At 36.1% G+C, this 54,598-nt stretch overlaps 9 protein-coding genes across 14 annotated transcripts; 2 read left to right on the plus strand and 7 right to left on the minus strand.

The window, feature by feature from the left end:
* Window positions 1-9,162: 9,162 nt before the first annotated feature.
* Window positions 9,163-10,382, plus strand: LOC130963605 (nuclear transcription factor Y subunit A-2-like; the record flags this gene model as incomplete). Its single annotated transcript, XM_057889706.1, is given in 4 exon segments — window positions 9,163-9,235; window positions 9,541-9,677; window positions 9,847-10,203; window positions 10,206-10,382. Coding segments are annotated over 4 exon segments (651 nt in total), but the record flags the coding sequence as incomplete, so codon positions are not given.
* An 802-nt stretch (window positions 10,383-11,184) lies between these two features.
* LOC130961430 (putative disease resistance RPP13-like protein 1) lies at window positions 11,185-15,866 on the minus strand. Of its 3 annotated transcripts, none has more exons than XR_009079542.1 (3): window positions 12,007-15,866; window positions 11,723-11,809; window positions 11,185-11,612 (listed from the first exon to the last, which is right to left on the minus strand). XR_009079542.1 is itself a non-coding variant. In XM_057887317.1 (2 exons), coding segments are annotated over exons 1-2 (3,627 nt in total). In that variant the 5' UTR covers window positions 15,633-15,866; the 3' UTR covers window positions 11,185-11,808. The 3 variants fall into 3 exon arrangements, 1 of the variants encoding a protein (XP_057743300.1); XR_009079543.1 differs by having other exon boundaries at window positions 11,717-11,809; XM_057887317.1 differs by having other exon boundaries at window positions 11,185-11,809.
* A 2,153-nt stretch (window positions 15,867-18,019) lies between these two features.
* LOC130960723 (uncharacterized) lies at window positions 18,020-21,640 on the plus strand. 4 transcript variants are annotated; one of them, XR_009079226.1, is made up of 5 exons: window positions 18,201-18,871; window positions 18,973-19,340; window positions 19,866-20,018; window positions 20,461-20,588; window positions 20,745-21,640. XR_009079226.1 is itself a non-coding variant. In XM_057886171.1 (4 exons), the coding sequence occupies exons 1-4, from the start codon at window positions 18,553-18,555 to the stop codon at window positions 19,971-19,973; spliced, it is 543 nt and encodes a 180-aa protein (XP_057742154.1). In that variant the 5' UTR covers window positions 18,020-18,552; the 3' UTR covers window positions 19,974-20,150. The 4 variants fall into 4 exon arrangements, 3 of the variants coding, with proteins under 3 accessions (XP_057742154.1, XP_057742153.1, XP_057742155.1); XM_057886171.1 differs by lacking the exons at window positions 20,461-20,588; window positions 20,745-21,640 and having other exon boundaries at window positions 18,020-18,871; window positions 18,973-19,035; window positions 19,288-19,340; window positions 19,866-20,150; XM_057886170.1 differs by lacking the exons at window positions 20,461-20,588; window positions 20,745-21,640 and having other exon boundaries at window positions 18,022-18,871; window positions 18,973-19,035; window positions 19,288-19,340; window positions 19,863-20,150.
* A 262-nt stretch (window positions 21,641-21,902) lies between these two features.
* On the minus strand, window positions 21,903-24,203 carry LOC130963606 (disease resistance protein RGA2-like). Its single transcript, XM_057889707.1, has one exon. It carries the CDS (start codon window positions 24,201-24,203, stop codon window positions 21,966-21,968), a length of 2,238 nt encoding a protein of 745 aa, XP_057745690.1. The 3' UTR covers window positions 21,903-21,965.
* A 34-nt stretch (window positions 24,204-24,237) lies between these two features.
* On the minus strand, window positions 24,238-25,870 carry LOC130960722 (putative disease resistance RPP13-like protein 1). The gene has a single exon (XM_057886168.1). It carries the CDS (start codon window positions 25,681-25,683, stop codon window positions 24,238-24,240), a length of 1,446 nt encoding a protein of 481 aa, XP_057742151.1. The 5' UTR covers window positions 25,684-25,870.
* A 2,490-nt stretch (window positions 25,871-28,360) lies between these two features.
* Window positions 28,361-33,250, minus strand: LOC130960720 (putative disease resistance RPP13-like protein 1). Its single transcript, XM_057886166.1, has 3 exons — window positions 29,077-33,250; window positions 28,792-28,863; window positions 28,361-28,687 (listed from the first exon to the last, which is right to left on the minus strand). Coding segments are annotated over exons 1-2 (3,684 nt in total). The 5' UTR covers window positions 32,760-33,250; the 3' UTR covers window positions 28,361-28,687; window positions 28,792-28,862.
* A 1,612-nt stretch (window positions 33,251-34,862) lies between these two features.
* Window positions 34,863-39,518, minus strand: LOC130960717 (putative disease resistance protein At3g14460). The gene is made up of 3 exons (XM_057886164.1): window positions 35,638-39,518; window positions 35,374-35,471; window positions 34,863-35,276 (listed from the first exon to the last, which is right to left on the minus strand). Exon 1 carries the CDS (start codon window positions 39,351-39,353, stop codon window positions 35,655-35,657), a length of 3,699 nt encoding a protein of 1,232 aa, XP_057742147.1. The 5' UTR covers window positions 39,354-39,518; the 3' UTR covers window positions 34,863-35,276; window positions 35,374-35,471; window positions 35,638-35,654.
* A 2,191-nt stretch (window positions 39,519-41,709) lies between these two features.
* Window positions 41,710-44,797, minus strand: LOC130960721 (pentatricopeptide repeat-containing protein At2g02980, chloroplastic). Its single transcript, XM_057886167.1, has 2 exons — window positions 44,422-44,797; window positions 41,710-43,915 (listed from the first exon to the last, which is right to left on the minus strand). The coding sequence occupies exon 2, from the start codon at window positions 43,882-43,884 to the stop codon at window positions 42,070-42,072; it is 1,815 nt and encodes a 604-aa protein (XP_057742150.1). The 5' UTR covers window positions 43,885-43,915; window positions 44,422-44,797; the 3' UTR covers window positions 41,710-42,069.
* A 4,467-nt stretch (window positions 44,798-49,264) lies between these two features.
* Window positions 49,265-53,728, minus strand: LOC130960718 (putative disease resistance RPP13-like protein 1). Its single transcript, XM_057886165.1, has 2 exons — window positions 49,835-53,728; window positions 49,265-49,616 (listed from the first exon to the last, which is right to left on the minus strand). The coding sequence occupies exon 1, from the start codon at window positions 53,542-53,544 to the stop codon at window positions 49,852-49,854; it is 3,693 nt and encodes a 1,230-aa protein (XP_057742148.1). The 5' UTR covers window positions 53,545-53,728; the 3' UTR covers window positions 49,265-49,616; window positions 49,835-49,851.
* Between the last annotated feature and the right edge of the window lie 870 nt (window positions 53,729-54,598).

Raw genomic sequence — 54,598 nt, forward strand, 5'->3', positions numbered from 1 at the left:
GAGATCTTGGCAGATTTATGTATTAATTTTCCAAATATCGAATAATTTGTAAAACTTAGGTGTAAGGGAAAAGTGTGGTCTGAAGCAACAGTACTTTACTTTCTAAATGCGTTTTAGATAAGCAAGAAAGTTTAGCATATTTATACATATAGATGTTCAAATACTGAATGACTATAAGATTTAAATATAAGGATAAAGTATGGTATAAGGCAGGAGATACAAGATAGGCGTTCACAAAGCAAAGTTATAGTTAATGTGGCAAAATGGCTACAAAGCAAACTGGTATTTAAACAACAGGTAAAACGTTCGCTCACCAATGTCGTATCCACTTCAGAACTTCAATTTGCAACTTCATCAATCACTTCACAACCCAAAAAAAAAGTTGGTCATAAACCTATCACCCACAAATTTTCACATGGAAACAAAACTACTACAACCCCTTATAACGTCACACACTTACTGCTTCATCTTTTTACGCTCACGAGCAGCATTCTAAGGAGACTAACGTTTCATTCGCTATGCCCAAAGGTCATATGTGACTCTAAAGCAATTCCCGAGTTATTTAGAAGGTTACAAGACATGAGATGAGGTCAGGTGACAAGGATGACGTTCACAAGAATTTAAGAGACAACCTTGAGGATTAGAAAACAATACAATGGTTTGATATGAATTCAAGCTGAGTCAAGGAGTATGAGGTTTATAGAAAAGAAAATTTAAGTCCAAAGACAATTCACAAGATTCGAATAGGAATGAAACTCTTTCGAATGCATCGTTTACAAGAATCGGAACTTAAGAAAATCATTTTACATTTCAAAAGAAAAGTATACAACAACATATTTGTAAAAGAATAACAAAAACATAGATGTGACATTACTTGAATACAATTTTAGGTTGTAAGAGTTTATGTAAAGTTTGAAAAGGTGCGAGTAAAAATATTTAAGCGCTTCACTAACCAAACGCATGCATAAAACTGACATATAGTCAAAAGAAAATCCAGTTATACTTCATCAAAACATTTTCCAAGTTTAAAAACGGAATGGGAGAATTTCAAGAAGTGGAAGCCATAACCAATCCCCAGTATTCCAAGTCTAGTTCAATCTCAATAAGGGTTTTAAACTCATTCATTGTTATGCGTCAATCTAAACAATCGATCTTAGTTCGAAAACTTAGCAACCTGACACGTGCTCAAACACACACCAGAGCAAAATTAAATGCCATAACCTGCGATATTTTCAAACTTACCAAATTTACTTCCTGCATCAACAAGCTGTGTACTAAAAAAAACTAACATATTGTTACCCATGTCTAGGGGTCGCACATGATACCGAAGCACTCGAGTTTACTTAAAGAGATAAAATACCTAGGAAGAGCAAATCAAATGACAAGGGCAACGCTCTCATGAAGTCAAAAGGATGAATAGAATCGCAATTTAACAAGAATGCGCAATAACAATGAAATATTCCAGAAGGAGAGTCAATTTACATTATTTTTTTTTCTAGGAGATCTGAATCAAAGAATTTCAATAGAAATCATAAGAAAAGTTAACATATTTAGCCGAAACAAATTTTGGCCGAATAAAGGACATACAAAGGATGCAAATGATTTAAAACATTGTTTACAAGTATTTGAAGAAATGGTTTGAGTCACCAACAAACAAGAATGGTCAAAAATCATAAAGTGTGCCGGACAGAGAAAAAAAAATCGAAGTACAAATAGAAAAGAATTTTGATTTCAAAGATCTTCAATAGAAACCATAGAGTAGAATAGGGTAATTGTTTACAGAATTCAAGAAAGTCAATTAAAACGTAAATATTGCATCTTGTTTAAAACAAATTCAAGTCGAGCTAGATTATGCAAGATTTATGAAATAAAAATTAGTTAGGCTAAGGATAAAACATTTTACTGAAAATCTTGGTAGAAAATCAAATTGTAATCTTAAAAAGAAACTTGAATTTAAGAACTTCGATAGGAACGATCAAGAGGAAGAACGGTGCATTTATTTAAACTGGATTTGAGCTAAGTCGAAAATAATACTAAAAGTCATTGGTAGCGTTAACAAAGAATGGATAATCCCAAAAAGAAACCAATTCACTTTCTCAAAAGAGACATGAAATGTTTAAATAAGGTTTTTCATTAAAACAACTCAAATTAAAACAAAATATGAAAAATTTATAAAATAAACTTAATTAAGCTATGAGCAAAAATATTCTTTCAAGAATTTTGAAAAATATTCAAGAGGAGAATCAAACCAAAATTACTTTGAAGGCCCAAAACAAAAATTACAAGAGGGCTTTATAAGATAGGATGTATTACGGCAAAACAGGTTCAGATTTCATCGATAAATTACCTCGTTTAAGTAGAAGAATGCAGAACCTAAAACTGTGATGTTAAGAATCTATGGAATAAGTAGGCGCATGTTAAGGGAAGAATACGCATATGGTGCAAAGCATAGAAGAAAGATATCAAGTCATAGAGAGAATCTAAATCAGAAAATTTTGCTAGGAACAAGAAGAAGAAAGATAATATATTGATCGAAGCAAATTCCAATTAAATTACAGTACAAAGTTCTTATAAGAGAACGTAAAATTGAGGACCATAACATCAAGAATCCAGGGGTTAGTCAGAAATATAATTTGACAGAGAATCAAACCGTATCTCAAGAAAAGCATTGAATCAAGGATTTCCAATGCAAATGATAAAGGTAAAACTAACACCTATCACAGATAAGGATTACATGTCAACTAACTTCAAGAATTAATTTCTAACGCTCCCAAAACCCGCAACTCGCGTTATCTATGACTCGCATATTGTCTATCATAACCCATTGGTGCTTCCATATACATAGTTTAGTAGTATTAAGCCGGCCAAACTTAATACCAGGAATTATGCAATGCAAGACTAATGGCATTAATCAATAGTCCGTCATGTGTATAAAACTCTAATTCTCATTATCTGAACGAGACCTATTACATGACAGACGCTTAGAGTATGCAATTGAAGCATAATCAGTCCATTCCTCAGGCTCTACAGGAAGGACCGCTCTGATACCATAATGTAACACCCTCGCTTACAGAAGTCACGCTTCCGGCTGCGCTACTCTGATAGCAAAAAGTATTACGACTAATTTATATATTAAATACTAAAATAGGAGCCTGTGACTCGACACTGTATCGCTGATTTCTTTGAACATCGGAAGTGAATACTTTATCTTAAAAAAAAACAAACAAGCAGGAATAGATTCATATAAAAGACTCCTTACATAATAACTCAACATATTAGAAAATATAAAACATACAATTCCTATCCTTCTTACAAACTTGTAATAACAAAAACGAGGGAAGAAAATAATCTAAATAATACAACAGCATATAAACCAAATGCAGTATAACTCTTCTTAATGCTTCTTCATCCGGTTCCTGAAAAGGTAAAGCTGTAGGGGGTGAGAACCTAACCACACGGTCTCACCACGGAGTTTCAAAGTTGTCATAAGAAGATATTTAACAAGAAAACTGTTTTCAAACTCAGTGATTATCTTTGCCTTATGAATCTTTTTAAAAACCAGTAGGTAATCGTTCGAAGCCTTTTCAAAGAAACGTTTAATCTATCAAAAATCCAAAACCTTTGCTTTCTTATATGAAAAATCTCAATCAGAAACCAACCACGCAATCAAACCACAATCATTAATTTAGCACCAAAGTTCATTCTCAAATGTAGCACGCCAGGACAAACACAGGCAAGACAGACAAGGAAAGCACAAGTAGGTAGCAGTTACAGCAAATAGTTCAAGTAGCAGTTAAAAACAATTTAGCAATTAGGCAAACCAAAACAAGTTCAAACCCAAGCAAAGCATACAAATGCATATGATGCATGCCTGTCCTATGGCTGATGAGGCTCATCTGTCGGTTATCCAGCCAACCCGACAAGTCTGAATTGTCCTTAGACGTCCCCCGACGTGCATCCCCAAGAGTCTATGCATAGTTTTTTCTCAAATAATCAATATTGCTCAATGGGGGTAACATTCCTGGGAATTTATATAGTGCCCGGTCACACTTACGTCGTAGGGTCAACAGAGTATCGAGTTTTCAACCTGGTACACGTGGTGGCAAGCCACGGCACTTAATCCAGGGAACCTCGTATCTCAGATATTTCAAATTCATAAGCCACATAAATAATTCATTCATCATTCATCAATATCTAAACCATTTCCAATATCATCATCATTCGTCAATCCACATCCATTACCAAATTCATTCAAAAATCATATTTCAAATCAATCCTCATCATTCTTCTTCCTGTTTTGTTCACTAACAATTCTCAATCCAAAACATAACTTTTTCTTTGATAAATGAAGTATTCTTAAATCATATAATGCTTAAAATTAAACCTTTTAAAATAACTATTTCAAAGGAAACTTATAATTTTATAAAATTTCGGCAGCATCTCCTCTAAAACTCGGATTCTGCCACCCTTTTCGGGTCCCATCCAAACATTTCTCAAACCTTTTCAAAACCTCGATCATTTTTCCAGATTCGTCTAGTTCAAATATCAAATAATTTTCAAAGTGAATCAGTGCCCGTAATAAATCTCTTTTTAAAATCAAACCAGCTCAAATACTAAATCATTTATAAAGTCACTAACTCAAAATTAAACCATTTCCAAAGCCAATTCCTTTACATCATTAAAACTAGCTTCAAAACCAAGAAAAGCCATTTTTCATAATAATCAGTTAAATAACCTTTCAAACTAATTTCTTTTCAGCAATCACAAGCTACTCAAGCAATCAAGCAATCAGTCATTCAATCCAGCAAACAACCACATTTAGAAGACAATTATAATCACAGGCATATGTTCTCTCACATTAATATCTATTTATCACAACTCTGTAATATAAATTAGATTTTAAGAAAAACCCCTACCTCGAAAGTTGAACCCATAAACTAAAGGCGTCACAAGAACCATTCCTATTCGCCCGAAACCAACTGCAGCTTCAATCGCAAGTCTGCTCACTTCCGCTCAGACTTCCGCAATAGCAGAAACGGCTTTAATTGCAACAGGCAATCCCGATAACTCAATCGATAACAGCAGAACGGAACAGTAGCAACCCCGAACTGTCCCCACAGCGGCTCCGGTGATGGCGGAAAACCTCAGTGGCGGCTGCAATAACATCGCAGTGATAACCATATCCTTATAAAATTGAAAGAATGGGGACCGAGAGCAGGAAGACTATTTACCAACGGCAGTGGCAGCGACTAAGAACTCCGATAATGGCTGTGGCAGCTCAGGAGTGGCTCTGTCGGTCCAGCAGCAACGGTGATTATATAACCAAGCAAACCTAGATCTCGGCGGTGGTTTCTGGTGGCAGTGGCGATCTCCGAGCAGTTCTGACGGCCACAACACCGTTTCTGGCGACCACAGTCGCGGCGGCGCAGCTCAGAACGGCGAATAACGGCGGTGACACCAACTCAACAATAACAGTGACAGATCAACGCTGATGGAGGCACATAGGAAAGTAGAACGCGACGGCGGCGACTCCCTTAACGACGACGACATGCAGCTCGGCGATGGTGACCCGACATCGGCGACGACGAACGACAGATCTGACGCGAGAGAAGGTAACGCGAGCTCCCTCTCTTTCTCTCTTCGTGGGTCTGTCTCCCGGCGGAGGTTCGGCGGCGGTTTCCCTCCATCGGCGGCGACGGGACGCGAACGGCGAAGGCGACGGGGCTGGTCCACGGCGCTGCGGCTTAGGGATGGTGCGCAGTGGTAGCTGGCGAGCACAACGACCATGAGGCGGCGGTGGCGAGACCCGTGGCGCCGGCGCAGCTTTCCTCTCCTCCTCCCTCGGTTCTCTCTTTCTCTTTGTTATCCCTTTCCTCTCTTTTTCTTTTTTTTTCCCATGAATTGTTGCTGTGTTTGGGAGAAGAGAAGGGACTTTGGTGGCTGAAGGAGGTAAGGCGGCTAGGGCTAGGAAAATTGGGGTTAGGGTAATATTTTGGAAATTTATGATTTAATTTAGGACAAATATGAAATTAGGAATTTTTGGCCAAATTAGGGTTTTGTTAAATTTTAATAAAATTAAAAGATATTATATTAAATTAAATATAAAATATCTATCTTTAAAATACCTTTCAATTATAAATTTATAAATTAGTTTCAATTAAATGCTAATTAAATAAAAATTGGAGACAAATAAACTAATTCTCCTTCATTTATAGATAAGGTTAAAAATATAAATATTTAAAATCAAGGCATATAAAATATTCACTATTTTTCAATTATAAGAACTCTAAATAAAAAAATAAGAGTTTATTCAACTTTTATAAAAAATCTCCAAAATACAATCTTAAATAAATATAATGCATCGTAAATAATTAATTAATAACTTTTAAAAATTTAGAGGTCTTACATTTTTTGTGACTGAAATAAACTAAAAAGAAAAACAAAACAAACAAAACAAGGAACTGCTTAAATAGAGGGACAGTCTCTTTTAAGACTACTCTTAAACTCCTCCCAAGGTGAAAGAAACTCCACATGCGAAAGTTGTAACTTCATCGCCATCTTTGCCATAGTATCTGTCACCGTGTTTGCATCTCTCATAATCAAACGAAAGTCAACACGCCAATTCCAATGCATGAAATCTCTTATTTTGAGCACCAATGGATCAATAAACCCAAAACCATCTTGAGTAACAAGATTAAATGCTTCCACACAATCCGTCTCACAAATAACATCTCGTTGACCCACATCCCAAGCTAAGAGATATTCTCTCCAAATAGCAAACAATTCTCCTTGAAGACTATTACTCTCAATCATTCCCAAACACTCCCTTTGTCAACTCCCATTACAATCTCTAATAATACAAGCAAAACCAACACTATCACCCGAACCAAAATAACTAGCATCACAATTAATTTTAAAAGTGCCAATGGATGGGAGATTCCAAAAACCATTTAGAATAGAGGAAAGTGACATACATTGTAATTCAAAAATATTCCTAAGCTCCTTTTCTGAAGTTAATGCCAGACAAATCACTTTTTCGAGAGACCAAGTTTCATGATGATTAAAGATGTCATTGTTCCTTACTCGCCATATTCACCAAAGTTCCGAAAAGAACTTGAACGGATGCTATCTGCTATGATACAAGAACCAGTTCTTCAAATCCAAAGGATGACAAGAAATATCCAACCTATGCCAGACAAGCTGAGCTTTTGGATAATCCCAAATACAATGTAAAACCGATTCCTGGCTAGAAAGACATATTGGACACCTATCCGATGACGACATCCCTCCTCTAAAGCGAAAACTTGCAGTAGGAAGAGCCTCCTTAAGACACAACCAAGCCAAAAACTTATGCTTTTCCGGAACAAGCTGACGCCAAAGCTAAAGCCAAGTCTCCCGCTCCTCCTAATGAAACAGCTGCTTACACAACCACAAGTAACCATTGCGTGAGTCATAGACTTTGGCAGCAGACCCACACCAATACCAACCCACTTCCGAACCTACTTGTTCATCTGGTTGTAATTCTTATCGTATTTATTGTTTTATATAAACAGTAATTAATAAAAAAAGTAAATACACTTTTCAATTCCACTATTTAAGTGAAGGATAAAGGATTTTTCTACAATTCAAAAATACCTAATCAGTCCCCAAACAGGCAATTACCTATGTATTTTGGTCAATTTTTTAAATATTTGTTATACAGAAAAGGTATTAAATTACGAAAATGAAGACATTTGTCAACAATTTTTTAAAGAGAAGTAATGTAAAAACATATGTTAAAAAAATAACTACAAATTGCGAATTAATTAACCATTTTCTGATGATAAACTCCATATACAGGTTAAGAAAAAGAAATCACAAAACAAAAATGACTTGAATCCAAAGTCATGACAGTATCACACAGTTCAATTGGACTTTAGTCATTGGACAGAGTTGCATGTCATTTTTTGGCAGTTGGAAACTTACTCAGTTACACCCTTAGCTTATTACTTATTTGACCTTTTTGATAACAACATCACGTTTAAACAACAATTAATGGACTAATTAAAATTCCTTTCCATTTTGATTTTTATCTCTTCCTTTGTCTGTTTTATAGCAGCAAATGAACAAAAGGAAAAAAAAAAGAAAAAAAAAAAGAAGAGCATGGGCTATTGTTTTGAATGATAAGTAGTTGGTTGATGCACTTCAAAGTCTGTGACGTTCTTAGGAGAGGAATCTAAGTATATAACTCTTGATGATACAGAGTGCTGCCTTCCCAGTTTCCATGTCTACCTATTTTTCATTGCCTCTCATATTTGATTTGAGGTGGAAACTTTTATTGATTCTCAAAAATCTTAGTGTTACTATTTAAATCTTCACTTATCATTTGTGGGATAAACATAGTTGTTGCTGCATTATTGACTAATTTTTGTTATTTTTCTAACGGAACATGCAATTCTTAATCAACAATGTACAATAAAATAGAGAAAAAAAAATCTTAGATCATAAAGACTTGAGGGTGCAAAATAATTAATCTCATTCCTCCAACAATAATTAATCTCATTCTTTCTCTTTTTTAATCATGCTAGATTGCATTATGATAAATTAAATAAACATGTAAATATGTGTTATGCAATTCACTTATTTTGGGGAAATAGTATAGAGGTGGTTGTCCTCCACTTATTAATCCTTAGGAGGAAGCCATATCAGTAAAAGAGACAGAGAATGAAGAAAAATGTACTTAAATCTTAATTAGGATTTAGGATCATTTAAAACTGGGATTATTATGCATTATTCTACCACAAGTGATAGATTATAAAGTAGAAACAACTTTTCCTTGTGATTCTAAAGTTATATATGCTCAAGCCATACTAAAATTGTTGATTGAAGGAAATTATATTATCAGATAAAATGCCCTATGTTATTGTAAATTATCTTTAGCAGCTAACCAATGAAAAACTCTTCTGCAAAAGATTGCAAAATTTCAGGTGAAGCACAGAAGCCTCAAGCAACATCATCTTTGCAGCCATCAATTGCTGACCATTGGAACCATTTGGAGCTTGGATTCACTCAGCCTATGATTAAAAACTACAAAATTCTCAAAAAATAAAAGAAATTCATTCTTGGTAACTTAATTATGCATGGATACATAAGTTTCATTTGTTGTTTTTTCCTTTCTAGATATGTGCAAAATATCCTTACATGGACCAATTTTATGGACTATTCTCAGCTTATGCACCTCAAATTTCGGTTTGTATTTTATCTCAAATCTGAAATCTATATATCTATATATAAATCATATCAGTGTTCTTGTAATGCATGTCTCTGCATACAAGAATCTAAATTATAGTTATGAATGTGGAAGGTAACACTATTAACACAAAAATAATAACATTGTAAATGTAAATCAGTAAATGACGGAAACTTTTAGCTTGATGTTAAATTATAGTATAAGTTACAAGTACATCTTCTAAAATTAAGTCTGTTGTAGTGTGTGTATGTATAGATATACGTATCTTCCAGTATTTATCAATGGATCTATGCATGTATGAAAAATATTTTGAATAATGCTGCCACTAAACTTGACATCAGATGATGGACCAACTTACGTGAATGCTAAGCAATACCATGGAATCATAAGGCGTAGGCAGTCACGTGCCAAAGCTGTTCTTGCCAATAAACTCATCAAACGTCGCAAGGTATGAGCATTCATTAAATAAAGAAAAAGGCTAAGGGGCCAACAACAATGTAAGTCAATATAAGCCGAGAATGTAAACTTTCTGTATTAGAAAAATAGCTACAGTGTCTTAAACTGGATTAGTAGATCTTTTAGTATTACAGTTATCTTATAATTTGTTTGTGTTGCAGCCATATATGCATGAATCGCGCCATCTGCACGCAATGCGACGGCCAAGAGGATGTGGTGGCAGGTTCTTGAACACAAGAAACTCTGCCACCAACAATGGAAATGGCAAGAGTGTAAGTGAAGCAAACAAAAAAGGACTTGGCCATCAATTACATTCTAGTGGTTCTCAGAGTTCTAAAGTCCTACCATCCTCGGCTGGAACCTTGAATTCGTTGAAGGAAACAAATGGAAGCAGTCCTAACATTTCATCAGAGGTGACAAGCATGTACTCATCAAGAGGAGGAATTGATGGATTTTCCATCAATCACATTGGAACTCCTATTCACTCCCTTGCAGATATGATGGATACTGGACATGGACATGCATGATCGTGCCCCCGAAATGGGTTTCGGCTGCGGCCGGAAACTGCTGCAACATTAATGTTTCATCTGGCAAGGATATTTAGCGAGTTTTGGTGTAGCATTGCACCAAAATCCTCGTATCCTTATCAGGCCAGATGGAAAATGCTATTTTCCTTTCTGGTGCTCGGGCAACTCATCCTTGGCTCAATTATATTCTCTATCAATTTTGAAAATATTTGTTACTTTAAAAATTTTGCATATTAACAATTCAGTGTATCTGAACACAATTTGCATCAAGATACAATGAGTTATTAATATATCAAACTTCGAAAGTTACAGATTTTTTGAAGTAGATGGAGTATATAATTATAATATTAAAATATAAATAGTAATGTAATTGTCTTTTTGCAGAGGCTTGATATTCTGAAGCAGAAAGACTAATGAATTATGATGTGTGTGTATTGTGTTTAAATCACAGCATGAATTTGGGCATTTTTATGTGTGTGCTTTTTATTATCATGTCTAGGTTTGGTGTTCTATTTATGAATTTTTGACTTTGTCAAGTAATGTATAATGTCTTCTTTGTTAGAAATAAAAATAAGATATTTGACAAATGCATATTACAACAACTGGTTTCTTCTCCGTTGCTACTTTAGTTATACTTTCTGCATAATTAACAAAAACACTTTAAAGTGAATTACAGTATTACACAGAAATTTCTAATTAATTAATCTTACTATAATAGAGCATACATATCTTCTGTATAATTAACAGAAACACTAAGAATTGAAATGGATTGAATATTTGCAATAAAAATCTTGTATTTTTACACAAAAAGCTAAGGTAATGTTTTGCTTTTTAATTTTTTTTATACTGATATGTTTATAATAAGTTGTTAATTGTTTATTGTTGTTTAGTTAGAGTGACATCGTTTAATAATTTCAAACTGACATTGTCAACGCAAAGACTTTTAGTTTCATGAAATACTAACAAAAGAATATGGGAAAAAACAATGTTACTAATTAGAGGCAATTCTTGGTCACGAATACACAATAAAGCAGAGAAAAAGGGGGCAAAAATCACAGATCACAAAGGCTCAATGGTGCAGCACAATTAATCACACTCCTCCAATACATAAACGCCAAGGTAAGTCACCAATATAACTGACATGATACATCTAAAGAAAATTTCAAAAATCCCAAAAAGTAAATACATGTCTGCAAAAGAATGTGCTAACATGAATCTTCCAAATCGGAGCATGACCATGAGGTTTGTAGAAAGTAGAAACCAAACCAAAAGTCTCAATCTTCAAAAGGGTAGGTTCCAAAAGAAAATAAAGAAGCTAAGGAATTAAATTTTCCAATGCAATGGTCACGTTGCTCAATTGTGTCCATGATTATGGATCTCCCTTGTTGGTCGATTGCTTTCTGCATGAAAGTTTCAGTCTCACGTGTTACCACCACATATAAGTTATCATATTTTTTGAGTAATCAATGTTATTGGAACATTGTAAAGTATATAAAAATGTTACTATTACTGTCTTATTTCTCAGCAATCAGCCCTGTGTATTGCATTGATTGAAATTGTTCATGGAAGAAGTTGTGTTGTTGGGTGGATGGATAATCTGAATGAGAAGGTACAAGTGTTAAGTAAGGAATGGAATAGCACATGTATAAGAATGATTAAAAATGAAGAATAAGAATAATGTAGAGAAAATGAAGAATGAAAACTCGTGAGTCAGTTTATATGCAGAGTATAAATCATGATGAAAAACATAAATAAGAATAATGTTGTGTGTATGTGTTGAAGTTGTTGGATTACCAAATCCATCTGTTATCAACTTGAATGGCGGGGATGTGGGAGATTTTGGGCCAAAGCTGTGGATCCTTCATCTGACATCGTTTGCCCAGCAAAGGGCTTCCCCAGATCATGAGTTGTATTAGAGAGGCAGGCAGCTTTTCTCCCTCCATATTCTTCAGCTTGCGACATTCAGCAATAGTTAAATATTGGAGGGAGGTGAGGTGGGCAAGTCCCTTGCATTCCAACGTCTCCACACTTTCAATGCCATCAAGTGTGAGAGACTCAAGGGAGGCAGGCAACCAACCTTCTTTTGGCAGGGACTTCACACTCTCGCCGTATTCATCATAAATGGTAAGATGAGTAAGCCCATGAAATTGCGAATTCATGAATGCTGCAGAGCTCACCAGTTTCTCGCTGTAGCTGATTTCAAGAGATCTGAGGCTACGGTGTGGATCCCCATCCCCTGTAGGACACAAATCAACAACCTCTGGGCAACCCGCTAATGAGAGATACTCTAGCTGAGGTGCTGCCATCCATAGCGTTGACACAGATTTCAAACTCCCACAATAGTAGATATATAAAGAACGGAGACATGGAAGAGAGCGTGACACCACAAGAGACTCCATCTTTTCGGAACCGGTGATACGAACACTCACGAGATTTGGAAAGGCATCCAATAACGTGAAGGATGTAAGTGAATCACAGCTGTTCTGTATTGATAGTTTCTGCAGCGAGTGATGTTGCCCATCCATTTCGAATTCTAACTCTCCACAACTCTCGATCGTCAACTGTTGTAGTGATGGGGGAATAGCACTCACTGGAAACCATATGTGGGAGGAACAATCTGAGATGCATAAAGAAGTGAGGCAACTCAGTTGTGTGTTGGTAATGGCCTCCACCACAGACCCCACTAGATGCTTTCCTGAAATTGAGTGGTAATCGCAGGACCGCTTGGAACACAACAACTCAGCTGTGCAATTCCTAATCTCAAGTGATTGCAAAGATGGAAGATGATTTGGCAAATTTCCTCTCAACATCGGACAATTCCATATGGTAAGCTCCCTAAGTCGAGGAAATGCATTCAACTCCAATGAACGCCACTCCTTCCAGCAAGGCATTGACGAAAACCTAAGAGTTTCAAGCATTGGGAATGGTGGTGTCTCCAAACAAGATTCACTCTTCTGGTAAAAGTAAAACTCAGCACCCACAGTTGCCAGACTTTCAAAATCTGAAATTTGAAGGTGCTTCAAAGAGGGCAACTGTCCAAGTGAAGGAAGCATACAGCAACTCTTGCAACGATCCAGTTTTATTGTGGTGATGTTGTGGTAGGAAGAATGTCCCACCCATTCTGGAAATCTTGTACCCCCGTAACCCTCGATCAGTAACTCTTTCAAATTAGTGTGAGGTCGTAACTTGTCAAGTATATCTCTTTCCATTTCAGAATCAACTGTATTCTCTCTACGCCACCACGACCAACCCAACATCATAGAATCAATGCCGTCCTTATCAGACATTCTTGCCATCAAAGCTTCACTGCCGTTCACCACATTCTCCAATTCGGCAATGGAAATTGATTGCTGTAGATTTACAAGTGCTCCCAATTCTGTGACCTTGTTCTCTTCACGCTTCCCAACAACATAGTCGCTTAAAAACTGCAAGTTTTTCAACTTGCTCATGCCTTTCGGCATCTCATGCAAAGGAGTACCTCTAATATCAAGATGGCGCAAATTTACAAGGTCTTTCATGCCAACAGGTAGCATTTTCAGCTTTCTACAGCCAAGCAACTTCAAGGTCTGCAAGTTGTACAGGTTACTCAACGACTCCGGCAATGCCACGATGTCCGTCCAAGAGAGATCCAAGTAACGAAGATGAATCAACTCACCTATTGAATCAGGTAGTGACTCAAGAGAAAACGTTTTGAACGACAAAGCTCTCAGGTACTTCAACTGTGACAACATGATACAAGGTGCATTTTCCATATTAAATGGAATATTCTCGTACAAATTGATTTCAAGAAATGTCCTTGTATGTTTTAGTCTATCACAAACTCCCAAAAGATTTGACATTGGATAATTGCCTTTGGCGTTATGTGACAAATGACGAGCTTTAATATCAACCTCAACTGCATTCCGAAGCTCTTCAGCTCTGAAATAGAATTCTCCAGCACATGTCATTGCTAAATCATGAACAAGATCATGCATCACAAATTTATTTTCCACGGTACTATGAGGTTGCAAAAATGATCTCGCAATTAATTCATCAAAATATTCACCACCAACTTCTTCCATAGTCTTTTTTTCTACTGGTTGCAAAAAATTCTCTGCCATCCATAACAGCATCAATTCATCCTTGCTAAATTCATAGTCCTTGGGATACAAGGAACAATAAACAAAGCACTGCTTCAAATATGAAGGAAGAAAATAATAACTTATCCTTAACGCTGGAACAACATTTATTCTGTCATTGGATAGTTCCCAGATTTCACTCTTCAGTAGATGATTCCAATATCTGATATCAGAATTTCCACGCAATATGCCTCCAAGGGTTTGAGCTGCCAAGGGCAATCCATCACATTTCTTTACGATATCTCTGCCGATTTCTTCCAGGGTTGGATTCTCCATAGAAACAGTTGACAGACGTGCATGCTTTGCAAACACCAACCAACAATCTTCATCGGACAATGATCTTAGTTCATGAGGTGAAACAGTCTGCACTAAAGAAGCCACATTTTTGTTTCTAGTAGTTATGAGAATTTTACTTCCCTTAACCCCTTTTTGAAAAGGTTTTAGAAGCTTATCCCAATCACTATAATTTTCATTCCATACGTCGTCCAAGACAATGAAGAACTTTTGCCTCGACAACTTTTTCTTTAAATCAAGCTGAAGTAAATTCAAATCTGTCAAGTTACAAGAACTTGAAGTTATTGCCTCGATTACTGTCTTGGTGACCTTGACAACATCAAACTCTTCTGACACACAAACCCAACCTCGAAAATCAAAATTCTCCTTCACTTTATCATCGTGGTAAAGCAATTGGGCCAAAGTAGTCTTTCCTATTCCTCCCATGCCCACAATGGGAATGACAGATAAATCACCATCAGCAGCATCTTCATCATCCAACAACAGTTTCAGTATGGCCTCCTTGTCTTCTTTCCTGCCACATATCTCCGATGGTTCAACAAGACATGTGGATGGAATTCTCCATGACATGTCCACCTTGGCACTCTCCTTCAGACGAAGATAATTTTTGCGTCTTACAGCAGACTCTAGTGTGCCAACTATTTTTTCTATGTCACCGGTATCTTCAATATACGAATCAACAAGGCGAGACCCAGAGGAAGAGTTACCTGGATCCCTTTGAGTGGCAGCAATAGCGGCTTTAGTGGAAAGTTCGTCGAGCAAGTCATCAGCCATAAAGAGAGCATCTTGAAGATCAACAAGCCACTTCTTCACTTTCTTGTCAGTGAACTGCTTCAGCTCAGCATCATCGAGAACAGGTCCAACATCATACAGACAATTCTGCAACCTTCCAAGCAAGTTGTTCCTTTCGAGGAAAGAGTCGTCTTCTTCAAGTATTGAAGTCAGGTTGTCCAAAACAGCATCAACAAAGGGAGAGAGGTAAGCTCCACCATAAAGTTTTTCAGCCATGGTTGAATCTCAAGTGAATCAGATCAGATGGGATCAGAACAAAGAAAGAAAGTCAACGGATGAGGGAAGTGTTTGCTTTGTGTGGTAGGTGAAGTTGATTTGACGAGGTTTATGGTCTTCGGACGAAATGATGGGATGGTGTTATGGAAGATAAACAATTGGTTTATGGTGAGTGTGCTAATCACATGCTTAAGAAAGGAATCTATGTAACTCTCCATGAATTATGATACTGTATGCTGCCTTCCCATGGCTTCTTATTTTTTTATTGGACAAACTTTGTTGTTATATTAATTTAGTAATTTAAGAACAAGCTGTAACGCATTACCAATTTGCAAACTAAAAAAAACTAGCTGTTGTTCCAATTTATCACACTCACTGGTCACTAGATGATATAATTAGAGTCAGTTAAAACTTAACTCACTGAATTTTATTTAGCTTTTTCAATTTTTATTATCTCTAAGTAATTTACATGATAGAATTTCTCTTCATGTATTCTTTCTCTTTTTGTCAACAGATTTAAAAGACTATATCAAATATCAATGATTCTACTGTATTATTAGAAAGGAACAGAGCAATAATGACTTTTAAATATGCATGCAGATAGTATTTTTGGTAATTAAAATGATTGCTATCTAATACTATCTTATTGTCTTAAATCTTATTTGTCACTTATTTGTCACTTTTTCTTTTATGTAAATTATGGTAAGACAAAGCGTTTTATTATTTACATGTAAATAATTTTATTCTAGGAAGATTTACATAAAAGAAAAGAAAGAAAAATATATAACCCGTTTTCCTTTAGCTGACAAAAGTATTCTCAGACTAGAAGTGAGCTTGGTGGAGGCGAAGAAATGATGGAGAAGAGTGGGGATGTGAGTAGAAGAAGCAGAGAGAAAGAGAGAGAAGCAGAGGGAGTATGAAGACAGAGCCTTTTGGGAGAAATTAGAAGAGTGAAACCCTTCATTCTCTTCTCCCTTCACATTTTCTGTATATAAACATTCATCATATGCACACCCATTTACAATGCAATGGTTATGTGGCAGTGTATGTTGATGGCTCTCGATAAGGTTTTGAACTAGTTCAATTTGTTCATAGGCACCAAACAGTATCCCATTAACTAAGCAAAAATAAATTTATCTGCAAAACTTTAGTTCATGTGTCTGAGATTTATTATCAAATGGTAAATTATATTTTTTCCATTAATTAATTTGGATGTCACGACTCATGCAATCAATTTTTCTTAGAACAATAAGAATGACTGTAATACAATATGAAAATGGTGAATATCATGATGACAATTGTCACGCCCGACCCGAACATGACTGGCGCTTAGGAAATTCATTCCCAGCAAGCCTCAGAAACAGATCTCACAGAAAAAAAAATCAAATACAATTCGCTAAATACTATCAACACATACTCAGATATTAGATTTAACTCAAATTCAAGAAATTCTAATAATCAACACATACTCACATACAATTTGCTAAGTACAAGAAATTCTAGTTTAAGGTTTACAACAAAATACAATCTAATAATTCCATATAACTTTCAAGTTGGTAGAACTATATATACAGATGTTTACAAAACAATCCATCTCAAATCAATATGGTTAGACCTTCCTATGACGCGTGGAACACTTTACAAAGATTTATCAAGATATATACACAATACATCATGCCCTTGAACAATAAAAGCTCACCAACTCAAGAAAAAACTAGAATGAATCTGATGGAACAAAATTAGGATCAAGGTTCTATTTTGAAAAAAAAAAAGAAAGAACAGCAGAATGAGTTTTGCAACTCAGTAGTAAACAAAGCATCCATAGCCTACACGAGACAATGGTACAACTATAACGCACTTGACTAAAGTAAATCTATTATAGTATTAGTGAATAAAATATATTCAAACACATAAATAAATCCACTATAATAATAGGGATAGAAATATATTCCAACGCACAGATAATTAATTTTAGATGTCAAATATTCAAGCTTTTAATATTTTTTTTATGTAAAAATAAGCAAAAGGTTATCTAATCCAAAAAAATTCTCAGAACAATAGATGGAAATCACACTTAAAAGCTTTTCTTTTTGTGAATTCTGAAAAAGACATGTTCCACTGATTTTGTAGTCATGAGGCAGACAGTACCATTTCATCTCATATGGTCCTGAAAATGTAATTATATTCGATCAAGGTGCACCAAATCTTGCGCCTACTGTCGCTAGTTGCAGTTTCTATCACAAAACCTTCTAAAACCTCTCTTATACATACAAAATATAATTAGGCTATGAGTCGTCAACAATTTAAAAGTGCAGCATCAATCAAGTACATATATATATATATATAACAATCTAAAACTTCATCCAAAATTCAATTACATCAGAAAATATTTACTGTAACTAAACATTTCATTGGCAAATTCGATTAGTTTCAAAACAAAATATTATGTCTCATGTGAGAAGTTTATTCTATAAAAATAACAATTATAATATTGTTCTAATAATTAATTATTCAAGTAATTAGTTTTCGACTTAACCTTTATAATTATAAGAACTATATGATATTAGAATCTAATTACATATACAGAGTTTACTCACAATTTGGTCCCAAAGAACCAAAGAAATCGAATCCGGAGTGCCAAATTAAAGGTTGAAATTCCGCGGTTGTTGTCGGGGTTTTATGGCGACAACACTAAACAAAGAAAGCAACGATCATGATAGAAGGCGACGAAAGCAGCAAGGTAGTGTTGGACATTAATGGCTCCACCAGCGGTCTGCAGTTTGGCGGCGAGCTCCAGTTCCGGGAAACCAGAGCGTGACAGTGACGGAGCAAAGCAGGAGCAGCTCCGACGAGCCTCCTCCCTTCAACCCAACGGCAACACAGCTCTAGTTGGCACCAGTGGCAGCCTCCTTCCACGGCAATGGCAGCAGAGGCGTCAACAGTGGTGGCCGTTGCTTCCTCCTCCTCGAGCTCCGGTGAGACTAGACATCGAGCTCACCCCCTCTCTCCCTTCGTAGCTTTCTCTCTCTCTCTCTATGCTGACGGCAACGGCAACACTCAACCCGCCGGTGTCATCCCCACTTCATCCTCTCTTTTTTTTTCTTTTTTCTTTCTTTCTCCTCCTCTGTTCTCCGTCTCATTCTCTTCTCTTTTCGTTTCTTTTCCGAGTGTGTGGCGGGAGAGAGAGGGGTTTGTGCGCGTGTGGATAGGGTTCAGAGAAGGGAGAAAAATATCATGGAGTGGGTTCCACCATTTAATTTACTTATTTATTATTTATTATTATTATGATTTTTTTTTTAGTTATTACAGCAATGAAGGTGCATTTCCTGTATTCTTGTAGCGCTTCCTTGCAAGCTGGAGCTGCTGGACCAAGACAGCCATGAGCCATGTCCAAGAACACTTGGTGAAGCTTATTGAGACTCCTCTCTATATTAATCACTGTCTTATGCCTCTCTTCAATCTCTTTGATTGTGTCCATGATTGTTGTTCTCCCTTCTTTCTCAAATTCTTTCTGCAACAAAGTTTAACCTTCCCAGTACATTTAAGTTATCAAATTGTTTCTATTCCAATATCATAATAACCAAATAGTGAAACAATTTTCATTCGAGCTTCCTAATAATGATTACATGGACCAACTTGCTTCTTCCACTAATAGGCAACAACAATTCTTGGATAAAGGACCTACAACACAATTTACCATCTTTCCAGGTACTTGTTATTTTTTATTTATAATATTATTGTTCTTTACAATCTTTGTATATCAATTTAGTAATTTATATGAATTGTTAAAGTTAATAAGATATAGTTGTGATTAGTAATTGACGATTTCATATATATAAGTACTAGTTATGCTTCATCTTTTTGGCACCAAAAATTTGGGAGATAGATATAATAATCATTCTAGATTGCATTATGATAGATTAAATAAACATGTAAATATGTGTTATACAATTCACTTATTTTGGGGAAATAGTATACACGTGGTTGTCCTCCACTTATTAATCCTTAGGTGAGACAGAGAATGAAGAAAAATGTACTTAAATTTTAATTAGGATTTAGGATCATTTAAAATTGGGATTAAGTAGAAACAACTTTTCCTTGTGATTCTAAAGTTATATATTCTCAAGCCATACTAAATTGTTGATTGAAGGAAATTATATCATCAGATAAAACTCCCTATGTTATTGTAAATTATCTTTAGCAGCTAACCAATGAAAAACTCTTCTGCAGAAGATTGCAAAATTTCAGGTGAAGCACAGAAGCCTGAAGCAACATTATCTTTGCAGCCATCAATTGCTGACCCTCGGAACCCTTTTGAGCTTGGATTCACTCAGCCTATGATATAAAACTACAAAATTCTCAAAAAATAAAAGAAATTCATTCTTGGTAACTTAATTATTCATGGAAACATAAGTTTTATTTTTTGTTCTTTCCTTTCTAGCTATGTGCAGAATATCCTTACATGGATCAATTTTATGGACTCTTAGCTTATGCACCTCAAATTTGGTTTGTATTTTATCTCAAATCTCAAATCTATATATCTATATATAAATCATATCAGTGTTCTTGTAATGCATGTCTCTGCATACAAGAATCTAATTTATAGTTATGAATGTGGAAGGTAACACTATTAACACAAAAATAATAACTTTGTAAATGTAAATCAGTAAACGATGGAAACTTTTCGCTTGATATTAAATTATAGTATAAGTTACAAGTACATCTAAAATTAAGTTTGTTGTTGTAGTGTGTGTATGTATAGATATACGTATCTTCCAGTATTTATCAATGGATCTATGCATGTATGTAACATATATGAATAAAGCAGTGGCTTATGATGCTGCCACTAAACAAGACATCAGATGATGGACCAACTTACGTGACCATGGAATCATAAGGCGTAGGCAGTCACGTGCTAAAGCTGTTCTTGCCAGTAAACTCCTAAAACGTTGCAAGGTTTGAGCATTCATCAAATAAAACAATTCAATTAATAAGCCAATTTAAGCCGAGAATGCAAAACTTTCTGTATTAGAAAAATAGCTGCAGTTTCTTAAACTGGATTAGTTGAATTTTTTAGTAATAGAGTTATGTTATAAGTTGTTTGTGTTGCAGCCATATATGCATGAATCCGCCATCTCCACGCGATGCGACGGCTAAGAGGATGTGGTGGCCGGTTCTTGAACACAGGAAACTCTGCCACCAACAATGGAAACGGCAAGAGTGGAAGTGAAGCAAACAAAAAAGGACTTGGCCATCAACTACATTCTAGTGGTTCTTAGAATTCTGAAGTCCTACAATCCTCGGCCGGAACCTTGAATTCGTTTAAGGAAATAAATGGAAGCAGTCCAAACATTTCATCAGAGGTGACAAGCATGTACTCATCAAGAGGAGGAACTGATGGATTTGCCATCAATCATATTGAAACTCCTATGCACTCCTTTGCAGATATGATGGACATGGCATGATCATGTCCCCGAAATGGGTTTCGGCTGCGGCAGGAAACTGTTGCAACCTTAATGTTTGATCTGGCAAGGATATTAAGCGAGTTTTGGTGTAGCATTGCACCAAAATCCTCGTATCCTTGTCAGGCCAGATGGAAAATGCTATTTTCCTTTCTGGTGTTCAGGCAACTCATCCTTGGCTCAATTATATTCTCTATCAATTTTAAAAGTATTTGTTACTTTAAAAATTTTGCATATTAACAATTCAGTGTATCTGAATACAATTTGCAACAAGATACAATGAGTTATTAATATATCAAACTTCTAAAGTTACAGATTTTTTGAAGTAGATGGAGTATATAGTTATAATATTAAAATATAAATAGTAATGTAATTGTCTTTTTGCAGAGGCTTGATATTCTGAAGCAGAAAGACTAATGAATTATGATGTGTGTGTATTGTGTTCAAATAACGGCATGAATTTGTAGCGTTTTTATGTGTGCGCTTTTCATAATCATGTCTAGTTTTGGTGTTCTATTTATGAATTTTTGACTTTGTCAAGTAATGTATAATGTCTTCTTTGTTAGAAATAAAAATAAGATATTTGACAACTGGTTTCTTCTCCGTTGTTACTTTAGTTATACTTTCTGCATAATTAACAAAAACACTTTGTCTATGGATAATCTGTATGAGAAGGTACAAGTGTTAAGTAAGGAATGGAATAGCACATGTATAAGAATGATAAAAAATGAAGAATAAGAATATTGTAGACAGAATGAAGAATGAAAACTCGTGAGTCATTTTATATGCAGAGTATAAAGCATGATGAAAAACATAAATATATTGAGGGAATAAGAATAATGTTGTGTATGTATGTGTTGAAGTTGTTGGATTACCAAATCCATGTGTAATCAACTTGAATGGCGGGGATGTGGGAGATTTTGGGCCAAAGCTGTGGATCCTTCTTCTGACATTGTTTGGCCAGCAAAGGGCTTCCTAAGATGATGAGTTGTATTAGAGAGGCAGGCAGCTTTTCTCCCTCCATATTCTCCAACTTGTCACAATACAGAATACTTAGTTTCTGGAGGGAGGTGAGGTGGGCAAGTCCCTTGCATTCCAACGTCTCCACACTTTCAATGCGAAACAGTGTGAGAGACTCAAGCGAGGCAGGCAACCAACCTTCCTTTGGGAGGGATTTCACACTCTCGCCGTATTCACCATGAATGGAAAGATGAGTAAGCCCATGAAATTGTGAATTCTTGAATGCTGTATAGCTCACCAGTTTCTCGCTGTTGCTGATTTCAAGAGATCTGAGGCTACGGTGTGGATCCCCATCCCCTGTAGGAGACAAATCAACCTCTGGGCAACCCAGTAATGTGAGATCCTCTAGCTGAGGTGCTGCCATCCATAGCGTTGACACAGATTTCAAACTCCCACAATGCGTGATGCTTAAATCACAGAGAGATGAAAGAGAGCGTGACACCACAATACACTCCATGTTTCCACAGTAGCTGATTTCAACACGCACGAGATTTGGAAAGGCATCCAACAACAAGAAGGATGTAAGTGAATCACAGCTGTTCTGTATTGATAGTTCATGCAGCGAGTGATGTTGCCCATCCATTTCGAATTCTAATTTTCTGCAATCCCGTATCCTCAACTCTTGTAGTGATGGGGGAATAGCAGTCACTGGAAACCATATCTGGGAGGAACAATCTGCAATGTATAAAGACGTCAGGCAACTCAGTTGCGTGTGCATTGTGGCCTCTACCGCCGACTCCACGTGATGGTTTCCTGCAATTGATAGCTCACGCAATAAAGGAGGTAGCTCCCCAATTCTCACTTCATTCCCGCCTTCTATCCTTAAAGAGGTCATTGCAGGAGATCTTGGAACACACCAACTCAGCTGCTTGCAATTGGTAATCTCAAGTGATTGCAAAGATGGTAGATGATTCGGCAAATCTCTTCTCAACATGGGACAGCTATGTATTGAAAGCTCCCGGAGTCTCCGAAATGCATTGAACTCCAGTGAACGCCACTCCTTCCAGCAAGGCATTGAACTAAACAGAAGAGTTTCAAGCATTGGGAATGGTGGTGTCTCCAAACAAGATTCACCATTCTGGTTAAAGTAAAACTCAGCACCCACAATCTCAACACTTTCAAAGCCTATAATTGTTAGGTGCTTCAAAGAGGGCATTTGTCCAAGTGAAGGAAGCATACAACAATTCCGACAACAACCCAAAAAGAAATCACCCAGTGTTATTTTGGTGATGTTGTAATAGGAAGAATGTCCCATCCAATCTGGAAATGTTGTACCCCTGTAACCATAGATATATAACTCTTTCAAATTAGTGTGAGGTCGTAACTTGTCAAGTATATCTCTTTCTGTTTGGGAATCAACTGTATTCTCCTCTTCATTCTCCGACCAACTTAACGTTATAGAATCAATGCCATCCTTATCAGACATTCTTGCCTCCAAAGCTTCACTGCTGTTCACCACATTCTCCAATTTGCCAATGGAAATTGATTCGTGTAGATTTGCAAGTGCTCCCAATTCTGTAATCTTGTTCTCTTCACGCTTCCCAAAAACATAGTCACTTAAAAACTGCAAATTTTTCAACTTGCTCATGCCTTTCGGCATCTCATGCAATGACCGAGTCCCTCTAATATCAAGATGGCGCAAATTTACAAGGTCTTTCAGGCCAACAGGTAGCATTTTCAGATTATAGCAGGAATACAATTTCAAGGTCTGCAAATTGTATAGGTTACCCAACGACTCCGGCAATGTTGCAATGTAGGTATGAGACAAATTCAAGTAACGCAAGTGAATCAACTCACCTATTGAATCAGGCAATGACACAAGAGGAAAGTTTTTCAACGACAAAGCTCTCATGTACTTCAACTGTGACAACAAAATACAAGGTGCATTTTCCATGTTAAATGGGATCCGTGACTCCAAATTGATTTCAAGAAATGTCCTTGTATGTCTTACTCTATCACAAACTCCCAAAAGATTTGACATTGGATAATTGCCTTTGGCGTTATGTGACAAATGACGAGCTTTAATATCAACCTCAACTGCATTCCGAAGCTCTTCAGCTCTGAAATAAAATTCTCCACCACATGTCATTGCTAAATCATGCACAAGATCATGCATCACAAATTTATTTTCCTCGGTACTGAGGTTGCAAAAATGATCTCGCAATTAATTCATCAAAATATTCACCACCAACTTCTTCCATGGTCTTTTTTCCTACTGGTTGTAAAAAATTCTCTGCCATCCATAACAACATCAATTCATCTTTGCTAAATTCATAGTCTTTGGGATACAATGAACAATAAACAAAGCACTGCTTCAAATATGAAGGAAGAAAATAATAACTTATCCTTAAAGCTGGAACAACATTTATTCTGTCATTGGAGAGTTCCCAGATTTCACTCTTCAATAAATGATTCCAATATCTGATATCAGAATTTCCACGCAATATGCCTCCAAGGGCTTGAGCTGCCAATGGCAATCCATCACACTTCTTTACGATATCTCTGCCGATTTTTTCCAGGGTTGGATTCTCCACAGAAACAGTTGAAAGACGTGCATGCTTTGAAAACACTAACCAACAATCTTCGTCAGACAATAAATTTAGTTCATGAGGTGAAACAGTTTGCACTACCGAAGACACATTTTTATTTCTAGTAGTTATGAGAATTTTACTTCCCTTAACCCCTTTCTGAAAAGGTTTTAGAAGTGTATTCCAATCATCATAGTTTTCATTCCAGACATCGTCCAAGACAATAAAGAACTTTTGCCTGGACAACTTTTCTTTTAAATCATACTGAAGTAAATTCAAATCTGTCAAGTTACAAGAACTTGAAGTTATTGCCTCGATTACAGTCTTGGTGACCTTGACAACATCAAACTCTTCTGACACACAAACCCAACCTCGAAAATCAAAATTCTCCTTCACTTGGTCATCTTGGTAAAGCAATTGGGCCAAAGTAGTCTTTCCTATTCCGCCCATGCCCACAATGGGAATGACAGATAAATTACCATCAGCAGCAGCATCATCGTCCAACAACAGTTTCAGTATGGCCTCCTTGTCTTCTTTCCTGCCACATATCTCCGATGGTTCAACAAGACATGTGGATGGAATTCTCCATGACATGTCCACCTTGGTACTCTCCTTCAGACGAAGATAATTTTTGCGTCTTACAACAGACTCTAGTGTGCCAACTATTTTTTCCATGTCACCAGTATCTTCAATATACGAATCAACAAGACGAGACCAGGAGGAAGAGTTACCTGGATCCCTTTGAGTGGCAGCAATAGCGGATTTAGTGGAGAGTTCGTCGAGCAAATCATCAGCGAAATAGAGAGCATGTTGGAGATCAACAAGCCACTTCTTGACTCTCTTGTCAGTGAACTGCTTCAGCTCAGCATCATCAAGAACAGGTCCAACATCATACAGACAATTCTGCAACCTTCCAAGCAACTCAAGGGAAGAGTAGTTTCCATTGAGGACTGAGTCATTTTCAAGTATTGAGGACAGGTTGTCCAAAACAACATCAACAAAGGGAGAGAGATAAGCTCCACCATAAAGTTTTGCAGCCATGGGTGAATCTCAAGTGCAGCAGATCAGAACAAAGAAAGAAAGGCAATGGCTGAGGGAAGTGTTTGCTTTGTGTGGTAGGTGAAGTTGATTTGATGAGGTTTATGGTCTTCGGACAAAATCATGGGATGGTGTTATGAAAGATAAACAATTGGTTAATGTATTGGTGAGTGTGCTAATCACATGCTTAAGAAAGGAATCTATGTAAGTCTCTATGAATCGTGATACTTAGTGCTGCCTTCACATGGCTTCTTATTTTTTTATTGGACAAACTTTGTTGTATTAATTTAGTAATTCATGAACAAGCTGCAACGCATTACTAATTTGTAAACTAAAAACTAGCTGTAGTTCCACTTTATCATACTCACTGGTCACTAGATGATATGATTATAGAGTCGGTTTAAAACTTAACTCACTCATTTTTTTTAGCTTTTTTAATTTTTATTATCTCTAAGTGATTTATATGATAGAATTTCTCTTCATGTATTCTTTCTCTTTTTGTCAACAGATTTAAAAGACTGTATCAAATATCATTGATTCTACTGCATTATTAGAAAGGAACAGAGCAATAATGACTTTTAAATATGCATGTAGATAGTATTTTTTGTAATTAAAATGATTGCTAGCGAATACTATGTTATTGTCTTAAACCTTATTTGTTACTTATTTGTCACTTTTTCTTTTATGTAAATTATGGTAAGACAAAGCGTTTTATTATTTACATGTAAATAATTTTATTCTAGGAAGATTTACATAAAAGAAAAGAAAGACAAATATATAACCCGTTTTCCTTTAGCTGACAAAAGTATCTTAGACTAGAACTGAGCTTGGTGGAAGCGAAGAAATGATGGAGAAGAGTGGGGATCTGAGTGGAAGAAGCAGAGAGAAAGAGAGAGAAGCAGAGACAGTATGAAGACAGAGCCTTTTGGGAGAAATTAGAAGAGTGAATCCCTTCATTCTCTTCTCCCTTCACATTTTCTATATATAAACATTCGTCATATGCACAGCCATTTACAATGCAATGGTTATGTGGCAGCATATGTTGATGGCTCTTGATAAGGATTTGAACTAGTCCAATTTTTTCATAGGCACCAAACAGTATCCCATTAACTAAGCAAAAATAAATTTATCTGCAAAAATTTAGTTCATGTGTTGAGATTTATTATCAAATGGTAAATTATATTTTTTCCATTAATTAATTTGGATGTCACGATTCATGCAATCAGTTTTTCTTAGAACAATAAGAAGGACTGTAATACAATATGAAAATGGTGAATACTATGATGGCAATGAAGGTGCATGTCCTGTTCCTGGTATTTTTGTGGCGCTTCCTTGCAAGCTGGAGCTGCTGGACCAAAACAGCCATGTCCAAGAACACTTGATGAAGCTTATTAAGACTCCTCTCTATATTAATCACTGTGTTATGTCTCTCTTGAATCTCTTGGATTGTGTCCATGATTGTTGTTCTCCCTTGTCTCTCAATTTCTTTCTGCCACAAAGTTTAACCTTCCCACCACATATAAGTTATCATATTGTTTCTATTCCAACATTATAATAACCAAATAATGAAACAATTTTCATTCGAGCTTCCAAATAATGATTACATATACCAACTTGCTTCTTCCACTAATAAGCAACAAGAATTCTAGTATAAAGGGCCTACAACACAATTTACCATCTTTTCAGGTACTTATTATTTTTTGTTTTATAATACTATTGTTTACAATCTTTGTATATCAATTTAGTAATTATATGAATTGTTAAAGTTAATAAGATATAGTTGTGATTAGTACTTGACGATTTCATATATACAAGTAGTAGTTATGCTTCATCTTTTTGGCACAACAAATTTGGGAGATAGATATAATAATCATGCTAGATTGCATTATGATAAATTAAATAAACATGTAAATATGTGTTATACAATTCACTTATTTTGGGGAATTAGTGTAGAGGTGGTTGTCTTCCACTTATTAATCCTTAGGAGGAAGCCATATCAGTAAGACTTGATATTCTGAAGCAGAAAGACTAATGAAGTATGATGTGTGTTATTGTGTTTAAATAACAGCAAGAATTTGTAGCATTTTTAGGTGTGTGCTTTTTATTATCATGTCTAGGTTTGGTGTTCTATTTATGAATTTTTGACTTTGTCAAGTAATGTATAATGTCTTCTTTGTTAGAAATAAAAATAAGATATTTGACAACTGCATATTACAACAACTGGTTTCTTCTCCGTTGCTACTTTAGTTATACTTTCTGCATAATTAACAAAAACACTTTGAAAGTGAATTACAATATTACAGAGAAATTTCTAATTAATTAATCTTACTATAATAGCATACATATCTTCTGTATAATTAACAAACACTAAGAATTGAAATGGATTGAATATTTGAAATAAAAATCTTGTATTTTTACACAAAAAGCTAAGGTAATGTTTTGCTTTTTATTTTTTTTATACTAATATGTTTATAATAAGTTGTTAATTGCTTATTGTTGTTTAGTTAAAGTGACATCATTTGATCATTTCAAATTGACATTGTCAAGCAAACACTTTTAGTTTCATGAAATACTAACAAAAGAATACGGGAAAACAATGTTACTAATTAGAGGCAATTCTTTGTCACCAATACACAATAAAACAGAGAAAAAGGGGGGAAAAAAAATCATAGATCACAAAGGCTCAATGGTGCAACACAATTAATCACATTCCTCCAATACATAAAAGCCAAGGTAAGTCACCAATATAACCGACATGATACATCTAAAGAAAATTTCAAAAATCCCAAAAAGTAAATATATGTCTGCAAAAGAGGCATGAATCTTCCAAAACGGAGCATGACCAAGAGGTTTGTAGAAAGTAGAAACCAAACCAAAAGTTTCAATCTTCAAAACGGTAGGTTCCAAAAGAAAATAAAGAAGCTAAGGAATTAAATTTTCCAACGCAATGGTCACGTCGCTCAACTGTGTCCATGATTATGGGTCTCCCTTGTTGCTCAGTTGCTTTCTGCATGAAAGTTTCAGTCTCACGTGTTACCACAACATATAAGTTATCATATTTTTTGAGTAATCAATGTTATTCGAGCATTATAAAGTATATAAAAATCTTACTATTACTGTCTTATTTCTCAGCAATCAGCCCTGTGTATTGCAATGATTGAAATTGTTGGGTGGATGGATAATCTGTATGAGAAGGTACAAGTGTTAAGTAAGGAATGGTATAATAGCACATGTATAAGAATGATTGAATGAAGAATAAGAATATTGTAGACAGAATGAAGAATGAAAACTCGTGACTCACTTTATATGCAGAGTATAAATCATGATGAAAAACATAAATATATTGAGGGAATAAAAATAATGTTGTGTGTGTATCTGTTGAAGTTGTTGGATTACCAAATCCATCTGTCATCAACTTGAATGGCGGGGATGTGAGAGATTTTGGGCCAAAGCTGTGGATCCTTCTTCTGACATCTTTTGCCCAGCAAAGGGCTTCCATTGATGCTGAGTCGTATTAGAGAAGCAGGCAGCTTATCTCCCTCCATATTCTGCAACTTGCGACAAAACTGAATACTTAGTTTCTGGAGGGAGGTGAGGTGGGCAAGTGCCTTGCATTCCAACGTTTCCACACTTTTCATGCTAAACAGTGTGAGAGACTCGAGCGAGGCAGGCAACCAACCTTCCTTTGGGAGGGACTTCACACTCTCGCCGTATTTACCATCAATGGTAAGATCAGTAAGCCCATGAAATTGCGAATTCATGAATGCTGCAGTGCTCACTAGTTTCTCGTCGATTTGAAGAGATCTCAGGCTACGGTGTGGAACCCCTGGAGCACACAAATCCATCTCTGGGCAATCCAGTAATATGAGATCCTCTAGTTGAGGTGCTGCCATCCATAGCGATGACACAGACTTCAAACTCCCACACTTGTAGATATGTAAAAAACGGAGACATGGAAGAGAGCGTGACACCACAATACACTCCATCTTTTCACAGAACTCGATATTAACACGCATGAGATTCGGAAAGGAATCCAACAACGAGAAGGATGTAACTGAATCACAGCTGTTCTCTATTGATAGTTCCTGCAACGAGTGATGTTGCCCATCCATTTGGAATTCTAGTTTTCTGCAACGCCGTATCGTCAACTCTTGTAGTGATGGGGGAATAGCACTCACTGGAAACCATATGTGGGAGGAACAATCTGCAATGTATAAAGACGTCAGGCAACTCAGTTGCATGTGCACTATGGCGTCTACCGCCGACTCCACGTGATGGTTTCCTTCAATTGATAGCTCACGCAGTAAAGGAGGTAGCTCCCCAATTCTCACTTCATTCCTGCCTTGTATACATAAAGAGGTCATTTCAGGAGATCTTGGAACACACCAACTCAGCTGCTCGCAAATCCTAATCTGAAGTGATTGCAAAGATGGTAGATGATTGGGCAAATCTCTTCTCAACATGGGACAGTTAATTATTGAAAGCTCCCGGAGTCTCCGAAATGCATTGAAATCCAGTGAACGCCACTCCTTCCAGCAAGGCATTTTCTCAAACGAAAGAGTTTCAAGCATTGGGAATGGTGGTGTCTCCAAACAAGATTCACCATTCTGGTTAAAGTAAAACTCAGCACCCACACTTCCCAGACTTCCAAAATCTGAAATTTTAAGGTGCTTCAAAGAGGGCAACTGTCCAAGTGAAGGAAGCATACAGCAATTCCTGCAATGAACCAGTGTTATTTTGGTGATGTTGTGGTAGGAAGAATGTCCCACCCAATCTGGAAATATTGTACCCCTGTAACCCCACATATATAACTCTTTCACATTAGTGTGAGGTCGTAATTTGTCAAGTATATCTCTTCCCATTCCGGAATCAACTGTATTCTCTCTATTCCACGACCAACCCAACATCATAGAATCAATGCCATCCTTATCACACATTCTTGCCTCCAAAGCTTCACTACTGTTCACCACATTCTCCAATTTGCCAATGAAAATTGATTCGTGTAGATCTGCAAGTGCTCCCAATTCTTTAATCTTGTTTTCTTCATGCTTTCCAACAACATAATCACTTAAAAACTGCAAACTTTTCAAATTGCTCATGCCTTTCGGCATCTCATGCAACCCAGTCCTATCAATATGAAGATGACGCAAATTTACAAGGTCTTTCATGGCAACAGGTAGCATTTTCAGCTTTCTACAGGAATACAACTTCAAGGTCTGCAAATTGTATAGGTTACCCAATGACTCTGGCAATGCCACGATGTCCGTCCAAGAGAGATCCAAGTAACGCAGATGAATCAACTCACCTATTGAATCAGGCACTGACTCAAGAGGAAACCTTTTGAACGACAAAGCTCTCAGGTACTTCAACTGTGACAACATGATGCAAGGTGCATTTTCCATAGTGAATGGAATCCACTCGTTCAAATTGATTTCAAGAAATGTCCTTGTATGTTTTACTCTATTACAAACACCCAAAAGATTTGACATTGGATAATTGCCTTCGGCGTTATGTGACAAATGACGAGCTTTAATATCAACCTCAACTGCATTCCGAAGCTCTTCAGCTCTGAAATAGAATTCTCCAGCACATGTCATTGCTAAATCATGCACAAGATCATGCATCACAAATTTCTTTTCCTCGGTACTATGAGGTTGTAAAAACGATCTCGCAATTAATTCATCAAAATATTCACCACCAACTTCTTCCATGGTCTTTTTTCCTACTGGTTGTAGAAAATTCTCTGCCATCCATAACAACATCAATTCATCTTTGCTAAATTCATAGTCCTTGGGATACAAGGAACAATAAACAAAGCACTGCTTCAAATATGAAGGAAGAAAATAATAACTTATCCTTAATGCTGGAACAACATTTATTCTGTCATTGGAGAGTTCCCAGATTTCACTCTTCAGTAAATGATTCCAATATCTGATATCAGAATTTCCACGCAATATGCCTCCAAGGGCTTGAGCTGCCAAGGGCAATCCATCACACTTCTTTACGATATCTCTGCCGATTTTTTCTAGGGTTGGATTCTCCACAGAAACAGTTGAAAGACGTGCATGCTTTGAAAACACCAACCAACAATCTTCATCAGACAATGATCTTAGTTCATGAGGTGAAACAGTTTGCACTACAGAAGCCACATTTTTATTTCTAGTAGTTAAAAGAATTTTACTTCCCTTAACCCCTTTCTGAAAAGGTTTTAGAAGTGTATTCCAATCATCATAGTTTTCATTCCAGACATCGTCCAAGACAATACAGAACTTTTGCCTGGACAACTTTTCTTTTAAATCATGCTGAAGTAAATTCAAATCTGTCAAGTTACAAGAACTTGAAGTTATTGCCTCGATTATAGTCTTGGTGACCTTGACAATATCAAACTCTTCTGACACACATACCCAAGCTTGAAAATTGAAATTCTTCTCTACTTCGTCATCATGATAAACCAATTGGGCCAAAGTGGTCTTTCCTATCCCCCCCATGCCCACAATGGGAATGACAGATAAATCACCATCAGCAGCAGCATCATCATCCAACAACAGTTTCAGTATGGCCTCCTTGTCTTCTTTCCGGCCATATATCTCCGATGGTTCAAGGAGAGATGTGGATGGAATTCTCCATGACATGTCCACTTTGGCACTCTCCTTCAGACGAAGATAATTTTTGCGTCTTACAACAGACTCTAGTGTGCCAACTATTTTTTCCATGTCACCAGTATCTTCAATATACGAATCAACAAGACGAGACCAGGAGGAAGAGTTACCTGGATTCCTTTGAGTGGCAGCAATAGCAGCTTTGGTGGAGAATTCGTCAAGCAAATCATCAGCGAAATAGAGAGCATCTTGGAGATCAACAAGCCACTTCTTGACTCTCTTGTCAGTGAACTGCTTCAGCTCAGCATCGTCAAGAACAGGTCCAACATCATACAGACAATTCTGCAACCTTCCAAGCAACTCAAGGGAAGAGTAGTTTCCATTGAAGACTGAGTCATCTTCAAGTATTGAAGTCAGGTTGTCCAAAACAGCATCAACAAAGGGAGAGAGGTAAGCTCCACCGTAAAGTTTGTCAGCCATGATTGAATCTCAAGTGCAGCAGATCAGATGGGATCAGAACAAAGAAAGAAAGGCAATGGATGAGGGAAGTGTTTACTTTGTGTGGTAGGTGAAGTTGATTTGATGAAGGTTTATGGTTTTCGGACAAAATCATGGGATGGTGTTATGACAGATAAACAATTGGTTAATGTATTGGTGAGTGTGCTGATCACATGCTTAAGAAAGGAATCTATGTAACTCTCCATGAATCATGATACTTACTGCTGTCTTCACATGGCTTCTCAATTTTTATTGGACAAACTTTGTTGTATTAATTTAGTAATTCAAGAACAAGCTGTAAGGCATTGCCAATTTGTAAACTAATAACTGGTTGTAGTTCCACTTTATCACACTCACTGGTCACTAGATGATATAATTATAGAGTCAGTTTAAAACTTAACTCACTCAATTTTATTTAGCTTTTTTATTATCTCTAAGTGATTTATATGATAGAATTTCTCTTCATGTATTCTTTTTCTTTTTGTCAACAGATTGAAAGACTATATCAAATATCAATGATTCTACTGTATTATTAGAAAGGAACAGAGCAATAATGACTTTTAAATATACATGTAGATAGTATTTTTGGTAATTAAAATGATTTCTAACTAATATTATCTTATTGCCTTAAACTATATTTGTTATTTCTTTTTCCTTTTTTCTTTCATGTAAATTATAGTAGGATAAGAAAGTTCCACTAAATCTTAATTATTATTTAGGATGACTTAAAATTGAGATTATTATGCATTATTCTACCACAAGTGATAGATTATAAACTAGAAACAACTTTTTCTTGTGATGCTAAAGTTATATATGCTGAAGCCACAGTGAAATTGTTGATTGAATGAAATTATATTATCAGATAAAAATGTCCTATATATGTTATTGTAGATTATCTTTAGCTAACCAATGAAAAAATTTTCTCCAAAAGATTGCAAAATTTCAGGTGAATCCCAAAAGTCGCAAGCAACATTATCTTTGCAGCCATCAATTGCTGACCCTCGGAACCATTTTGAGCTTGGATTCACTCAGCCTATGGTACAGAAACTCTAAAAAAATAAAAGAAATTGATGTTCTTGGTAACTTAATTATTCATGGACATAATAAGTTTCATTTCTTGTTTTTCCTTTCTAGATATGTGCAAAGTATCCTTACATGGATCAATTTTATGGACTCTTCTCAGCTTATGCACCTCAAATTTCGGTTTGTATTTTATCTCAAATCTATATATCTGTATATAAATCATGTCCATGTTCTTGTAATATTACTGTTTTTTGTAATGCATGTCTCTGCATAACAAAAATCTGAATTATAGTTATGAATGTGGAAGGTGGCAATATTAACACAAAATTAGTAACAACATTGTAAATAGAAATCAGTAAATGGCTGAAACTTATAGCTTGTATTATTGAGTGGAGATGTGTGAAGTGAATGTTGATTTATATAGTAAACAAAAGAGTGGGTATGAAAGAAGAGGATGAATTATGTTTTATTATTCAATTTATACCTATTAAAGAAAATAACATTAACATTGAAGCCATATAGTATAGAGGATATGAAAAGTATAGAGTAACCTAAAGAAAAATAAATGCCATAAAGAGTGAGAAAGAAAATGAAAAAGAATCGTATGTTATAATCCTATATAATAAACATAGGAAGGAGTGAGTATAAAAGAAGAGGATGAATTATGTTTATACCTATTAAAGAGGAATAATAGTAATATTAAAGATATATAGTATCTTATATAAAATTAGAGTAAGCAAATATAAACACTATAAAATAACCTAAATAAAAATAAATATCATGAGAATGAGAAGAAAAATAAAAATTACACATGAAAATTTCTAGTTAGTTAATCTTACTATAGCAGCATACATATCTTCTGCATAATTAACAGAAACACTAAGAATTAGAATGGATGAAAAATTTGTCATAAAAATGTTATATTTTTACACAAAAGCTAAGATAATGTTTTTGCTCTTTAATTTTTTATACTGATATGTTTATAATAAGTTGTTAATTGCTAGTTATTCTAAGATACAATGACATCGTTTGATGATTTCAAATTGACATTGTCAAGAAAAGACTTTTAGTTTCATGAAATAGTAATAAAAGAATATGAGAAAAGTAATGTTCTTAATTAGAGGCAATACACAAAAAAACAGAAGAAGAAAAAATCTCAAATCACAAAGGCCTAATGGTGCAAAACAATTAATCACACTGCTCCACTAATAAACGCCAAGGTAATTCACCAATATAGTAGCATATGACACATCTAAATCAAATTTCAAAAATACCAAATAAAAAAAATACATGTCTGCAGAAGAATGTACTAACATGAATCTTCCAAAAACGACCATGACCATGAGGTTTCTAGGAAGTAGAAGCAAACCAAAAATCTCAATCTTCAGAAGGGTATGGGTATGGGTATAGGTATTAAATTTTCCAATGCAACGGTGACTTGCTCAATTGTGTCCATGATTGTTGCTGAATTGGTTTCTGCAAGAAAGTTTCAGTCGTTTCCACCACATATAAGTTATCATATATTTTAAGTAATCCACGTTATTGAAATTTATAAAGTATATAAAAATCTTACTATTCTTAGCAATCAGGTATTGCAATGATTGAATATTGTTGATGCAGTGAAAGCAAAAGCATAGGTGGAGAAGTTGTGTTGTTGGGTCCATGGATAATCTGCATGAGAAGGTATAAGTATGGAATAAGAACATTGTAAAGAAGGGAATGAAGAATGAAAACTCGTGACTCACTTTAGTATATGCGGAGTATAAATGATGGTGCAAAACATAAATATATTTAGAGAATACAAATAATGTGGTGAGCGAGAGAGAGAGAGAGTTACCTGTTGAAGTTGTTGGATTACCAAATCCATCTATCATCAACTAGAATGCCGGGGATGTGGGAAATTTTGGGCCAAAGCTGTGGGTCCTTCATCTCGCACAGTTTACTCAACAAAGGGCTTCGACTGATGGTGAGTCGTATTAGAGAGGCGGGCAGCTTTTCTCCCTCGATATTCTCCAACTTGGCACATCCATCAATTCTTAATCGTTGGAGGGAGGTGAGGTGGGCAAGTCCCTTGCATTCCAACGTCTCCACACTTTTCATGTCAATCAGTGAGAGAGACTCGAGTGAGGCAGGCAACCAACCTTCCTTTGGGAAACACTTCACACTTATACTCTCTCGGTATGCACCTTCAATGTGAAGATCAGTTAACCCATGAAATTGCGAATTCATGAATGCTGCAGAGATGACCTGTTTCTGGTAGTAGCTGATGCTAAGAGATCTCAGACTACGGTGTGGATCTCCTGTGGGAGACAAATCGATCTCTGGGCATTTCAGTACTGAGAGTTTTTCTAGCTGAGGTGCTGCCATCCATAGCGTCGACACAGATTTCAAGCTCCAGCAATGGTTGATCTCTAAAGAACGGAGACGTGGAAGAGAGCGTGCTACCGCAACAGATTCCATCTTTCCACAGAACTTGATTTGAACACGCACGAGATTTGGAAAAGAATCCAACAACGAGAAGGATGTAAGTGAAGAACAGCTTTTTTCTATTAATAGTTCCTGAAGTGAGTGGTGTTGGCCATCCATTTGGAATTCTAATTCTTTGCAATCACATATCTTCAACTGTTGTAGTGATGGGGGAATAGCACTCACTGGAAACAATATTTGAGAGGAACAACCTGAGATGCGTAAATACGTCAAGCAAGTCAGTTGCGTGAGGGTAATAGCCTCTACCACGGACTGCACTAGATGATCACTTCTTTCAATTGATAGACTACCCAGTAAAGGAGGTAGCTCCCCAATTCTCACTTCATTGCTGCCTCTTATGATTAAAGAGGTCATCCCAGGAGTTCTTGGAACACAATAACTGAGCAGCTCGCAATTCTGGATCTCAAGTGATTGCAAAGATGGTAGATGAATGGGCAAATCTCCTCTCAACATCGGACACTCACTTATGATAAGCACCCTAAGTCGGGGAAATGCATTGAACTCCAATGACTGCCACTCCTCCCACCAAGGCATTGACGAGAACTTAAGTGTTTCAAGCATTTGAAATGGTGTCTCCAAGCAAGATTCATCGTTCTGGCAGAAGTAAAACTCAGCACCCACAATCCCCAGATTTACAAAATTTGAAATTGTAAGGTGCCTCAAAGAGGGCAATTGTCCAAGTGAAGGAAGCATACAACAGTTCCAGCAACGATCCAGAGTAACTTCGGTGATGTTGTAATAAGAAGAATGCCCCAACCAATCTGGAAATGTTGTACCCCTGTAACCCTCGATTTGTAGTTCTTTTAAATCACTGTAAGGTTGTAACTTGTCCAGTATCTCTCTTTCAATTTGGAAATCAACTATATTCTCAGCTTCATCCCAAGACCATCTCAACCACAAAGAATCAATGCCGTCCTTATCAAACATTCTTGCCTCCAAAGCTTCACTGCTATTCACCACGTTCTCCAATTTGGTAATGGTAATTGATTTCTGTAGATTTGTCAGCGCTCCCAATTCTTTGATCTTGTTCTCTTCATGCTTTCCAACAACATAGTTGCTTAAAAAATGCAAACTTTCCAATTTGCTCATACCTTTTGGCATCTCATGTAACCTAGTCCCCCTAATATCAAGACAGCGCAAATTTATAAGATCTTGCATGCTATCCGGAAGCATTTTCAGATTGCAACATAGAAGTAGCTTCAAGGTTTGCAAATTGTATAGATTACCCAAGGACTCCGGCAACGTCACAATGTAGGTCTCAGAGAGATTCAAATAACGCAAATGAATCAGCTCACCTATTGAATCAGGAAGTGAGTCAAGAGGGAAGCATTTGAACGATAAAGCTCTTAGGAACTTCAACTGTGACAACAAGATACAAGGTGCATTTTCCATATTAAATGGGATATGTGGCTCCAAATTGATTTCAAGAAATGTCCTTGTATGCTTTATTCTATCACAAACTTTCAAAAGTTTTGACATTGGATAATCGCCTTTGGCATTATGTGACAAGCGACGAATTTTATCAACCTCAATTGTATTCTGAAACTTTTCAGCTCGGAAATAGAATTCTCTGGCAATGAGCATTGCTAAATCATGCATGATATCATGCATCACAAATCTTTTTCTACGAGTATTATGAGGTTGGAAAAATGATCTCGCAATTAATTCATCAAAATATTCATCACCAACTTCTTCCATAGTCTTTTCTCCTATTGGTTGCAAAAAATTCTCTGCCATCCATAACAAGATCAATTTATTTTTGCTAAATTCATAGTCCTTGGGATACAAGGAACAATAAACAAAGCACTGCTTCAGATGTGAAGGAAGAAAATAATAACTTATTCTTAATGCTGGAACAACATTTATTTCAACATCAGATAGTTCCCAGATCTCACTCTTCATTAACTGATTCCAATACTTGACATCAGAATTTCCACGCAATAAACCTCCAAGGGCTTGAGCTGCCAAGGGCAATCCATCACACCTCTTTACCATATCTCTGCCGATCCTTTCCAGGGTTGGATTCTCCACAGAAACAGTTGAAAGACGTGCATGTTTTGAGAACACCAACCAACAATCTTCATCGGACAATGGAGTTAGTTCATGAGGCAAAACAGTTTGCACCACATAAGCTACCTTTTTACTTCTAGTAGTTATGAGAATTTTACTTCCCTTAACCCCTTTTTGAAAAGGTTTTAGAAGCTTAGTCCAATCCTCATAATTTTCATTCCAGACATCGTCCAGGACAATAAAGAACTTTTGCCTAGACAACTTTTCCTTTAAATCAAGCTGAAGTAAATTCAAATCTGTCAAGTTACAAGAATTCGAAGTTATTGCCTCGATTATAGTCTTGGTGACCTTGACAACATCAAACTCTGCTGACACGCAAACCCAACCTCGAAAATCAAAATTCTTGTTCACTTTATCATCGTAGTAAACCATCTGGGCCAAGGTAGTCTTTCCTATTCCGCCCATGCCCACAATGGGAATGACAGATAAATCACCATCAGCAGCAGCATCATCATCCAACAACAGTTTCAGTATGGCCTTCTTGTCTTCTTTCCTGCCACATATCTCCGATGGTTCAAGGAGAGATGTGGATGTAATTCTCCATGACATGTCCACCTTGGCACTCTTCTCCAGACTAAGATAATGTTTGCGTCTTACAACGGACTCTAGTTTGCCAACTACTTTTTCCATGTTGCCATTATCTTCAATGCACGAATCAACAAGACGAGACCAGAAAGAAGAGTTACCTGGATCCCTTTGAGTGGCAGCAATAGCGGCTTTAGTGGAGAGTTCGTGGAGCAAGTCATCAGCCATGTAGAGAGCATCTTGAAGATCAACAAGCCACTTCTTCACTTTCTTGTCAGTGAACTGCTTCAGCTCAGCATCATCAAGAACAGGTCCAACATCACACAGACAATTCTGCAACCTTTCAAGCAATTCCAGGGCAGAGTTGTTTCCATTGAGGACAGAGTCATCTTCAAGTATTGAAGACAGGTTGTCCAAAACAGCATCAACAAAGGGAGAGAGGTAAGCTCCACCATAGAGTTTTGCAGCCATGACTATATTGAGTCTCAAGTGCGGCGGATGAGATCACAACAAAGAAAGAAAAAGACAAACAAAGGTGATGGATGAGGGAAGAAGGGTTTGCAGTTTAGAATGTAGTCTCTGGGTTTTCTCAAACAGAAGCTAAGGGAAGTGTTTGCTTTGTGTGTGGTGAGTGAAACTGACTTGGTCACTTGGTCTTCATACAAAACCATTTTGGCGGAATAATGCTACTTTTAGGTACACCAAAAAGTTGATGTTGAAAATTCTCACCTTTTCATATTTTATTCTCATTTCCCAATTATCATATTTTAACATATAATTTGTTTCGTTTCCACAAATTTTGTTTATTGATTTATTATAAAGAAAAATAATTTACCTGAAACAATAAATTGTAACAAAAATATCCATATTCAATTATTCATTTTCTTTTTTTTCCATGAATATACATGGAGTTTTTTTTTTTTTTTTTATAACCGATATATCATGTATGTTTTAAAATAACAACTTTGTTAATACATGTTTTTGTGCTTCACTACTTAATTACTGATTAGCGCTGCCTTCACATGTCGTCTTCTTCTTTTATTATTGCTTCTCTTATTTTGATGGTTTATGGTAGAAACTTTCACTTTTATTGATTCTCAAGGATTTTATTGTTTATTTTATTGTTACTAATGGACATACTCTGTAGTGCATTAGCAATTAGTAAACTAAAAATTAGCTGTAGTTCCACTTTATCGCTAGTCAATGGTCATCAACAGATGATATAATTATAGTTATTGGAAAGAAATTTCTATAAGGTGGGGACTCTCTCATTTTTTTTTCCCTACAGATTTAGAAGAATATATCAATGATTCGACTGTATTATACATGTAAATAGCATTATCATTTTGGCTAAACATATATATTGTACTACTATTAGTTTGTCATGTTTTACAACAACTACATGTTTATCTCGCTCGTTTCTATTTGCAGCCATAGTTGAATCTCAACTGAAGCAGATCAGAACAAAGAAAGAAAGAAAGAAAGGTGATGAATGAAAGGGTTGGCAGTTTGCAAAGTACTCTTGGGGTTTTCTGAGGCACAAGCTATGTGAAGCGTTTGGTTTGTGTGGTGATCCAAGGGTTAAGTACCAGTCAAATGACGCAACTAAATTATAGAGTTGAAAAATTAGAAATTTTTATAAAATATGATAAGAATTGAATAACTTTTTTAAGAATTATAATTTTTCTCTCTTTTTATAAAAGGAGAACACTTCCCACTAAATATATAGAAAAATACCTCAATTTTTTTTTTATATTTTTCTCTGACTTTTCTCTTTTTCGATGTTACTTGTTATCTAATGAGATTATCTATTTATTTAAAAATTCTTCTCACCTTAACCATACAATAACTATAGGTGGATAATGAGTATTAGTTTGGACAGTTAATGTTTGATAGCTTATAAGTAAGATAATTTTCTCCTTTCATTTTGTTAGATTTTTATTTCTTTCTCATAAAAATTAACTTTACTCTTTTTTTACATGAAGTTGACTTTGATGAACTTTATGATCGTCTTCTGAGGTGACCACTGATCATGCTGAATGCTAGCACACCACCAAAAATAAATAAATAAATAAATAACATTATGTTTCCTTTTCAGTGATTTCAGAAGACAATTATTTGAGGTTATTTTATTCTCAATCTTAGACAGAATGGCAGAAAATGCTGGCTATTGCTGCTTTGAAGAAATCTTACAGAATGGCAGAGGAAGAGAAGAATAGAAAGCAATGAAAAATGAATCTGAAGTTTGATTTAGTATTTGGAAAATTATTACAAGCCTTGAGTCTTCTACCTAAGTCAGAGGTTATATATATATATATATATATATATACATATATATCTTTTGTAAGCATATTACCAGTTCATCAGTTATACAAAAAAGGCTATATATATATGATTTACAGCAAATTAACATTAGCTAAATCATAATTTCAGCAACAAACTCAACTTTCAACAACAAATTCAAGATGTACTATTACAGCAATGAAATTGAAAGAGGAATAACAGGGCCGAAGCTGAAACTCACCTGGGCAGAGAGACGAAGCAAGCGTTGATGAAAGACCTGGGCCGAAGCTGAAACCCTAAACCCAGACTCACGGCAGAGGAAGCGTTGATGGCCGAAGCAGGTTCACCAGTTAACCGCCGGTTCGCACACTGGTTTTTCGTCAGGCAGTTTTTTATCTAAACCGGACCGGCTACCGATTCCTGGCTAACCCGGTTGAACCAGTTGATCCGGTTCGATTTTCAGAACCATGACTAAATTAACGTTTTGCGCAACTAAAAATTAGTCATGTTAGTTTCCACTAATTCAAATTGCTAATTCCACGAAAACTATCATATCATCATAAGCTGAAATACAAAAATCATCATTTACATAAACACGAGTGTCAAAATATACTAACAATAAGTTATATTACATTAGAATGAATCCGAGGTTCTAAACTATCCAAAGTATCCTTATATTACGTGATTTATAACATCCGTGTGTACAACTCTGTTGATTAATTACCTAAATTTGCCCAAGATGATGATAGTATTCCTATTCCTATTCCTCTCCCAGTGTTAAAGTAACAAATCTCTTCTTTTCGGCTGCATAGAGTTGGTATTCCAAGCACAAATAATAGCACTAAATTCTTTGGTCATGAATCAACCTATCATTTCAATATTGCAGAAGAATCAATAAAATCCATTACCAGTAATCCCCACAGGAACATTCCCCATCTTTGAAATGATGAAATCGCTGCACGTCTCTAAGTATGATTTGCCTACCAAATATGAATGATATAAATTTAGCAGCATTGTGGCAATCCCCACAGACCCGAAGGTTCTTCATGACACGAATAGTTGTTCCAGGAGGCGTATTCAGAAGCCCGAAAGTAATAGCTAGTTTCTCACTGTGATATCTGAGAATAATTTCTTTCTCTTCATCATCCATGTCTGCATGAAAAACTAGAGAGGTGTCAGGTACATACCCAGCCAGCTTCAATTCCTTTACCAATTCGTCAAGTGCATGGTGCAATGCATTCGAAGTTGAATGAACACCATCCCCAGAGAAGAATTCATGCACAATATTGTTGACTTCTATAGAGCTACAACCAGGAATCTTCACTGCTCCTTTGTCTACCATCTTTTTCCTTAAGAAATTCACATCTTCCCATTTTCCATATCTTGCACACAAGTTTGACAGAACAACGTAATCCCCACCATGTGAATCATCCAGCTCAAAGATTCTCTCAGTTACTTGCTTTCCCATTTCAACATTGCCATGGCTGCTACAAGCAGATAGCAATGTCCTCCAGAGAATCGGTGTGGGCTTGATTGGGAGTTCGTCTATGAATTTATAGGCTTCATCTAGGCGTCCAGCTCGGCCAAGCAAATCTACCATACAACCATAATGCTTGATATGAGGAACAATCCCATACTCATTAGTCATACTATGGAAACAGTGGTAACCTTCCTCTACCAATCCATTGTGACTGCAGGCAGACAATACCGCTACAAAAGTTATCTCATCAGGCTGCACTTTCTCCTTCTTCATTTCTTCCAACATTGATACAGCACGGGAACCATGTCCGTGCGTTGCATACGCGACAATCATCGCTGACCAAGCCTGCGTGTCCCCCCTGCGCATTTGCCTAAACACCGAAACTGCATCATCCAAGCTCCCACACTTGGCATACATATCAATAAGTGCTGTGTTCACCTTTACATTGCGATTAAAACCGTGCTTCTTGACGTACTCATGTATCCACTTCCCCAAGTCCAATGATCCAACCAAAGTGCAACATGATAGCACGAGAAGCATGGTGACATCATTTGGCTTAAGTCCACTCCCCTGCAGTTCCCTGAACAGAGCCAACGCCTCATTGGGCCTACTATTCCTAGCATAACTAGTAATGATAGCATTATATGCTACCACACATGGTTCGTCAATCTTATCAAATACTCTCCTAGCAGTGTCAACCTCATTACACACAGTGTACATATTTATCAATGTTGGACACACGTAATTGTTCTCACTTACCCCAATCTTCATAGCAAGGCAATGCAATTGCTTACCTTCCTGCAAAGCCTTAACCTTTGCACAAGCCTTGAAGAGCGAGGAAAATGTGTAACCATCAGGAAGGATTCCGGAGCAAAACACTTGGGAAAACATCAGAATTGCTCTAAACGGGTCATCAGAGTGCACGAACCCACGTGCAATGGTGTTGAAAAGGAGAATATCTGGTAGGGGAATTTGGTCGAACAGGTGGTGTGCATGGTCCAATGAAGCTGGTGTAGGTCTGGCAGTGCATGAATTGATGATTTTGGTGATGACAGTGAGGTCATTTTGGAGATTGGTCTTGATGGTGTAGCCTTGTATCTGCTTCAGTTCCCTGAGAGAGGAGCATTTGGGTATGAGCGAAAGGAGGTATCGTAATGGCAGAAGTGCAGTTGTTGTTGGTGTGTCTGTGTACGAGGGAAATTGTGGTGGGAGTCCAAGAATGGATAATGAAGATGCCATTTCTGTTATTGTGAATCTTCCAATTCTGCTGCTGCTTTTGCATTGAAGTGTTTCAGTGTTTGCGAGTGAATCAAGGACAATCTCAATTGCAAGGATCATAACAACAATTTAACAAATTAACAAGAACAAGACCCGAATAAAAAATCCAACAACTCAATAACAAAAAACAAGGACAATCTCAATCTCAAGGATCACAACAACAACAATTTAGCAAATTAATAATCTGAGAAGAACAAAGCAACCCAATAATCTCAAGGACAATAATAGGTACACAACAACAACAATTTAGCAAATAGACAAGAACAAGACCTGAATTAAAAATCCAGCAAATTAAATCGCAGCAACGTAACAATTTAGCAAATTAAAAAAACACCAGCCGAACAATTTAGCAAATGATCAACTTAACACATTCAAGAACAGAAAATCACAAGGGCTGGAACAGCGAAAACTGGAACAGCAACTTACTAATTAAAACAACAACCAACTAAAACAATAACTGAACAATTAATACAAGAAAGAAGAAGGAAAAGAAATCACCTTAGTTTTCACATGTTCTGAAAATCAACAGAGGAGGGAGAGGGAGCTGGAGCTTTAAAACTCGACGGAGATGGCTGAACGGAGGGCTGCACAGCGGCTGATGAGAGGCTGAACAGCGGCGGAACGGCGGCTGAATGGAGGCTCGAAAATGCGACGGAACAGAGGCTGATCAGAGACTGGAAGACAAGGGCCGCGGAACTGCAGCTTAACGGAGGCTCGAACACACGACGGAACCGAGGCAAACAGAGGGGAAGCATGCGGAAGCGCGGCCAACAAGGGCGGAACAGAGGCGTTTCGACGACGCTGGAGCAGAGCGGACCACTATTCAATCCCACTTTTTATTTGATGGATAAAGTATTCTTCCACAATTCAGAAATACCTAATCAGTCCCCAATCAAACAACTACCTACGTAACTTATTTGGTTATGATAATGTGAATGATGACTATAAAGTGATTCAATGTGTATAGATAAAATTTTCTTAGAAGAGCCTGTTTTAACAATTTGACAAATTTATAGTCTAAAAAGTAATTATTGAAAGAAACTTCGATCTTGAAATGACTACCAAAGAAAATATATATAAAGCTTCTGTAGCGTACTTAAATGGAGTATCTCATTGGTGGAGTAGCGAATTCGTCACTAATGGACTCGAAGAACAAATACTTGTATCATTTAACTTCAGTACTGAAACATTTCGAACCACATCGATTGTTTGACTGCAAATAGATGATGCTTGTACCACTAGAGCTTTGGTAGTGCTCAATGAATCTGTTACTCTTATTTCCTCTTTTGATGAGAATAGTCGCATTGAAATATCTACTTTGGGCGAAATTGGTGTGGAGGAATCTTGGGTGAAGCTTTTCAAGATTGGACTTGGACCCGTTACAGATCTTTGTTATCCAATGGGAATGGGCAACGAATGTGATGTAATATCTTTTATCAGAAACAACAGCAGTGAATTGGCTTCCTTTGATGTCATCACCGGCAAAGTAATTCACAATATTGGACTTGAATCCAAAGTCATCACACAGTTCAATTGGACTTTAGTCATTGAACAAAGTTGCATGTCACTTTTGGCAGTTGGAAACTTACTGAGTTACACTTACACCCTTAGCTTATAACTCATTTGACCTTTTTGATAACAAATCATGTTTAAACAGAAATCAGTGGACTAATTAAAATTCCTTTCTATTTTTGATTTTTTATCTCTTCCTTTTGTGTGTTTTATAGCAGCAAATTAACAAAAGAAAAAAAAAGAGCATGGGACGTTGTTTTGAATGATAAGGAGTTTATTGATGCACTTCTAAGTCTGTGACGTTCTTTGGAGAGAAATCTTGATGATACAGAGTGCTGCCTTCCCATGTCTTCCTATTTTTCAGTGTCTCTCATTTGATGATTTGAGGTGGAAACTTTTATTGATTCTCAAAGATCTTACTGTTACTATTCAAATCTTCACTTATCATTTGTGGGATAAACATAGTTGTTGCTGCATTATTGACTAATTTTTGTTATTTTTCTAACGAAACATGCAATTCTTAAGCAAATGCACAATAAAAGAGAGAGAGAAAAAAAAAAATCTTAGACCATAAAGACTTGAGGATGCAAAACAATTAATCTCATTCCTCCAACATTAATCTTCCAAAAAGGACTATGTAGGGAAGAAAAATAATGTCATGGTATTAGATTGACTAATGATGAATTAAACTCCAATAACAAGGAGCTTCTGTCAACTAATGGAGAAAGAGACTGTAATCAGTTCTTAGAACAACAAGGAGGACTGTAATCAATATGGTAATGATCATTATTGCCACGTGGCTCTCTATGCAACTAATTGATCCCCTTGTGATTGGACCAAAAGAGCCATATCCAAGAACACATGATGAAGCTCATTGAGGCTCCTCTCTATATCAATAACTGTCATGCCTCTCTAAGCTCTCTTGGATATCATGGATTGTTGTTGAATTGCTTTCTGCAAGAAAGTTTCACTCTCTCCTGTTCCCACCACATACAAATTATCATATTTTTTTAGTAATCAAAGTTATTTGAACAGTATAAAGTATATATTCCTTCTTAGGGAACTTTTAAATTCTCATGAAATGATTTTTTTTTTCAAAAAGAAAAAGAAGTTAGTTCAGCCATCCATGCCACTTTTGCCATCAGGTTTCTTAACCACCACTTATATGAAAGCAATCAAGGTGAGAATTCCATTTTCTTTGGAAGTTTTCTATTTTTGGCAGGGACCATGATCTTCTTCAAGAACCTTATTGTCCTTGTCTTGTTTCTCAGAATTACCCACTGAGTATTACAACGATGGAATATTCTTCATGCATCAAAAGCAAAATTGTAGCTGCAGAAGTTATCTCTTGTTGGCTTCCATGGAAAAGCTGTATGAGAAGGTAAAAGTGTTAACTGTATCAGTAAAGAATGAAAGATATAAGACATTTAAAAAAAAGAAGAATAACAATAATGTAAAACATAATGAAGAATGAAAAATTAGTGACTCATACTTTATATGCAGAGTATAAATATTATTAAGATTTGGACTAGTGTTTGAATTTCATGTACAAATTATTACTGTCGATTCACTGTACTAGCAAAATTACAATGAATAAATGCCATCATCTTTCTCTAATTCAGATGATGAGGTCAAATTATGCAAAGCTGAAACACAATTTAATGCAGATTAGTATCATCATTTTGTTTTATTAACCTCCGAAATGACTCCGATCTTCATCTATAATTTACATGGAAATATCTAATTAATTAGTCCTACTATAGCAGCATGCATATCTTCTGCACTATTAACAGAAACACTATGAACTGAAAGATGAATATTTGTCATAAAAATCTTACATTTTTACACACAAGATCATGTTTTTTATCTTTAATTTGTCATACTGATACGTTTATACTAAGTTGTCAACTTGTTACTTGTTCATAGTTAAAGTGAAATCATTTGATAATTTCAAATTCTCATGCCTCTCTTGCATCTCTTGCATTGTGCCCATGATTGCTGCTCTCCCTTGTTGCTGAATTGCTTTCTGGAAGAAAGTTTCACTCTCACCTGTTCCCACCACACAAATTATCATATTTTTTGAGTTATTTATTGGAACATTATAAAGTATATAGTCCTTATCAGGGAATATATAAATTTCCATGAAATGAAATTTAAACTTAAAAAAAGAAAATTAGTTCAACCATCCATTTCAGTTGTGCATACCAATTTTGACATCAGGTTACTTAACCACTTATTTGAAAGCAATCATGGATGAGTATTCCATTCTGTCTGGAAGTTTACATTTTGGCAGCAGGGACCTTGAATCTTGTCAAGAACATTATTAAGCATCAAAAGAAAAACCATAGCTGCAGAATTTATTGTATCTAAAAAGAACATTATTGGATTGTTTATAACGGTAAGATATAATAAATATAGGAATATGAATTCAATGTATTTGGAGGTTACAAATTTATTGGATTCTATTTTTTAGTTTTTTATTTGTATCTAATATGAAAACGTATGTCTAATATCATATATTTTTTGGTTTCGTTTTGATACTCTTTTAATAAATTTGTTTTTTTTTAGTTTTCAAATATTCTTTTCAAAATTTATATTGGTAAAATAAAATAGAATTTGTTTTTAATAATAAGTAAAAACTACAATAATAGTTCTTTGTACTTAGTGTTACTTCTAAAAATTAAAATGATTATTTTTTTTACTAAAGATACAGAGACTCGAACTCGCGACCAATATGGGAGACTATGCCATTTGAGGTATAACTCATTGGCAAAAATTAAAATGATTATAATAAATATAATTATAATAATAAAATATAATTTTCATTTTTTAAACTTTTAATTTATAAATTAATTGTTGCGGTTATAAATTTATTATATTGTTTATAACGGTAAGATATAATAAATATAGGAATATGAATTCAATATATTTAGAGGTTACAAATTTATTGGATTCTATTTTTTAGTTTTTTATTTATATATTTTATTTTTTTTGCTGATTTGGAAATAATAGTTGATTTGGCAAGAATTGAGTGGTTAATTCTAAAATTGTGCCAAGTAAGCAATATTGCTGACATGACATTAGTAGGAGAAAAGAAATGTCTCAAAAGTAATGTGGTGTATGCTTATGTATCTACTTTTATATATTAAAAATAGATTTTGTAGCACAATTACGGAATTACCCATTAATGAAAATTAATAATACACGTTTTTAGGCTCTGCTTCCTTTGTTTAAGATCTGATATAACAAGAGTTGTGAAATGGGGAAAGATAAACAGTTGGTGGATGCATTGCAATCATAAGTGTACCAATCACATGCTTAGGAAAGTCTATGTAACTAACTCTTCATGAAATCATGATACTTAGTGCTGCTTGTTTTTTTTTTTTATTGGTTTGAGCTGGAAACTTTCAAGTTTAGTGACTCTCAAGGATTTTATTGTTTCTATTTAATTGTTCCCTGGTCAGTGGTCACTATTTAGTAGACAAGCTTTGTTGTTGAATTATTTTAGTAGTTCAAGAACATGCTGTAGCCCATTACTAATTAATAAACTAAAAACAAGCTTTAGTTCTACCATATATGATTATCACTGATGATACAATTATAGAGTCAATGGAAAGAAATTTCTATTAGCTGGCAATCTCTCGTTGTTTTAGTTTCATGAAATACTGATAAAAAGAATATGAAAAAAGTAATGTTCTTAATTAGAAGCAATTTTTTGTCCACAATTCACAACAAACAAAAAAGAATATCTTATATCACAAAGGCTTAATGGTGCAAAACAATTAATAACGCTCTTCCAATATATAAACGCCGAGATAATTCACCAATATAGTAGCATATGACACATTTTAATCAAATTCAAAAATCCCGAAAATTCAAATACATGTCTGCAACAGAATGTACCAACATGAATCTTCCAAAAAGAAGCATGACCATGAAATTTCTAGAAAGCAGAAACGAAACCAAAAGTCTCAATGTTCAAAAGGGTAGATTCGAAAAGGAAATAAAGAAGCTAAGGTGTTAAATGGTGACTTGCTCAATTGTGTCCATGATTGTGGCTCTCCCTTGTTACTGTTCCTGTCTTATTTCTCAGCATTCAGCCCTGTGTATTGCAATGATTGAATATTGTTCATGCAGCGAGAAAGCATAGGTGGAGAAGTTTTGTTGGGTCGATGGATAATCTGTATGAGAAGGTATAAGTGTTAAGTAAGGAATGCTATAAGAGATTAATAAGAATGATTGAATGAAGAATAAGAATACTGTAGACAGAATGAAGAATGAAAACTCGTGACTCACTTTATATGCTGAGTATAAATCATGATGAAAACTATAAATATATTTCGGGAATAAGAATAACGTTGTGTGTGTGCATGAGAGAGAGAGAGAGATAAACAGTTACCTGTTGAAGTTGTTGGATTACCAAATCCATCTGCTATCAACTTGAATGGCGGGGATGTGGGAGATTTTGGGCCAAACCTGTGGATCCTTCTTCTCACATCGATTGCCCAGCAAAGGGCTTTTATAGACGCTTAGTTTTATTAGAGAGGCAGGCAGCTTTTCACCCTCCATATTCTCCAACTTGTCACAATGCTGAATAATTAGTTTCTGGAGGGAGGTGAGGTGGGCAAGTCCCTTGCATTCCAACGTCTCCACACTTTTCATGCGAAACAGTCTGAGAGACTCAAGGGAGGCAGGCAACCAACCTTCCTTTGGGAGGGATTTCACACTCTCGCCGTATTCACCATCAATGGAAAGATAAGTAAGCCCATGAAATTGCGAATTCTTGAATGCTGCAGAGCTCACCAGTTTCTTGCTGTAGCTGATTTCAAGAGATCTGAGGCTGCAGTGTGGAACCCCATCCCCAGTAGGAGACAAATCAACCTCTGGGCAACCCAGTAATGTGAGATGCTCTAGCTGAGGTGCTGCCATCCATATTGTCAACACGGACTTCAAACTCCTACACTCGTAGATATATAAAGAACGGAGAGATGAAAGAGAGCGTGACACCACAATAGACTCCATCTTTTCACACTTGTCGATTTCAACATCCTTGAGATTTGGAAAGGCATCCAACAACGAGAAGGATGTAAGTGAATCACAGCTGTTCCGTATTGATAGTTTCTGCAGCGAGTGATGTTGCCCATCCATTTCGAATTCTAGTTCTCCACAACTCTCGATCGTCAACTTTTTTAGCGATGGGGGAATAGCACTCACTGGAAACCATATGTGGGAGGAACAACCTGAGATGGATAAAGACGTGAGGTAAATCAGTTTCGTGTGCGTAATGACATCCACCACGGACTCCACTTGATGGTTTCCTTCAATTGATAGACGACGCAGTGAAGGAGGAAGCTCCGAAATTCTCACTTTATTGCCACCATCAATGTATAGAGTGCTAACTGCAGGAGCACTTGGAAGACAACAACTGAGCTGCTCGCAATTGAAAATTTTAAGTGATTGCAAAGATGGTAGATGATTCGGCAAATCTCCTCTCAACATCGGACACTCCCTTATGGTAAGCTCCCTAAGTCGAGGAAATGCATTGAACTCCAATGAACGCCACTCCTTCCAGTGAGGCATTGATTGAAACCAAAGAGTTTCAAGCATTGGGAATGGTGGTGTCTCCAAACAAGATTCACCATTCTGGTTAAAGTAAAACTCAGCATTCACAATCCCCACACTGTCAAACTCTGAAATGTATAGGTTCTTCAAAAAGGGCAACTGCCCAAGTGAAGGAAGCATTCGACAATTCCTGCAACTACGCAATGTTATTTTGGTGATGTTGTGGTAGGAAGAATGTCCCAACCAATCTGGAAATGTTGTACCCCTATAACCCTCGATTTCTAGTCCTTTCAAATTACTATGAGGTTGTAACTTGTTAAGTATCTCTCTTTCTATTTGGGAATCAGCGGTATTCTCATCTTTATCCGATGACCACCTCAAGCTCAAAGAGCTAATGCCTTCCTTATCAAACATTCTTGCCATCGAAGCTTCACTGCCGTTGACCACATTCTCCAATTTGGCAATGGAAATACATTGCTGTAGATTTGCAAGTGCTCCCAATTCTGTGATCTTCTTCTCTTCACACTTCCCAACAACATAGTCGCTTAAAAACTGCAAACTTTTCAATTTGCTCATGCCTTCCGGCATCTCAGACAGACCAGTCTCTCTAATATCAAGATGGCGCAAATTTACAAGATCTTTCATGCCAACCGGAAGCATTTTCAGTTTTTCACATCGAAATAGCTTCAAGGTCTGCAAATTGTACAGACTACCAAAAGACCCCGGCAGTGACACAATGTAAGTCCCAGAAAGATCCAAATAACGCAAATGAATCAACTCAGATATTGAATCAGGCACTGACTCAAGAGGAAAGCTTTTGAACGACAAAGCTCTCAGGTACTTCAACTGTGACAACATGATACAAGGTGCATTTTCCATATTGAATGGAATCCACTCTTTCAAGTTGATTTCAAGAAATGTCCTTGTATGTTTTAGTCTATCACAAACTCCCAAAAGATTTGACATTGGATAATTGCCTTTGGCGTTATGTGACAAATGACGAGCTTTAATATCAACCTCAACTGCATTCCGAAGCTCTTCAGCTCTGAAATAGAATTCTCTAGCATATGTCATTGCTAAATCATGAACAAGATCATGCATCACAAATTTCTTTTCCTCGGTACTATGAGGTTGCAAAAATGATCTCGCAATTAATTCATCAAAATATTCACCACCAACTTCTTCCATGGTCTTTTTTCCTACTGGTTGTAAAAAATTCTCTGCCATCCATAACAACATCAATTCATCCTTGCTAAATTCATAGTCCTTGGGATACAAGGAACAATAAACAAAGCACTGCTTCAAATATGAAGGAAGAAAATAATAACTTATCCTTAACGCTGGAACAACATTTATTCTGTCGTTGGAGAGCTCCCAAATTTCACTCTTCAGTAAATGATTCCAATATCTGATATCAGAATTTCCACGCAATAAGCCTCCAAGGGCTTGAGCTGCCAAGGGCAATCCATCACACTTCTTTACGATATCTCTGCCGATTTTTTCCAGGGTTGGATTCTCCACAGAAACAGTTGACAGACGTGCATGCTTTGTAAACACCAACCAACAATCTTCATCGGACAATGATCTTAGTTCATGAGGTGAAACAGTCTGCACTAAAGAAGCCACATTTTTGTTTCTAGTAGTTATGAGAATTTTACTTCCCTTAACCCCTTTTTGAAAAGGTTTTAGAAGCTTATCCCAATCACTATAATTTTCATTCCATACGTCGTCCAAGACAATGAAGAACTTTTGCCTCGACAACTTTTCCTTTAAATCAAGCTGAAGTAAATTCAAATCTGTCAAGTTACAAGAACTTGAAGTTATTGCCTCGATTACAGTCTTGGTGACCTTGACAACATCAAACTCTTCTGACACACAAACCCAACCTCGAAAATCAAAATTCTCCTTCACTTTGTCATCGTGGTAAAGCAATTGGGCCAAAGTAGTCTTTCCTATTCCGCCCATGCCCACAATGGGAATCACAGATAAATCACCATCAGCAGCATCATCATCATCCAACAACAGTTTCAGTATGGCCACTTTGTCTTCTTTCCTGCCACATATCTCCGATGGTTCAACAAGACATGTGGATGGAATTCTCCATGACATGTCCACCTTGGTACTCTCCTTCAGACGAAGATAGATTTTGCGTCTTACAACAGACTCTAGTGTGCCAACTATTTTTTCCATGTCACCAGTATCTTCTATATATGAATCAACAAGGCAAGACCAGGAGGAAGAGTTACCTGGATCCCTTTGAGTGCCAGCAATAGCGGCTTTAGTGGAGAGTTCATCGAGCAAGTCATCAGCCATAAAGAGAGCATCTTGAAGATCAACAAGCCACTTCTTCACTTTCTTGTCAGTAAACTGCTTCAGCTCAGCATCATCAAGAACAGGTCCAACATCATACAGACAATTCTGCAACCTTCCAAGCAAGTTGTTCCTTTCGAGGAAAGAGTCTTCTTCTTCAAGTATTGAAGTCAGGTTGTCCAAAACAGCATCAACAAAGGGAGAGAGGTAAGCTCCACCATAAAGTTTTTCAGCCATGGTTGAATCTCAAGTGAAGCAGATCAGATGGGATCAGAACAAAGAAAGAAAGTCAACGAATGAGGGAAGTGTTTGCTTTGTGTGGTAGGTGAAGTTGATTTGACGTGGTTTATGGTCTTCGGACAAAAGCATGGGATGGTGTTATGAAAGATAAACAATTGGTTAACGAATTGATGTGTGCTAATCACATGCTTAAGAAAGGAATCTAATGTAAGTCTCCATGAATCATGATACTTAGTGCTGCCTTCACATGGCTTCTTATTTTTTTTTTATTGGACAAACTTTGTTGTTATATTAACCCGCTCAATATTTATTTATAGTATATAGTATATTTTAATAAATGTTATGTTAAAAATATTTTAGAGAATATATTATAAATAGATTTTAAATATTTATTTTTAAAAAAGACATATGTTATTTATATTAGAGTTATACAAAATTGTATTTTTTTTCATTTTTTGATTTGCATTAATGGCTATACTTTGCCTTTTTTTGTGGGTTTTTTTGTTTGTAAATAATGAAAAAAAATAAATGAATGAGAATGAAAAACATATAAAAATGTTATATTAAATTTAAGAAATTTTTGACAATTAGTATAAGAGATTAAGAAATGAAGAGTAATAAGAGTTTTAATATGTATAAGTTGTAGAATTTGAATATTTGTAACTGAAATTTTTTATAATAATTATTATTATGACACGTTTAATGTATGTTTATTGCATTTAATTTGTACTTGATGTTTCAATTGAATAATAATAGATAAGAGTTTTTTGTTTTAACTTTTTTAAAACATTTTATCAAATCAATTTTGGGTATTAACTCTTTCGGTCTGTCATTACCACTGCAAATCCTTCTACAACAAAGAGAATACTCCACATGTAAATTGGATAGAACCGTTTATAAAAGAGGAATACATAAGCTACTTGCAATGAGTTCACAATTAAAATGTTATTATTTATAACAAATAAATAGGGCTATTGAAAATGATATTGAACAATGAGAAGAGTAAACGGCAAAGTTGAAAATCTTTAGGAAGATACTTGGGACAAATTTC

The sequence above is a fragment of the Arachis stenosperma genome, chromosome 2, assembly GCF_014773155.1.
Source record: "Arachis stenosperma cultivar V10309 chromosome 2, arast.V10309.gnm1.PFL2, whole genome shotgun sequence".
NCBI classification, from domain to species: domain Eukaryota; kingdom Viridiplantae; phylum Streptophyta; class Magnoliopsida; order Fabales; family Fabaceae; genus Arachis; species Arachis stenosperma.

What these genes read in the sequence shown, in the direction of transcription:
- LOC130961430 (XM_057887317.1), bottom strand. Translation starts at nt 15,632, where the DNA reads ATGGCTGAAAAACTTTATGGTGGAGCTTACCTCTCTCCCTTTGTTGAT.
- LOC130960723 (XM_057886170.1), top strand. Translation starts at nt 18,553, where the DNA reads ATGGCAGCAGAGGCGTCAACAGTGGTGGCCGTTGCTTCCTCCTCCTCG. An exon ending in GCCATGTCCAAGAACACTTG is followed by an intron (nt 19,036 to 19,287) that starts GTGAAGCTTATT and finishes TTCCACTAATAG; the next exon opens with GCAACAACAATTCTTGGATA. An exon ending in ACAATTTACCATCTTTCCAG is followed by an intron (nt 19,341 to 19,862) that starts GTACTTGTTATT and finishes ACTCTTCTGCAG; the next exon opens with AAGATTGCAAAATTTCAGGT.
- LOC130963606 (XM_057889707.1), bottom strand. Translation starts at nt 24,203, where the DNA reads ATGACATGTGGTGGAGAATTTTATTTCAGAGCTGAAGAGCTTCGGAAT.
- LOC130960722 (XM_057886168.1), bottom strand. Translation starts at nt 25,683, where the DNA reads ATGGCTGCAAAACTTTATGGTGGAGCTTATCTCTCTCCCTTTGTTGAT.
- LOC130960720 (XM_057886166.1), bottom strand. Translation starts at nt 32,759, where the DNA reads ATGGCTGACAAACTTTACGGTGGAGCTTACCTCTCTCCCTTTGTTGAT.
- LOC130960717 (XM_057886164.1), bottom strand. Translation starts at nt 39,353, where the DNA reads ATGGCTGCAAAACTCTATGGTGGAGCTTACCTCTCTCCCTTTGTTGAT.
- LOC130960721 (XM_057886167.1), bottom strand. Translation starts at nt 43,884, where the DNA reads ATGGCATCTTCATTATCCATTCTTGGACTCCCACCACAATTTCCCTCG.
- LOC130960718 (XM_057886165.1), bottom strand. Translation starts at nt 53,544, where the DNA reads ATGGCTGAAAAACTTTATGGTGGAGCTTACCTCTCTCCCTTTGTTGAT.